The 57,161-nt window shown below is 46.7% G+C and overlaps 2 protein-coding genes across 2 annotated transcripts in view; both read left to right on the top strand.

Annotated features, from left to right (window-relative positions):
* Window positions 1-19,777, top strand: part of LOC135378341 (15-hydroxyprostaglandin dehydrogenase [NAD(+)]-like) — a 24,950-nt gene extending 5,173 nt beyond the window's left edge. The window contains exons 2-8 of the mRNA XM_064611356.1: window positions 3,473-3,583; window positions 4,306-4,429; window positions 5,823-5,929; window positions 7,552-7,648; window positions 8,054-8,130; window positions 11,964-12,121; window positions 19,525-19,777. Of these exons, the coding sequence (XP_064467426.1) occupies window positions 3,485-3,583; window positions 4,306-4,429; window positions 5,823-5,929; window positions 7,552-7,648; window positions 8,054-8,130; window positions 11,964-12,121; window positions 19,525-19,690 (828 nt within the window). The 5' untranslated portion in view covers window positions 3,473-3,484 and the 3' untranslated portion in view covers window positions 19,691-19,777. The remainder of the gene's footprint in view (window positions 1-3,472; window positions 3,584-4,305; window positions 4,430-5,822; window positions 5,930-7,551; window positions 7,649-8,053; window positions 8,131-11,963; window positions 12,122-19,524) is intronic.
* Window positions 19,778-23,360: 3,583 nt separating this feature from the next.
* Window positions 23,361-55,260, top strand: LOC135378340 (15-hydroxyprostaglandin dehydrogenase [NAD(+)]-like). The gene is made up of 8 exons (XM_064611355.1): window positions 23,361-23,470; window positions 27,383-27,497; window positions 31,172-31,295; window positions 39,686-39,792; window positions 46,355-46,451; window positions 47,093-47,169; window positions 52,534-52,691; window positions 54,974-55,260. The coding sequence occupies exons 2-8, from the start codon at window positions 27,399-27,401 to the stop codon at window positions 55,137-55,139; spliced, it is 828 nt and encodes a 275-aa protein (XP_064467425.1). The 5' UTR covers window positions 23,361-23,470; window positions 27,383-27,398; the 3' UTR covers window positions 55,140-55,260.
* The last annotated feature ends 1,901 nt before the right edge of the window (window positions 55,261-57,161 follow it).

The following is a 57,161-nucleotide window of genomic DNA, read 5'->3' on the forward strand; positions in this document are numbered from 1 at the left end:
AGTCACACAGGCTCCGCCTCATGGCGTGCGTCATATGTCACGTGAGGAGGGACAGAGAGAGCAAGGGAGAGGCGGGAAGAGCAAAGGCGGGGAGGTAAGATTGGTATGTGCACGGCGGCAGAACTGTTTGCAAATAGGGTAATTTATGCGATTTTTTGGGAGTTCTAACTTCAAAAAAGGTATTAAGAGCGGTTATATATGTACTGTATGCGACACGGTTGTCTGAAATCTGCGAGCGCGTGTCAGGCTGGTGTAGCGAACAGAGGTCGTCACTTCCGTGACTAGTAGGGCACCCTAGCGGTGACTACCTTGTGACAACGCCACCAGACGGGAGAGATGGTCTGATAATGTCGCGTCGTCTGCATCTATAAGCTTTTCCTCGTGCGCTCTGTTCACGAGGACGTTATCAGACCATCTCTCCCGTCTGGTGGCGTTGTCACAGCGTAGTCACCGCTAGGGTGCCCTACTAGTCACGGAAGTGAGGCGAAGGCGGTACTAACTGACGACCTCGGTTCGCTACACCAGCCTGACACGCGCTCGCAGATTTCAGACAACCGTGTCGCATACAGTACGTAGCCCGTCAGACTGAGAACACGATAAACATTCCGTTAAATGTTCCGTTGAAACAGTTAGCACTCTAGCAGGTCATGAAATATTATTTACGCTGTTGCCTGTGTACTGCTGTCCGAGGCGTGTTACCCCATTACGGCTTCTCGAATTCAGCATTATGTATTCGATGCACAGCGATTTTCACATTTATCTTACTTCACAAAATAGTATAGATTATCATGGCTATGTGTAACTTTTGTACGTGTAACGTGTTTACTCTCATATTAGCCTCTGTGAAGTAGGGTAGGATCCTGAGGCTACCAGGGGTAAACATCGCACATCATCATAACTTTTCTATAATTTATTATTGTTGTTGTACGTGCTTCCGAATTTAGAGATATAGATATTAACAAGAACAGATACAGAGCCACAGATACAATAATCACATGTATATTGCTCTCAGTCTATTCTTTTGCTCTTTTATTTTATTTTATGTTTCCAGCGACTTGAATCACACATCACAGAGACAACTGCTTGCTCACACTGTCGCACTTAGTCTAAATTGTGTTTTACTGCAGTTGTCCGGGTGTTAAGGTGACGTGACAGAAGACGAAAGTTCAGGGAGTTCAGAACAGTCCTCTTGCGATTTGTAGTTGTTGATTGCAAAATTTTCCGAAGTTCAGCAGCAAGCACTTGTGTTGCCGTTCGGCAAACACTGATCCCCATCTTGGGTTTCCTCCCCTTTTTTATTTTGTCTAATAAATATATCCCCCACCCATCTTGCCCGCGAAGACTAGTGAACGAGTTACTCTTCTTCTTGCAATCTGGAATGATATGCTTGGTTTAATAAACGAACAAAAGCTTTGCTTGCCGTATGAATTATTTTGAGTGACAAATACCCAGCGCTGTCACCGGTCGGCTTTCCTATTTTGCCCGGGGAAGCGGTGAAACTTCAGACACTTCCCTGTTTCGCTCGAGAGGAAGGACCACCTCAATGCACTCAGTGTAGCGAACCTCTGTCGGTTTTTCACAAACTCATCTCATGTCCATCCAGCAAGGCTATGCAGCTAGTAGTGCGCGTAAAACACATTTACCTTATAAAACTACGAGCACATGTCCACATTCCCACACATCTCTCCGCAGTTAGAAGAATCCCCAGCGCGCGGGCAGAAGCGACCTTCTCACGTGACATATGACGTTCGCCGAGAGGCGGAGCCCGTGTGGCTCGAACTACAGCCGAAAAAAGTCTCCCCCCGGACGCCGGCGTCGTAGCGAGGAACGAATGCCCTTTCCAGAACATGACATCATTGCAATTTGTGGGCTTATGATACGTCACCCACTCCTCGCGTCATCGAAACTTGTGGAGGTTCAGCAGATCTTCAAATATTGACAGAAATGCACAGCGTTCGTTACCAGGATTGAAATTTCGCGTATAGAATCATTCGGGCACCCACTTTTCATGGACTAAATAAAATAAAAGCTGTTTTCCGAGTCCGGAGTGGCACTTTAAACTATTGGTAGTCCCAGCGTGTCGTTTGTTCCTCTCCTTTCTCTTGTCCGCGTTTTATCGCTGGCTTTAACCTTTTGACATGTACCAACAGCCCCAGCATCAGACACTTCTAATTATTGAACTTTAGGTAATTAATCATCTTGTAGTCACTCTTCGAGATGATGTCCGCCTGGCCGTATAACTCAACTGCAAAAACGACATCTATTCTGCTCTCATAGATTTTTGTAAAAAGTATCTTTCTTGTATATATATATCTTGCTGTTGTTTCAAATCTATTACCCTAGTCAGACGGCAAACTTAAAGGCGTAAACGGAACGGCTTTCGCGTGGTGGACCACGCTTCATCTTGTACCTGACGAAGCGTGGTCAAGGTCATATTAAATATATAGAAATATTCAGCGTCACTTTTTCAGTGTTTTACAGTCATCTTGCTCTTGACACGCCATTGTACCCACGTCTGTCAATGAAACAACAAAGAAGAAGAATCCGGGAAAATACAGAAGGAACCATTAGCAAGCAGTGAGATCCCCTAAAACAGTCACAGCATATGATGGTGCCAAGGAAAGGAAATTGACAGCATAACCTGCACAGAAATACAGTGGTATCAAATTCAATGAATTGGGTTATTGTCCATCTCGAATCGTATAACGGTGTGAAAAAAACAAAAACAAAAAAAAAACATCCACACACAAACACGCACACAGAAAACCGAGGTAATCGACATAGCGGGTCATTTGTTCCTGCAATTAATTGGTTTCGGTTTGTATATTTTGTCCCGGCTGGTCACGGTGAAGCGCAAAAAGACGCAATTCATTGGTGTAATTCATTGATGGCAGACATAATTCATTGGTGGATAAGGGAGTGGAGCGTCCTTTTGCGCTTCACTGCGACCAGCCGCGACAAAAATATGTAAACCAAAACCAATTAATTGCTGCAACAAATGACCCGCTTCGGAGGCAGATTTTTCTCTAAAAGGTGTCCACTGAAGGTCCCAAAACGGGTAGTTCCCACCCTGCTTTAGAAGTTATGTTTTTTACGAAACTCATTTGAATTTCTATATGAATAATGAGCGCCTCCCACTCATTCACACGGTGCGTAGCTTGTAGGTGGTATCGGACAGATACTTGTAAAAAAGAAAGTTCGTCGATTGGTGGAACCGTTCGCGAATTATTTAGCCCGGGGATTTAACTGAAACACCCGGTATAATTGCCCTGTGCGGGAAAACCTGTAGTGCCTGTTGATTACGAGCACTCTAAGGATCTGAAAAAGACTGCATGGATCAAGACGAAGTGATGGATAAAATATCCGCCGAAAGGTCGACGCAACGTACATGATGCAACTCTGTGATAAACTGCAGCTGTTTTGCTACCGAACCAGATGCGTATAGACGTACGAACTTTATTTGTTTCAGCAGTTGCCAACGAAGATGTCGGCCAACCTAAAAGGAAGAGTGGCTATTGTTACTGGCGCTGCACGAGGCATTGGAGCTGCTATTGCCGAGGCTTTGCTGCAAAACGGGTGCAAGGTGAGAAATTTACGCGCATACGCTTTAAAAGTTCAAAACCACACGCTACGCGCGCATTGTGATGCAAGTCGCATGCAAGGGCTTCTTTACGCACGGTGAGTGTCAGGCAGCCATATTGCCTGCGTTTTAGGATAGGAAATGTGCCAGTTCGAACACCAGCAGCCTTGCAGGGGGAACTTTTGCGGGGAGTTTTTTTTTCAGACTGACGAAATAACGTAGTTGTCGAAAAAGCCAGTGGATCAACGCTGCCGCTGTCTGTATCTTTACCTCAGGGGTGCGCTAAGGGACAACTGAAAAGGGGGAAGGACGTAAGGGAATACAGGAGAAACAAGAGTCCTCGCCGTAAGTCGATCGAGTGATGTGACACGTATATTAATTAAGGAAGCACGCTCGGCAATCCAGCGCATAGCGCCAAGTGTGTGAAATCCATCATTTGCGGACTACGTTTACCGTAAGGCCGTTAAGTTGGAAATACCAAAGCATAATTTATGTCTCCTCATAACTGTCTTGCACCGAGGTTTAGTACAAGGATTAGCATCAGATTAGGATCCGCCTCTTTTGGAATAGAAGATGTAGGCTATTTGGAAGAGAAGATCGTTTCTCTACTCGGCCTAGTGCAAAAACAGTCTTCTCTTCGATGTATTGGCAGCGCGCTTCAAATCGGAATGCTTATCCCTCTGCTTACCCTCACAGAACCGCTGAATTCACTTTCCAATTCCCAGGTTTGCATCGCTGATATCCTTGAAGATGAAGGAAACAAGGCATGTGAAACGCTGAAAGATCGATATGGAGATGAATCTGTCTGCTTTCGAGCCACTGATGTCACTAAGCGGGACTCTTTTGAAGGTAAAGCTGTAACAATTTCTCTTATAGGTAAAAAAAAGAAAAAGGAGAAAAGAAGAATCTGGGAGGGAGTCAAGTAGAACCACAGAACTGATGAAATTATTTTATGCGTCATGCAGTAAAGTGAATAGTCCACTCAAAGTAAACTAGTGAGGACGCGGACAACAGGTCAAATCTGACCAGTGTGCTTTCTCGTAACGGGGTATTTCGTTATTTCCAGTGACTCGCCCTTTTCTCAGTCGGCCTTGTCTAGAACTAAGCAAAGAGATACTTCACAAATTCTCAATACTCAATCTCAATAGAGTAATCGATTTATTTTGCGTGCCGACCCCAAAACAGCCCCGTTAAGCTGCGGGTTAGGAAGTCCTCCGGTTCTGGCGCAGAGACACTGTACCGCGTACTTTTGCGATGCGATACTGCACGTCAGGCAGGGTTCGTATCTCTTATTTCGGCTAGCAAGGTCCGGCTGATCAGTGGGAAAAACGGGCTGCGTATCGTTTGCTGACCCTAATTTTCCGGAAAGCAAAAATTTGCATAGGAATAGTACCTTCAGGTCCGGCATGTCACAGCAATATACGTAGGGGGTATGACGAATACATCTGTGTACCACACGTAAAAAAAAAGAAAGAAAAAAAATAAACAAAAAATAGTGAATTGTGTAGCAACCATAAGTTCTATACCCGTAAATTGCTACTCTAAAGTGCTAAAAGTTACTCCCCTAGCACTACTAGAGTCACAAGAGTCCCTAGAGTTCGCATGAAGTTCCCCGCATTTTGTCACGAGAGGAACTAATTGTTGTGGCAGTACATGTACTGTATTGTCTCAGTTTGTTTACTTTTAGAGTATCCCACACTCTTAGAAATGAACTTTACCGCATAGCACGCTCCTAGCCAACCATCATCTCGAATGATAACATTATCTTCCCTGGGGCTTAATCACTTGCATGCGTTAGGAGCTAACGAGAGGAGGGCACTCGTCGAGAAGGGCACGTGGTAAAACACGTGCACGGCGCTCTTCGCGTGATACGTGAAGGGCGTGGGATACGTCACGCGCAATGTGTCACGTGCCCATGTTCTTGAATTTCCCGCCCGCCTTTTTGAATTTCCCGCCACTCGTTAGCTCATAACGACCGTAACGACGATGAAGCGATTAAGCCCCCTGATTTGTTGAAAACGGTAGGCGTACGTCTTTTTTGTGACAATTATGAACAGCATAAGTGTCACAAAAAAGACGTACGCCTCCCGTTTTCAACAAATCAGGGAAGATAACGATATCATTCGAGATCAAGGTTGGCTAGGAGCGGGCTATGCGGTGAAGCTCATTTCTAAGAGTGCACTGCCAGTTATGGGCGCTACATACAAGTCACACGGCATTTCTTTCCACGCAACCTGTTTAGGCGTCTTCAAAGACATCATTAAGCACTGGGGCGGGGTGACCATCTTGGCCCATAACGCGGGTATAGCTCGCGAGGATGAATATGAACGTATGATCAGCATCAACTTGGTAAGTGCAACCACACTATTTGTCCAACCGTTTGTTTTGGACTTGGTGGTAATGTTCGTCTGGTTTTTGTTTTCGCTATCTTGTGCGGACTTTCGTTTAATAAAGCACTTCAATGCGAATGGTAAAGGGAATGGTAAAGTAAATGGTAAACTGTGTGCTTTTAGCTTGTAACTTGGATGCTTCAGATACATAATAGCTCTGCTGTACATTGAACGCTTTTAGCAACCTAATTTCAAAGATATGCTGCGCTTCCACGCGGACTCCACCGCGCGGCAACCCTGAGCCGACTCGCGCGCCATCTATTGAGGAGGAAAGCAAGCAGGTTAGCCGTCTTGCAGGTCGTTGTGAGCTGCAATGTGCGCTTCGTCGTTGATGGTGCACGAATGGTGCATCTCGGAACATTAGAACGTAAGCCGTAGAAATGGCCTGACGCGAGGTTTTGTTACACAGCAGCGGGACCAAGCGACTTTCACAGCTTTCATCTTGTGGCCATTCTGGTCTCGCCGGGACCGGGGGTATAATGGCAGAGCAGCAGACGACACGGAGACGCGTTGAAAGAGAAAGGCGATGGCGCACATCGCGCAGATATTCTTGGTGGTGGTGGTGGTGGTATGATGTTCTAAGGAAGAGAAGTGAGGTCTGGCTGCTCAGACAAGGCGGCAAGTTTCACTCCTTTGTGAAAGGGTAGGGAGAAGGGGGAGTAAAAGAGAAAGGATAGAGGGTCAGAAATTAAAAGAAACAAGAAATTAGAAAGATAGAGATAAAGAAATTAGTAAGAAGGGAGGGAGGGAGAACGAAAGCGTTCACGACAGAGGAAACGAAAGCTAGGAGCGCGTCTCGCGCTTTTCTACGGATGTGGGTGGGACCCTGCGGGTCAAATTCTTACAGGTCACGACATTGTAAACCGAACTTTGTGATTATATGGCGGGAATCTTCACGACCTTTCATCGTAACCTGTGCTTTGCGCGTGTGGTCTTGCGCGCGAAGTTTGCATGTTTGTAAGAGCGGTTAAATTTTGTTTGCGTCTTTCCTCTTGTTAATCCGTCGATGAAGAAAATTTCCAGACAAATGTAGCTGTAAAGGGCTAAATGCGCCGGGATGAAGTGGGAAGGAGATGCCATGCGCGGATATGCCGTTAGGAGATGGACTCACACGCACACACACGTCCGCACAGGGTATAATGTAACACCCAGGGGTGGAAGTTTTACCACCTGCCCGCAGGGTATAATGTAGCACCCGGAGTGGCAATTTTACCACCTATTCACGGGGTACGATGTACTTCCGTAAGGTGGTAATGTTGCACCCTGCCAACAGGGTTTAATATTGCCACCCATTCAAGGGTTTAACTTTAACATATTTTTGGACTAACGTACGTGACAGCCCGTTACCACATCGAGAGTATCAGTACTAAATGTTTTTTTTTTTTTCTAAGAGTGTATAAGTGCTTTTGCATGGCAAGTGGCTGATTTTTCTGTGATGGACGTGCATGACGCTTGCTTACGCTAACCCTGCCAAAGACAGAAGAGGCGCAGCGATTAACAGAATATACAGCATGTCATATAGTAGATCTCCTTCCGTAACACCACCGTGCCCAGGTAACAAGTTGTCGAGCATGTTAACAGGTATCCTACGTTACGGCTGGACATCTGGCTCTGCAGTACATGGGGAAGGATAAAGGAGGACAGGGAGGAAATGTCGTTTTCACCGCTTCTATTCTGGGTAAGTGCGTGTTCCGATGTCGACTTGATTATCTCCTACGTAGTTTATCATATGTTACCAGTAATCTTCAAAACCTAAGAGTCAATCACAGGCACTGAGGAAACCCATAATAAACGAACAAGTGAATACAATGACGTCGGTATTATTATAATAAAGAGATAATGTACAGTAAACGGGCTACTATATGCACACATTAGCCGAGAAAATAAGTATAGCAGAATAATATGGGCAATCTCCAAGTGGCAGTGGCGTTCCAGATTTCGAAGTTAGACGACCCCTTCTTGCAGGCTCGGTGCGAAGTTACGACACAACATCAATGAAGCGTGACTGTAATTGCGGCGATTGGCTGTAAATAACAAATCCGTTTAACGTTTTTGATGTCACGTTTATACTTCCTTCTTGCAGGTCTTATTCCTTGTGAGAGGATACCAGCTTACACAGCAAGCAAGTTTGGCGCTGTAGGGCTTGTCCAATGTTTCTCGGTGTGTGGCTCTCCTTTATTCATTCGAGCTTTGGCTGATTTAGGTGGGAATCGCATGCAACGTGTTTCACAACCGAACTGTACAAATGTTGCCTCAACCGAACGGCGCGCTACGCGAGCACAGAGCGAAACCGAAGCTACAGCACGAGACGGATTCTTGGCGCTGCGGTTGGCGAGGAGGGGACGCGGTTGCTGATGACATCTGTTGAGGGCGATACATTGATGTTCTATAACGCACCCGCCACACATAGTTTTGTATAGAATATCTCGTGGCATCTTGTTCATGTCATACCGTAGTCCAACCATCATAGCATACATGGGTGTTTCAGTTAAATCCCCGGGCTAAATAATTCGCGAACGGGTGCACCAATCGAATACCTTTCTTTTTTTCAAGTATCTGTCCGATGCCGCCTACAAGCTGCACACCGTGTGAATGAGTTGGAGGCGCTCATTATGTAAATCAAAATTCAAATGAGTTTCATGAAAAACGTATCTTCTAAAGCAGGGCGCCGTCGGCATTCAAATGGTACTATATACGTCTTTTGGGACCTTCAGTGGAAACCTTTTAGAGATAAATCTGCCACCGAAACGGGTAATTTGTTGCAGTAATCGATTGATTTCGGTTTAGATATTTTTGTCGCAGCTGGTCGCGACGAAGCACAAAGGGACGTAATTCATTGGTGTAAGGACGTAATTAATTGGTGGATAAGGGTGTGGAAGAGTGCCACAATGCATCAAGTCATCTGGCAACTGCGCCACAATGCCAACGCCGAGAACCGTGACTGTTGGCAGTGCTTCTAGAGAGGATTAGTGTAGCTTATTACACATTTCGATCGCATTATAAAAGTAGAAGACGGGGTTTATCCCAGCCCAAATTTCGGAGACTCATAGCTATTTGAAGCAAGAAATCAAGCAAAATCTCACGCTATGCATTTTCAATGGCCTATCTCACTCGAAAGCCGACATTTTATCCTGTCTTTGCTTCACGTTCACATCTCCACACACAAGTGGCGCAGCATAAAAAAAATATCGCTTTTTCTGCCAAATGGACGCCACATAGCGGTGAAACACTGAACCAGCCGAGGCAGGTTCACACGGCCGACCCCGCGTTCACTTGCGGAGAAGTTGCTGCTTTTCGCATGGGTCGCTAAGCTGCACCTGTATTTTGCTGTTCAAATCATGGATAAAGGAAGCAGTGCAGACAACAAGCAGCAAACTAAACGAAACGACTTTTGTTCTATGCCACAATGCGACTCTGCGCGCCGAAGGGACAGCATACAGTTTGTCTTTGCGCGTTTTCTTCTTTCCACACATGGAATGCCGCCTACTTTCACGGTGTCGTCGGAAGAGATGGATTGAGAGACTCCAAATCGGCAAACCTGTTACATGAGCAATGCTTGTGTGTGTGTGGCAGAACTCGTGGAGTGGTATCGCCTACATATCTGATGAACATTTTCTTTTTCTCAAGCACACTCAAGATCTGTGCAGCTCAAGTAAGGAAGTGAAGCAAAACCTTGACTAGGCAAAAGAGAACAACTTTGTTTCAAGCTTGAGTAGCCATTATGTGTAAGAAAGCGCAAGGGATAGCGCGAAAACCTATACCAAGTCAGTTTTGTAACTGTGCATTTGAATCATCATCATCAACAACAGATATATTCTGATGATGAAGTGGGAGGTTTTCCACCCTAGGATTGGATTTCTACCCCATAGCTGAATCAGCGCGTCAAATCACTTGGGAATGAATAGACAAACAACGCGACGTCTCGTTAAGGTTTCCCAAAAACATGCGCACCAGTGATACACGGTTGTCGCAACATTACTTTGTAAATTCTAAACTACATTTGTACACGCGCTACACACTTAGAAGATCTTACCTGAGGGAGCTGGAGCACAGCTGTCGTGTGCTCGCGTGTCTCTGACATTCCTGCAGCGCAGGACACTCGCTCCTTGGTGTTTCGGCCTCACAACCGGTGAACGTGAAATTGACCTTCACGAGTGTGGTTGATAAAACACGCCAGAACTTCGCAAATAACACACGATAAAATAAAACGATAGCCTTCTCTTTGGACAACTCGGTTAGGCCTGCTAGAAGTACATGAGCAGCGTTTAATACTCGTGCGCCTTCAACGCATCGATAATCAACGTTGCATTTCAGAAATCTCAAAATGGAAACCAAGCGACAACCTGGATACGTCCGCCATGTTTGAGTTTAGATGCGCCACTTACAGGTCATGCAAAACGAGAATAGCATCTCCGATAAAACTGCACCGGATTTGCCCAGGAACCAGCAGCGTGCGCAATGCACCACACCGATGGCGCCCAGAGCAAGTGTAATATCGTGTTTCGTGGGGAATTTGAAAAGTTATGACGTTTCGATTAGCGTGTAGCGCGTCCCAGTTCTGTGTAGCAACACCTGGTGACAACACAAATATGGACGCGGCAGACGTTATTGTAAACGGAATAAAAGATCCATTAACGATGACACAGGCGCAGCAAAGCGAGCTAATGCATGGCGAGTGTCCTTTTTGCAATAATGATCACTACAAAGTTGATCCTTCCCACTTATTCTCATGAATTATCGCCAAGGGTTCGTCGTCATCGCTGTCCGATGAGCTGGGAAGAAATTCCTCAAGAGCCACTCCAAGGAGCGCATAATTACGTACGGATGAACGTACGCACGTATACGTTATGACATCCTAACCACCCTGTCTTAACTACCCTGTTTCGTCGTCTGTTCTTCAGCAAAATATTACCAAGTACGCACGCACGTGTGCTATGGGGTCAGTTGCGGTCGCATGTCGCAAAGCTCCTTGGGATTACAATCCGTCGCCCGGCCGATTTTCTCGGTGCGCGTCGGAGTAACCTCAGGGGGCACCGAGCGCGTGACCCCGTTAACCGAAGACGGCTGATGAGCACCAGTGCGGTTTATCGAAGATGGGGGGTGCACCAGGGTGCACCAGCGCGCAATGGTGCAGTATATCGAAGATCCTCGACAATGCTATAAGGCATGTCGCATCGTTGTAGGCAGCGCCACCTGTGCGTGGTCATGTGAACGTGAAGCAGACACAACCAAAGATGGCGGTGTTTCAGTGAGACAGGCCATCGAAAATGCATGCGGTGGGATTTTGCTAGATTTCTACTTATTTTTCTACAGAATCACGACGCCCGTAAAAAAATCCTATACATATATAGATCCTATCCATATATATATATGTAGATCCTATCCTATATATAGACAAATCCTATATATAGACAAATGGCTCCCAGCCTGCCGGGTTTGGAACAGGATAACCCCGTCCTCTATTTTATAATGCGATCGAAATGTGTAATGACTGCTAGACTAACTATGTAGATATATTGTAAGAGTTGGGGACTAGATACATTGCCACAACCATTGCACTGAAGTTTATGCGGGGTATAATGGTGAGTCAAGCCCGGGATGGCTGTAGAACACTCAACACTGAAGCTTTCTAAAAACGTGATATGTACAAGCTTTCGTATGCTGGACCACGCTTCATCATGTACCCAAGTAGCCAGGCTCCATCAGGTTTTAGGAAGCTGCAGCGTCAGTTTTGAGTGTTATACTTGTAAACAAAGTACTGTATACGACTATACTTTATCCATTAAACTTCTGCTAGGTGCAAGTCTGCAGGTCTATCTGTTGTTTACTGTCTTAACCCGCTTGTCCGCGTCCTTAATTTGCTGCAGTGTTTACTTTAGTATGTACTTCATCCAACTACCCCGCTTCAACCCACTTGTTATTTGTAAACAACTTTGCTTGGAAACAAATACAGATGTCCTTCTCGCCTTATCGGATGTTTCTCACCTATCCAGGGCAAAGTGTACGAGTCAAGCGGAGTGAGGTTTGCTGCCTTATGTCCTGGTGTGACTGATACACCCCTAGTAAAGCCACTCCTTTCCAAACACGAATCTGGTGAACCGCACCTGTTGAGCTCGCTCATGGACGTGAAGGGAATGGAAGGTGTGAGCACGTGAGTGTCCTTTGTCATGCCCGACTCTCTCATATGTGATAATATGATGTGCAATGAAGAGGCAGATATCTTCAGTCAATAGGGCGAGACATCTCTAGAGGCAGTTTTAAAGTGCCACTCCGGCACAACAAAACAGCGTTTATCTTATTTAGTCCATGAAAAGAAGGTGCCTCAGGGATTCTATACGCGAAATTTCAATCCTGTTTACGAACGCTGTGCATTTCTGTGAATTTTTGAAGATCTGCTGAACCTCCACAAGTTTCGATGACGCGAGGAGCGGGTGACGTAATCATAAGCCCACAAATTACAACGATGTCATGAGAGGGCACTCGTCTCCTAGCAACGACGCCGGCGTTTGGGGAGGGTCACGTGGTGGAGAAGTCACGTGACACTGATCGAAAGAGAAGAAAATGGGAGAGATGGCTTCTCCCTCCTTTGTGTTTTCTCAAAGATCGGAGCGGTCGGATGATATGTCACGTGGGGCTCCGCTAACGCAGTGCAAAAAGTGAGCCCCCCGGAAGACACGAAGGGCAATAACGTTGCCAGATGAGAGCGGGGCGCTCCGCCGGAACCTAACATGACATCACAGTTCTCAAAAGTAAAAATTAATTTTCTCTAGCTTTCGCGTCACGTAGAGCCGAAATATTTAGCAGGAATGTGAAGTGAGACAAGAATATTTCAGTAACATAGCTTTGGTAGGATTCTGAGGACACGAGAGTTAGTCCGTAGTGGCACTTTAAGGAACTTCACGCGCAGCTGGTTTCTTCTGCCAACGTCCAGAGACAACGCATGCCGAACTCTGCCAGGAAAATACCAATGCAGGAAACTTGATGGCTTTAGGCTAGTTCCCACATACAGCGCTTTGCTCTATAGCGCTGGAAGACAGCACTGTTTTCCCCCTCTCTCTGCTATACACCGCTAGAACAAAGCGCTGAACAGAGTTGAGCTCCGGTCAACTTTCTAGTGTCAATTTCTAGCGCTATTTCCTCTTGGCCAATCACGATCCTCCACCTGGCTGCCGCCATGGTGACGCCGCGGAAGCCGTGGGTTGAGTTGCTTCCGCCATCCAAGCGGTACGGCGAAAGCGCGAAGATGGCTGCCGCTTTCAGTGCTTGTTCGTCCTAGCTGATTTCTCTACGACAAGTAATTACTCAAGGAACTGTAAAGTGACATATAACCACAATGTATCAAGGTACCATACTGGAAAACTTGACTGTGTGATCACAAACATAATTCATCACCCCTCAGTTCATCATACTTACCGCACTCAGTTATTTTGAACATTTTTAGAAAGTCAAACGCGGCGACCCTCAACGTTCGCAAAGAAGAAAGTTGCAGTCGGCCCCGGATTGGCGGACAGACATCACGTAATATAGAGGTACTACGTAACACCGCACAACGGAAATGTGTGATCGCAAAAGTCATTGGGGAGCTGCGCAGAATGGCTTGGCTCTATCAGGTTCGAATCCTGGCACCGGCTGTGATGTCTTTGAAGGACCTAGCAACAAGCCGGCAGACAAACTGCTCAGAAATAGCACACCACCACGTGTTCGTCGGTGTCAAATACGCCGGTGACTGCGCGAGATCTATTTGCTTCCAGTGAAAGCAGCAAGAATAACAAAAAAATCAAGCATCATCATCAGACAAATCAATACATACACGATCTACCCTTGATGATTAGAATCTACATCCTGTGATTAAGTATCAACAGCTTACCAAACAACAGATACCAAATATCGAAGATTATACTGACAGTCAGTTAACACGCTCACCATGAAGCGAACGTGAAATTAAAAATTGTGTTGTTTCTTCACCCGAGAGTGGCGCATCGTGAAGCGGGCCTGTTGTCACAACTTTTTTAACGATTGTCCAAAAATCTGACAGCGTAGCGTAAACGCAAACTAGCTGGTGCATGAACAGGGGCGGATCCAGACCCTCGGTGTGTGTGTGTGGGGGGGGGGGGGGAGGCGGTTCCTTTGTCAGAGCGCGTAATGGGGGACGGGAGGGAGGGAAATCCAATGTATAAACCGAGGGGAGCGGGGCGATCCCCCTGGGTCCGCCACTGTGCATGAAATCCATGATGAAACAAGCCTGGAGCATGGACTACACAAAATATACGATGTTATTTGTTCCGTATGTTCCCATGCTCAGCCCTGTTTCATCATGGAGTGAAAAATCTGTAGATTTCAGAAATAATCTGTAGATGTTGCCGAAAATCTGTAGATCTTCATACAAATCTGTGGCAACACTGTGTAGACCTTTCTCTCTCTCCGCGCCTCTGTGTCGTCTGCTCACGTCAAGGTGATTTAAACGAATGTGTGGTTTGGTTTCGTGTGTTCCGGAATACATAAACCATGCACCTTCGCGATGAAATGCTTACTCCACTCGCGAGAAACGCATTATCTTGTCTGATGTATGATCTAGTTGCTTACGTTCTCGATATATGGCGTGCGAGTCGCCTTAGGGTTGGGGAGCTTCTGGAGTCCGCCAGGCTGCGTTTGCGTAGCGATCTTTGAAATTCAATTGCTAAAGATGCTCAATATACAGCGGAACTATTATGCATCTGAAGCGTCCAAGTTAGACGCTTTCAGAAAACGATACCGTTTCTACAGGTTTGCCATTCACTTTACAGTTCCTTTAACGATACTCTAGTGAAGCACAACCAGCGGGAAATCGGCGTGGTTGAACGAGTCGTTGCCACAGCAACAGAGTAACAGCAGGTTAATCTGCCAATGCATGTCATTGATAGCATCGGCACGATCGCGGACCATAATTGCTACGTATGCACACCCTGCGCGGGCCCGAGCAGGATAGCGCTATGCGCTGTAGGCTGTATGTGACAATGGCAAGCGGAAAAACAGCGCTACGTTTCAAGCGCTATTTTCCAGCGCTATAGAGCAAAACGCTGTATGTGGGAACTAGGCTGGAACATGGAGTTAGGGTCTTGATGCCGGGTACTTGGAATTCATAGATGATAACTCTGAAAGCAGCACAGATGACTAGTTCCATGTAAGCTAACAGGAGAACTGCTAGATGCCTGCATTTGACTTGCAGAAAAGAGTCCGGTATAATTCTCATTGTAGCTTCGTAACGGAATGAATATTTTGAATTATCACAACAAGTGTGAAATTAACATAGCGTGTAAAGTACTCTGAAGTGAACTTGTTTTTGAATTTTAGTGCTCCTTTAAAGGCAACACAACAACAACAAACATTCATGATCATGGTGACGACATGAGGTGTTTAATTGCTGAAGTTCCTTACCTTATATATCGATATTAGCGCGAGTGAGACGGGAATGAAGTGGATAGAGCAGCACACACGCGTACATGACCGATGACGGCGGGTGAGATTCATTCTTTTCGCCTGAACTTCTTAGAGCCGGTGTAAGAGGGCAGCACCTTTGCATTCTTTCTGGAGAGTGCAACGCAAAACGAGCAACCCAGGTGCAAACGAAAGCAGCGGCAACAGGGGTTGCCGTTACATCTGGAATGGGGGCTTCCACTGGGTAAAACGGTCGATGACTGTGAGAAGGTATCGGTGGCCTTGTGATCGCGGTAGGTTGGCAAGTATATCAAGGTGGACCCTGTCAAATCGTATACCCGGAAGCAGGAGACTGCAGATTAGTTCGCATGTATGCCGCTGGATTTTCGCCTGCATGCACTGCTGACAGCAACGAATGACTTCGGCCTGCATTCGGGGCCAGACGTAGCGAGCGCGGGACAGTTTCTGCGTTGCACGAACCCCCGGGTGCGACAAGATATACAGAGTGTCGAAGATTTGTCGACGCGGTGCCAGAGTGTGGTCAGGGCTAACCGAAGGGCACATCGCAAACGGAGGAGATAGCATCCCGGGAAGAAGAACGCCTTCGAAACGCAGGCTTGTTCAGGTGTCCGAGCGAAGCCTGCTTAAACGTTGAAGTACGACTAAAGCTTCCAAAGAGAAGCATATGTCCGCTAGCACGCGATTCTTTCGGGGACGCACTGATGAGGGAAGTTGCCGGATCTCACGTACCTGGCTATGTGGTCTGCAGTAGCCAGTCTGACGTCGTCGTGATTTACGTCCCCATTCTTTTCTTCCTCTATCACATCACATCACATCACGAGGTACGTAATTGAAACCGGAGGAAACGAAGGAGTACAGTAACGGCTCTTGGTCAGCGTAGATGGTGAAGTTGCGGCTTTCCATGAGGAAGTACCTGAAACGCTTCACCGCGAGGAACACTGCCAGCCACAGCGGTATAATACCCTTGTCACACGGACAGTCTTCAATTTTCGTTGAATTCAATGGCCATCGAGCATGGCCGTAGCGTCACCAAACGAGTAATGTGTCAACTTCTCAAAGAGCATTGGATCAAGTGCTCTCTTACGTGAAGGAACAGACGAGGAGGAACAGACGAAGACAGATGCGCAACATATGAACAGATGAAGGAACAGATGAGGACAGTTGAGACGGGTATATACGGGACGGGTATATATATACGGGTATAGAGTATGACGGTATAGACGGGGACGGGACACATATTACATGCATTAATATTTCAGTGCCAGTGTTAGTTCAATGGCCATTGGTTCTAATGATCATTGAAGGCAGCTGTGTGACAAGGGCATAACACTCAGGAATGTTTGGCTCCTGAGAGAATGGTCTCCAAGATCTTACTGCCGCTACGTGAGAGCCGCGATAGAAGAAAACCGATGCGGGTGACGCGCCTTTTCCCAAACTGGAAGAACGGGGGGGGGGGGGGGTGACGTAGGGAATAGAGCGTTCTGCCTGCCTAGATTAGAGGCACGTTGGTCAGGGAAGGGATAAAAGGAGGTAGAGGAAGGCTCACACGTCTGCCTCTACAGTTTCCTGCACTACACCCTACCGTCTGGGTCTACTGCTTTCAGAAAGCTCAGCAGGGCTTTCTGCACAGATTTGCGGCACTGGATGTTGCCGCGCGGATGGATGATCTCCTCAACCTGGAGCTCTGATGTTCCAGAGCGTTGCACTGCTTTCTAGAGTTCCCGTATGGCGTCAGCTGTAGCCGGGCAAACCATTATAATGTGTTCATCGTTTCTGGTTCACCGCATTGGCGACAATTTGGACTAGAAGTAGGGCCGAGTTTGAAAGTGTGTGCGCACGTGTAGGCACTACGGGATCGGATGCGAAGCAGGAGGGAACGTCAACATGAAGTTATCGCGTCTATACCAAACACAGACGAATCTCTGTTTACAAACATGTGACGTAACGAGAAGACCGGTCCGGGGTTATATTTTGCAGTGGTGGGCAGTGGCGTATCTAGGGTGTGGCAGGTGTGGACAGGTGCCATGGGCGCCAGGTGAACTGGGGCGCCATTATGTGGTCGTGAGTGAATGTGCCAGGTCGGGCACTCAACCTGGCACATTCATAAATGATCTAAAGCAACCGCCATTAGAGAGGTTGTAGTGTGAAACCTAGTGCGGACCACACGAAAACGCATCCCCAATGACATCATGTTAGCCATGTTGCCATGGGCGCAGGTAGCTCTAGATACGCCACTGGTGGTGGGCAAGAAGCGGTATAAACGCGTCGGCTAATAGGCCCAAATGGCTGATAAGGTTGATGGGTGCCCACCAGCATGCTTTGTGCGGCGGTGAAACGTAATCGATGACGTAGAGCCTTCCACCTACCCGTCCACCCCTATTGCACTCGACTTTCAGTACATTGTGCTGCTTGGGATGGACCACATGTGGCTCCAAACCTTGATAAACAGATTGTGAACACAAGAATTCTTGTGTGTTGCTTTATTTCGGAAAGCCATGTTGCCAATTGTAGCTGTCCTAATATGCAAGTGTGAAAGCGATAAGGAAACTAAAATGTCGTGCATAATGCAATACTCGCTAGTGTGTACTAGAAAGGAGGAGGAAAGAAGTGTTGAACAGTTTGAAATCTCCTTGCATATATGTTAGGTCAGTAAGTAAATGGTTTCTGGTTTTTGGTATTTAGCGAAAAGGATTTGTGCTCTATGGCTTAAGATCTGTCCAGGTTATCGTCAAGAGGCTGCCTAGCTAGAGCCTGGAGCAGTGCGTTCACTGTGTACAGTGCTCGCAACTTCCAACTACGGTAGTCTCCCGTTACCGTGACCTCGCTCCCATAAGCGCCCGAATGGCGGCGAACATCGCAGTCAGTACCGTGCAGACCCATGTTCTTTCGAAGGGTGACAGGATGTTAACGTGCTGTCGCTCGTTGTCAACACGTGTGGAAATAGACTCGTCAAATAACAAACTCTGGGGCAATCTTCGGGACGACCTTGCCGAGTCTGTTTCCACACGTGTTAACAACAAGCGACAGCATGTCAACGTCCTTTCACCCCTCGAAAGAACATGGTTCAGGCCCGGTACTGACTGCGATGTTCGCCGCCAGTCGAGCGCTTGTCTGAGCGAGGTCGCGGTAACGGGAGATTGGTTGGAAGTTGGGAGCACTGTACATCGGACAGTCCTGCTTCGCTTTCCACCAGCTGTCTTCCAATTTAAATAGTGACCATCAAAAGCCAGCAAAAGACGGTGATGGCCTGGCGCAATAATCACGGATCAGATCGGATTTTGCACGTCGAACGTGTGAAAAGCTAAACATCAAAACCAAGAAATAACTGATCGAAATAAATAACAATGATGAGTTATTTTGCCGAGCTTTGCCCATCATTCCGAACGCCGCGTCACACATGAAAGTGTACGTGGGTGCGTACACTCTTAAAAATGAACTTCACCACATAGCACGCTCCTAGCCAACCATCACCCCGAATGACAACGTTCTCGCCCTAGATTTGTTGAAAACGGGAGAAGGAGCCTATTTTGTGACCATTATGCACGGCACAAAATAGGCTCCTCCTCCCGTTTTCAACAAATCAGGGGCGAGAACGTTGTCATTCGGGATGGTGGTTGGCTAGGAGCGTGCTATGTGGTGAAGTTCATTTTTAAGAGTGTACGTTTTATTCATGGGCGTTCCCAGGACTTTTTCCAGGGGGGGAGGGGCAAGAGTGCAAACCCCCATCCCTACCACATCTTTTTCTGGAGGCGGACGGTGCGCACTGTGTGGGTGTTCAGAGGTTCCTATTATGACATCGGAGAATAATCACGACCTATGACTAAAGAGCGCACTATTTTCACAAGCGAACTTGGAGTTCCAGGGGGGGAAGCCGCCCCTTGCCCCCCTCTCAGTACGCCCATGGTTTTTTGGTTGTAATAAAACGTTAATCAGTGTACAAGCTAGATTTACAATATCTGGTCAGCATCTCTCCTCGAACCCTACCAACGTCAGAATTCAGTGTATCTCAGAAAGAGAGATAGAGATCACACACATACCCACACTCACTCACGCACGCACGAAAAGCATGATTCATATAGGGAAGCAGTACTAATAAGCATGTATCGGTTCATCCAACAGAACGGAGCTGATAGCCGGTGGAGCCATTCAACTCCTGAAGGATAACCGCAATGGAGCAGCCCTGATTGCGCACTGCAACCTGGATGGACACTACCGCTACCTGAGCGATTCGCACTTCGATGCTGATGCCATCTTAGCAGCCACTACACCAGCAAACTCGTCTTAGATGAACCGCTGAAGACGGCAGCGTGATGCCCTTTCTTCTTCTTCTTTCTTTTCCTAGAATAAATATATGCGTCGTGAATTTACGTTATGCATGTGTTATGTTTCGAAGAACACGATATGCACGGGCCAGGCAGCTGCGCTACTTTGACGATGGTGGTTCTCGCCATGGCCGTTGAGTTGCCGATAGCCTCACTTTTGTGCAATAACTTTTAGGAAACATTTCCAAAGAGAGAGGTGCTTAAAGAGTACATGATCAAAAAACCCCGATACAAGGGAGACGACGAGAAACGGACACACATAATGTATTTTAGTCACCAGCTTAACGAGTTCAGAAATGGAGTCTCACTGCGGCAGTTCTGACTCGACATCAATCTGTACCGTATGATGCTTCAGTGGACACAATTTCTCATCCCTAGATGGCACAGGTAGTTAGAAAATGAATATTTTCCTTTGAGTGATTCGGCACTCCTCCACGGAAGAGCGGTCTAGCAACATTGGGCTTCACCTCACCGGCACGTATTTTTGCATGTGCCTTTCTACTGGTTCTCTTCTACCAGTCGTAAAGCCACGAATTATTATTATTATTTTGCTTATTATACAATGCTTTGGCTGTTCTTGGGCACGTAATAAAGATTATAATTATTTATTATTATTACCTTCTACCGGTGGCGAGTACTTCACAACAAAATGGAGGAAGCACGTAACTTGTCATCCATGTCGCACGAAGAGGTTACCAAGCGCATGCCCGAAAAACAACCGACGACCTTCGCGAGACTACCTGTGACGTCACTCAGGGTACGGGCAACACCACCTAGATAGAGAAAGCCTGCTTACTTGTCGACGTGACGTCACAACTAAGAGTCAGCCAATCAGGATCCTGTTTTCAACTGCGGTAGCCAATCACGAACGTGCTTCCAGCGGTCGTGGCCATGGAGAAAAACCATAGTCGTCTGCGACTAGTGATTGAACTTGAACGTTCCCGCGTACTAAATGGGAAATTTTTAAAATAAAGCTCAAAACGGTCCCATATCTTTCTCATGACTGATTTTCTGGAAAGTGTGTTGCACATTTTGTCTACAAATTCGTGTCTAGAGGTTCTAAGTTAGCGGCAATCATTTCTGAGTACTTGAATTCGAATCGCAATAGCAGACGAATTCTGACTATATATGTCCACGTAGCGAAGGAGCGAGAGGATGTAATAAGCAGGCCTTCTGTAACTAGGTGGCGTTGGTACGGGAGGCTGTATGGGCTAGGGGGAGCCTTCAGGAGTTTCGGTTTCGATATAAGCTTCCCCAGCGCTTTCTGCAACTAACAAGACCCTGACCACCACTCAAACTTTGTTTCTCATTTCTAAAGAGTGTGCAGACCTATACAGGGTGTTTCACTTAAGAGTGACCCCTAATTATTAAAAAAAAAGTACTTGAGATAAAATTAGAAACCTTCTGCGTCATACTTGTGAAGGTTTTTGCCACCCAAAAAGGTGGTTTCCATCAGTGTACCTCATTAATTTGTCTAATTAGCTTAATTGAACTCAAAAAATTCCAAAGGAAAGGTAACGTTTTTTTGCGCTAATTAGAAAGCCAATGGCCACAACACCCCATTTCAGTCACAATTACAGGATCTTTCACGATCTTTTCACAAACATTTGACACCCGAAAACATGTCAAAACTGCCCGAAAATCATCAAGGCGCGCTCGTTCAAGTTGCCCCGCCTAAAGTATGGGGAGGAGGAAAGGACAATACAGGAAACAGCACAGAACATCCGATGTCGCTGATTATCGGTAACTGATGGCTGCGAACAGATACGGTTGCGAAGACAAAATGCGTGATTGGGCCGGTCTCTGCCCACCCTTTTTTTTCTGTTTTTCTCATGCTGTTTCCACGCGCAGTGGGAGTGTCTTCGGGCCTTGCCGATAGCGCCGCCACTGATGAAATCCGAAACCGGATTGCAGAGATGGCAAGTTTTCGGGTGTCAAATTTTTGTGGAATTAGCGCAAAAAAACGTTGCCTTTCATTGGAAATTTTTGAGCTCAATTAAGCTAATTAGACAAATTAATCAGGTACACTGATGGAAACCACCTGTTTGGGTGGCAAAAACGTTCACAAGTATGACGCAGAAGGTTTCTAATTTTTATCGCAAGTACATTTTTTTTAATAATTAGGGGTCACTCTTAAGAGAAACACCCTGTATACAGATCCATAACTTAAAAACCCGATACTGGGGGACAAAAAACGATAGTCCCCCAGCTTTTTTATCCCAGTCTCGAATTTTTTAGGCTATACGTAGATCTATATCACCAGCTCGCTTTCTACCTCTCTATCTTCTCGTTATTTATACAGTCACTATAAGAATTTCGATTTGTTCCGGAGTCTCCCTTTTTAAGGGACCAATAATGTGACATTCAACCATGGCTGGAAATCCTGTTTCATTCGTCAACTTGTCCATCAGGAATCATCAAAACATTTTTGCTCCCCTACAGTGCATCTAGTGCAGTGATGCTACAGTGCATCGTAAATGCGTGATTAAACTTACAAGAACAGTCGGGGAAAGGTGCCTCGGACGGCCGAGACGGTCGCGCGGTGAAGTACTACACGGTAAATACGCGGTACTACACTCTAATACCATTGTCACACGGGCAGCGCTAACCGCGGTTAAGGCGACCGCCGCAGTCACACGGCAGATTGAACGGAAGTTACGCCACTAATCTGGGTTATGGGAAACCGAGCTTGGCAACTTCGGTTTCGCGATTCTGATTTCCCGACGTCAATACGCGTGTAACGACATTTCCCGCAAATAATGATGTGCGTACCGTGTATTTAATGATTGTTAAGCTTTTTACTTGCCATTATGCCCTTTTCTTGTCATGATATACAGCGTATTAAGGCGTCTCGCTCGTTGGTGTCGTGCTGACTGGGAGATGGTGGGTTCGAATCCCACCACCGCCTGTGCTGTCTGAGGTTTTCCCTGGGTTTTCCGAAGACTTTCCAGACGAATGTCAGCACAGTTCCCCCTGAAGTCGGCCCAGGACGCATACTAACCCCCCTGTCCCCCACTCCTTCCTGCTGTCCTCCCTCCATCTGTCCTTGTCTGTACGCCGCTCATAGCCACAGTTGCTTCGCGGCGCGAACACGAAAGTAAAAAAAAAATACAGCGTAATCAAAATACTATAAAAACCTTTATTTTCGCGAGCCCACAATTTTCGCGAATTTCGCGAATCGAAACTGGGTCACAGTTTTGAAGGCAGTTCCTTCTGACTGCAGTGTCAGCTTCAACAATGGGGACCTTTGGGAATCCGATTTTTGTCTTCCGGTCACAACTCCCGAAATTTAGGGACCGCGAACAAATCCCGAGTGCCCAGTTCACGAAATTTCCGGGCCGCGAAAATAAAGGGTTTTACAGTATACCTGGTGCTTGTGTCACAATCACGTCGTCACTGCTCACATGTTACAAACTGCCATGTGACAACAACAAACCGTGGTTGGTCGGCGTTACCACGGTTAAGACTGCCGGTGTGAAAAGGGTATAAGTCTGCATGAAGAATCTTCATGCTAGCCTTGTGCGTCAATCGCACCCCATCCTCCTCACATTGTCCACGTCTGTCTACTACCGTCTCGACCTGTTATCATACCCGAGTACCTTTATCAGAAGATTAGGTCAGCTGTTTGGGATGGGCGTTTCTACAGCTCATACGAGCGCAGATTGCTGAGGCTGAGCGCCGCCGTAAGTTGCTTGGTGGTCTCTGGAATCTGTCGGCAGCACAACTCGACCTGAAGTCCTGCGGTATGTGTAACGAAAATGTATCGGTTTTGAGCATTGATTCTGTATGCAAGCTTAGTTGGATTTCAGAGAAGCGGCCTTGTACTCGGTTGCGATTTACCAAATCTCGTAAGATAGTCTATAGGACCAACAGGTCTCGGTGACACCCATGTCTCCTGCTTTTTTCGGCTTTTCTATGAGCCATTTTTTGGTGAAGTGTTGTAAAATGCTTTGGGGACGTTGGAGGAGTGTGTGAAGGTGCTGAGAAAATGCCTGATTTATAGGGCACTGATGCCAGTATCGCAGCGTCGACGCTAAAAACGCAGAAACGTATAAACTTTCGCATTTCACAGGAAAATAGTGTCATCTTTAATTATCCCGCCTTCGTTGAAGCTCAGAAAATTGTCATGGAGTGCATTGTGTCCTTCCCTGCTGGTAATTTCTGCCGCGGTAGAACTTTTATTGACATTTTAACCACATTATTTACAACAATACCAAAAAACTTTCATGTGAGGGGGGAGGAACGGTCAGCCACATGGTATGTCGGCTTGCTATTCAGCAATAAAATAAAAATAAAATAAACAAAAAGAAAAGAACTAGGAAATAAAGGATAAACTAACAAATGGTGAAAGAAGGATGACACAGATTAACAACAAAGATTATTTAGAAAAAAGATTAGGGTAATGTATATGAGGGCGGGGCACTGAGGAAAAAGATGGCACGACTTGAGTTCGCAGGCTGTTCATGAGACCTGTGTCGCACAGGAACGTCAAAACTGCTTTGGTGACAGTGCGCTGTGTGGGATGCCGTACTGGGCCGAGCAGAGTGGTCAGAGCAAATGTCTGTGTACCGCAGCTCGAGTAGGCGTCGTTTCAGCGTGCCCCGAAGGGTGTGGAATCTGCGGCAGTCGAGGAGAAGACGCGGAATATCAGCTTCAACAGTGCAGGTGCGGCATTTGGGCGAGTGAAGAGACTCATTTTATAGAGAAGCAGAGGTGTCCTGGCAACATTAAGTCGTAGTCGGTGTAGAATGAACGCTTCTCGACGCGAGCAGTGGTGTGTGGCAACGAAATTCATCGACGGGTCGATGAACGGAAGATGATCGTTTAATCGGACAGCGGCCTGTTGAAACTGCCGAGTGGCGCTGTGGCGAATTCGGCGTTTCTGTAGTCGACATGCTGAGGCTGAAAGTGGTAGGGAATAGTTATGGAAGGGGACGTCCACATGTGCCCGACGTGCTAAGGCGTCTGCGAGGGTGTTTTCGTGCAGGCCGGTGTGACTGGGTACCCATTGGAAAGACAGGCTATGACCCGAGGATAAAAGTCTGTTGTGTGTTGCGACCATCATGGTGTCTAGGCCGCCGATTGTTCTTGCTAGAACTTGCCAGAACCTCTAGCGCCGCCGTACTGCCCGTGAACACAGTCCACGCGCTGATCCCGCAATGCGGTCAGTATAGCGAAAAGCTCTGACTCGGTAGATGAGGTTTCGTATGGGGTTTCTGCGCCACTTCAAGGTTTTCATGTGGGATGTAAAAGGCTGCTGTTGGCCCGCCTTGAGATACTGACTCATCGGTGTACACAGGGAGTCGTTGAAGGTAGTTGAAGTGCTCGTGCGCAAGTTGATGAGCAACAACGGAAGCTACAGAGTTTTGCTTCAGAAGACCAGGAATGTGGTCACATACAGGAGGCCTGCGAAGAGTCCACATTGGCGGCGCATAGGAACGCACAGATGGTGGGGAAGCACACTTTCAGGCGGTCAACAGCGCTGCCATAGCTAGGGTCCGGACAGTCAATAACAATGAGCCGAAGATAATGGTAGGGGTGCGGTGTAAGGTAGGTACCGCGCATAAATCCGGAGTGTTTCCACGTCCCGTAGGATGCTTGGTGGCGTTTCGCATGCCTCTGCCGGAACAGAGTAGGTCTGTCGTTCTGGGAACTCCCAAACAGACGCGGATGCTTCGGGCCTCAATATTGAGAAGCTCACGCTCTCCAGATACGCTGAGGCCGTGCATAATAGGGAGGCTGTACTGCAGTGTGTCCAGAATCAACGCTGTGTGCACGTGACGGAGGTCAGCGCATGAAGGGCTCCACGACGATCCAGCAATGCAACGTAGTTGTTTGTCTCGTTGTTGCAACGTAGGGCATTCACAAAACCGTGTTTCTTGTTGGCTACTGTTTTCACGTGCCGAGACCATGTCATGCCTCTGTCTAATATCACACCAAGGTACTTGCAATGAGGCAAAAATTTCAGCGGTGCCCCACTAACGAACAATGGATACTTTTGGAATGAAGGTCGGGTGAATGCCATGGCAACGGTCTTAACAAGGGAGACCGATAAGCCTCAGTCGGCAAGGTATTCTACAATAGAATCCAAGTCGCATTGTAACCGGCGTTGGGCAGTGTCTCGACGGGTTGTAGAGGTCCGTATGCAGATGTCGTCTGCGTACAGAGGGTATGATCACGAAGCTCGGCGGGAAGTGAAGCCATTATAACATTAAAGAGGAGAGTGCTCAATACACTTCCCCATGGAACACCACGACGGACGGGATGGAAAGCGGTGTCACCTTCTGTGGTGCGCAGGAAGATGCGCCTGCCAGAGAGAAAGTCTTGAATCCATAAGACTGCACAACCTCCTACTTCTACTTCGTGTAGCGTCGCGACCATGGCACCGTGCAACACGTTGTCATACGCTTTCTCTACGTCGAGAAAAACCGCACCGGTGGGTTTGCCTTCAGCCTTCACTTGTTGCACTTCAGAAACGAGATCGAGTGCGTTGTCAAATGCTGAACGTCCCTGACGAAAGCCTGCCATGACACCAAGAAAAAAGCGCGCGCTTTCCAGGTACCAGTTCTAGCGGCAGAAAATGATGCGGCGAAAACCAAACCAAAACCAAAGGAAACCAAAAGGCGGGAAAACTCAGTCGGCTGGCGCGTTGGCTCGCTGAGCTCGAGGTCACGTGTTCGATCTAGGCCGAACACGGCAGCAGTGTGGGGGAGGTAAACACCGCATCCAGCACCGTGTCTGCGTCCTACTCGGCGTCACGTGCAGCATGTCGCCACACAATATTGGCCGACTCACCTTACGTGTCAATCTACTCCCAAATATTTACTTATAGATTTAGAAGGAAACAGAATGACTTTTTATTGAAGTGTGGCAGGATTGTTAGAGTTATGGGCACACCCTATATGTTGCTAAAGGATTTTATCTCAGTCAGTGTTATTAACTTTCATTATATCAGGTAATTCATTGAGGTTAATTCACTGCACCCTTACTCTTGGTGCATAGAACTATGTGGTACATTGAATAATTGCAGTTTAAAGGGAGACTACGGAAGGATTAAAAAAAAAATTGAGTGAGCATCATACCAAACCGGAACCACCCCCTCGATACCGAATACAACATTCGCACGCATTTTGCGCGAGTAATTAATTGGTAAATTAAGACGAGAGCAAACCGAAACCGTACTCCATACTACGGCAGTTCGTTCAGGGGAGTATACCGTGACGTCACCCAGCACTGTCGTCTGCTTCGACCTGCATTCTCCCTTGCCGACTGCCAGATGATGTCAGCAGTGTGTTGCTTTCAGTGCCCTCTCCCTTCACAGAGGCAAAACGCTCGCATCGTAATAAACTCGTTTGAATAAAATCTGCGCAGTTTTGGAACGAGATATTTCGTACACATTTTCTTGACATCGTAAAGGTTATGGGTATACGACAACCTCTGTGGTGATTTTGTTGTGGAGTCCCACCTTAATATATCGCTTCTCTAACTCCTTTCAACCGACCAGTTCGTTTTCCCCTCCAATTTTTTCTTCTCCTCATAATGTGACAGAAGTGCGAAGAAGGGAACTCAAGCTTTGTTGGTTCAATCTACCGATAAACATTTATTAATCATGAATGTAAGAAATTGGAGTTGATCCCTGTCTCTGACACACACAGAACTGGAAGAAACAATATGGCAGACACTTTGAAAGGAAGAGTTGCGCTGGTTACTGGAGCTGCGAGAGGCATTGGAGCTGCTATTGCCGAAGCTTTGCTCCAGAAGGGATGCAAGGTGAGTCATCTTCGGCGACGAAGTTACTCTACGTAGCAGTCATAACGAAGTTACGGTTAGCCTGTATAAGGAACAACTACTATCTTTGAAATGTAACTAGCTATACAGCTACACTCACCACACTGAAGTAACTTCATTACTTTAAAGGTGATTCCACGTGAGATCAGGCAGGTTGGTCCCGACGACCTCCCGGATTTTTTATACGCAATATATGTTGAAGCCTCGCTTATGGAAAGCATTCCAGGACAAAAATGAATTAAATTATTTGGGGAGTTTGCGTAAAAAATAATTACGTGAAACGGCAATTTTGCGCAGTGGTATTTTCATCAACTTTTCGACGTTGTATCTATGGGGCCATGAGGCGCAGGGGGAAAATATTTTTGTCACAGAATATATAGGTCGTCGTTAGTTGGCCGCGTACTTTCTACGGTCGCAGCTGTGACAGATAATTTCCTAAAAATTATCAAAGTCACTCAATCTGCAGATTTTCCTGCTTTTTAGACGCCTCAGTGCTCGTCTCTGTTACCGATACATAGTGAATGTGGTATCATAATGTTCGTCATTACAACCTCTTTCTACTCGCATCAAGAATGTAACAGGTCGTCCGACGACAAAGCTCTCAGGGGCGAATTGCTTAACCGAAACTTGAGCGAAACTGTCAACTTTGGACGTCCGTTTCAGGTATCCGTCCACTCAGTACGTTGTTCATACTGCTTACAGACATGTGTTCCACGTGTCCCAAAAAAAAACATCAAATTTTTTTGTGGATCAGAGAAGGGCAAAGCACAGCCAGCAACCTTAGAATCACCCCTACCTCACCAGTTGTATGCCCATAGGGACAGCGCATGCAGATGCGGCTTATCACTTTGTAGCATGGGGCAATCTTTCGAATTCACTGCAGGGTCTCTTTATGTGGCCGAGTATAATATGATGTGGCTTGCACATGCTTATATAGTTGTTGCACAGGGGAAGTTAAACAGTTTCCAGAACAATTTATTGAGCTTGAAACACACTGGTAGGTAGAGACCTGGTAGGTAGAGACGAGCACTGAGGCGTCTAAAAAGCAGGAAAATCTGCAGAATGAGTGATTTTGATAATTTTTAGGAAATTATCTGTCACAGCTGCGACCGTAGAAAGTACGCGGCCAACTAACGACGACCTATATATTCTGTGACAATAATATTTTCCCCCTGCGCCTCATGGCCCCATAGATACAACGTCCAAAGGTTGATGAAAATACCACTGCGCAAAATTGCCGTTCCGTTTCACGTAATTATTTTTTACGCGAATTCCCCAAATAATTTTCAATTCATTGTTGTCCTGGAATGATTTCCATAAGCTGGGCTTCAACATATATTGCTTATAAAAAAATCCGGGAGGTCGCCGGGAACAACCTGCCTGATCTTACGCGGAATCACCCTATAGTAAGGTTAAAAAAAAAGGCTAAAAAATGGAAATCGGAAAATTTGTATTGCAACTGTACGGTCCAAGCATAGCTGTATCGTGTTATAAACATATAATTTCCTATGGGCCAATCTAAGGCCAGGTCTTGTAGTGTGAGGCCCCTACAGGGGACTACGTACGAGGCACTATACATTTCGCGCTGAGTTTGTGCCGAGACCCACACCGGGGTGAAATCGGATCGAGGTCGGAGATGCTCTCTGCTTCGTGTTTTGTTTAGTATAGCGTCCGATTCCCCCTCTCCTTGTGGGAGTTTCTCCTTTTGTCGAGAATAAAGTCAGAGTGTGATTCTCACCTTTATATCGAACAGACGTAGGTGTGTTTCCTTATCTGGGCTATACAAACGCAACGAATGGAACCAGCATTCCGCAATAGTCTAAGGCCATGCTGGCTGTGTGTGAGATGACAATATTTGTGGTATTCCTGCTTGGGAAAAACTGCGGGGCATTTGAAACCTCAACAAAGTGATGCTAGAAAACTGATTACTGCTTATTAAATTTATGAGCACGCACATTTTACGTGGCTTTCGTCAGTGCGTGCATTAAGACAATAACGGAACAGGTACAGCTTGCGACACACTTGTCTAGAGTTCCAGGAATCAGCCGTTTCTACTTTTTTTATTTATTTCCACTATGTGCCAGTTGCAAACTGTTGAGCGAAACGAAGCAGAATGATAAACAACGATTTCAGGGCGTAATGGTGAATGTTGCCTATTTGAGAAACCCAATAATAATTTAGCGACAATATACAAGGTGTCCCAGCTAAATTCGAACAGATTTTTTAAAAATATATATATCACTTTTTTCGAGATGAAGTCAGTTGCAATATAGCATATACTGAAGGGCACTTCTTAAGAGCTACGAAGTTACGAAGCTACGAAGTTGACCCAATGAGAACATCTGGTCCCTTTGGTCACCTGATACCATAACAGTTTTCAGAACAAAATCCGTTCGATAGACTATTCGCAAAAAATTCGTGAAGGAACACAATTTTTTTCTTTATTTTGTTCATTGCGCGTCTTCGGAGTCGCGTCCTTCCTTCTGGTTCTGCTTCTTTCAATCAATAGGAAATAAGACTGTGAGGGCATGCCCTGGTAATACAGTCTTTGCACACTGAACAAAAAACTAGCTACTTTGTGGGGAGAATTGTGTTCAACGGAGCGTGTACGCTATCAATTCAAAAGAGGCTATAACATGTCAGCACAGAAAGAATAGGGAAATACAGAACTATGAAAGACTATAACACAGCAATTAGACATATAACAAAGCAGCTTCAAAATGACAGCAAAGTTTATAGAGCAAATTTAAAGGAAAAAGACATGAGTTTGGGAACATGTACACTAACAAATTCAAAAGGGGCTAGCACATGTCAGTACAGAACTATGTCGATCCTTATACACAACAATTAGACATAACAAAGCAACTTCAAAATGGCAGCAGAGTTTATATAGAAAATTTACTACATAAAGATATTACGTGTATTCAAGATCCTTCAAGAAGCCTTCACCCCCAATGTGAGAGAGTGAAAGAACATACTATCGTCTCTTGTGTCCTGGAAAAAGATTAAAAGAAAACAGAAAATGCAACCGAAAATAAGGGCAGTTTCGATAGCGTCACCCGATACGTTTGTTTTGTTTCCATAAGTTAAACCTCATCTTGACGCATGAGGCGGCACTGTGCTCCTTCACCCTCTCACATTGGGAGTGAAGGGAAGACGCGCCTCTAGAGATGCACCATGAACATGCGCATGACCGGATTTTTGTTCTGAAAACGGCTACGGTATCAGGTGATCGAAGGGACCAGATGTTCTCATTGGGACAACTTCGTAGCTTTTATAATTAAAAAGTTAATTATTGAAAGTAAATTAGGACATTACCTTAGGAGTTTGCTGATGCCCTCTTAAGGACGGCCTTTCAGCATATGCTATATTGCAACTGACTTCATCTCGAAAAAAGTGATATATATATTTAAAAAAAATCTGTTCGCATTTAGCTGGGACACCCTGTATGCTCTCACCATAAATGTCTCTTTCTTATAGGCTTAGTTGATCAACTGGTCTCAGGGCTGGAGCCGTCGACATTTCGAATGAATGGGTGTTCTACAGTGTCCAGTGGGAGGACAGTGTCCTGTTTGAAATATTGGCGGCTCCTAAGCAGAATGCTTATCCTTCAACTTACCCTTAGTAAATCGCTGAACTTTATTTCTGGATCTCAGGTTTGCATTGCTGATATCCTTGAAGACGAAGGAAACAGCGCATGCAAAGCGCTAAAAGCTCAGTATGGAGATGAATCTGTCTGCTTTCAAGCCATTGATGTCACTAAGAAGGACTGTTTTGAAGGTAAAGTTATAGCAGTTTTTCTCATATGTGACCTAAAAGCTGGAAGGCAAGTAGTACCACATAACTAATGAACTTATTTTATGCTTCACGCAGTAAAGTGAATAGCCTACTTCAAGTAACCATCACACAAAGGTCACAGCATCATTTTGTGGAATACAGTAACAGCGAGGTTGATTATACATGTAGTTTATTGCCCGAGAGCCGAATCAAAGTGAATATTGCGAGGGCCGTGTGAGGGGTGGCCTTGAATGTCGTCATGTATATATATATATATATAATATATATTCAACTGCTTACCGCCCGCGAGGATACACCTGCTGCTGATGCATCGTGGTGGGTCGATGCAAGCGTGGTCGGATGGCTGTCGTGTCTCCGCAGACTTCATCTTGTAGAGATGTTGAACAGGCCTTCCAAGCAGTGTCCCTGATCTTGAACTCTCACATAGCAAGCGTTATCCTTATTTTTAAACTTGGCGCGCTTCAAACGTCGTGCGGCGGCGGTTTAGTAGGCCGCGATTTCAAGAACCGTTACAATTGGCCTTCGCGCGGGAGCTCGTGGCGAATCGCGGGAGTAGTGGTGCATTTAAAGGGAGACCTCGCAAGGATTCGAAAAAAAAATTGGGAAGAGCATCATACGGAACATGAACCACCCCCTCAATACCCGAAAACAACATTCGCATTCATTTTGCGCGAGTAATTAATCCGTGAATGATGACAATAGCAAACCGAAATGCGAAGAGCAGAAAACAGAGCTCCATCAACACCACCTAGACAACCAATGAGGATCATGTTTTCAACGGCCGTAGCCTATAGCGAACGTGCATTCAGTGGTCGTAGCCATGGAGACGAGCCACCGTCTGCCGCATCGGCATCCACTGTCATGTGCGAGTAAATGGATGTCCTCGCATACCAAATGGGAAAAGGAAATAAAGCGCAAAACGGTCCCATATTACTCTCAAGAATGATTTTCTGGAAAGCGTGTTTCACACTTAGCCTATAGGTACAAATTTGCGAAGTTAGCTGCAATCATTTGAGAGTGCCTGAACTGGCAGAATGGCGAATCGCTGTAGCAGACGAATTCTGACTATATGTGTCTACGTAGCGAAGGAGGGAGAGGAGGCATTAAGAAGGCCTTCTGTATCTAAGTGGCGTTGGCTCCATACTACGGAGGTTCGTCCGGAGGAGGATTCCGCGACGTCAACCAACGAAGCCTTCTTCGAAGCCGGCATTTTTTTCTCCCTTGCCGTATGCCGGATCATGTCAACAGTGTGTTGCTTTCAGCGCGCTCGCGCTTCACAGAGGCGAAGCACTCGCTTCGTCATAATTCGTTTGGGTAAAATCTGCGCAGTTTTAGAGAAAGATATTGTTCAAGACATTGCACATACCGATCGTTGTAGACCTTGTCGCATTACCCTCAAACCACTAGTCTCTGTGCGCTCCTTTGTCTCGTTCCCAGCAGCGACACAACAGGGGTGGACTGCCAGAATCGCTCTTCCCATTGGGATGAATACTGGTGGCTGCCGTCTTTATGAGTATGACTGATGATAATGTAACATTGCATATAACTAGTCATCCGGTAAACAGCGTATCAAGATCAAGGAAAAAGAAGATTGCTTACTTCCGCGTGCGATATGCACAGTTCACGTGAGGAGTGCTGGCCGATGCGATATCTGTTCTACACCCCCAAGCAGCACAATGTACTGAAAGTCGAGTGCAATAGGGGTGGACGGTATGTGCCTTATCAATGTTCTTTAGTTTCACGAGTCTGCTCAAGGCCTTCCACCTACCCGTCCACCCCTATCGCACTCGACTTTCAGTACATTGTGCTGCTTGGGCCGCTTTCCGAGCGGGGGAAAATGAACATGAACAGACAGGAAAATGAACGAACACACACGAGAAAAGGAACGAACTCTGCAAAAGGCAGTCCACATGTGCACAGTTCTTGTGACTACCACGGGCGGCAGCACTAATGGCGGCGCCCATTTCCTGAATCGCGTTTTGGTATATTCACCCTTTCACTGTTTACAAACAGAAGGCCCAACCGGAAGTTGTCTTGGGTTTCCAGCGTCAGCGGCTACATGTGGCACCACACCGTCCCTAGTAGCACAAAACGTCGCAAAAACGTCTTTATTTGGTCAAATTAGAATAGAAGACGATCAAGACGTCAACGCGACGTCTAGAAGCCGTAATTTATAGTGCGTATATAAGACGTACCGATTTTCCGTTTATAGTAAGTCTTCGTCATCTCTATTGAAAACGTATCCTAAAGGAAGACCTCCTGTAAACGTCTTCAGTTCAAGTTTGCAAGGCTTACCGACTTTCCGTTTATAACACGTCTTCACCATCTCTGTTCACGAGGTATCTTAAAGGAGGACGTGGGGAGGAGGGGACGATTTGTGTGCATTGAGTAAGTTTACTTTCGGTGGACCTACTGACTCTCTCAAACCAAAATCAGTAGGAAACACAGACGAATTGTGTTGATGGTGAGATAATACTCTCAGCAATTCCCCACGTCAGTGTTATTTGTGTGCATATAACTGAATTAAAATTAGACACCTCACCCTCCATTTTGACTCAGAGACGAGCCGGACTATAGCTTAGCTCAATTGGTAGAGCCCTGGACCGGCATTCCAGAAGATGTGGGTTCGAGTCCTACAGCTGGCTAACCTTTTCAGTGACTTCCATCTTTCATCGGACTATCGAGTTTGCGGGAGTTCCTAAGACAAGCAATGTATAGTATCTGTTTTCCTTTTCCAAGGGAATAGGTACGAGTAGCTCTCCTGCTTGATGACAATACATAGGCCACCTCCATGCTCATGACAATACACACATGCTCTGGTCTCCTTACGCGAACGCGATAGAGGGGGGGGGGGGGGTAAAAAGAGAGCTTGCTCTTTTTAGGGTGAGAACACGGTCTGCCTTGGAGTTGTGTAGGCTTCAAACGAGTTGGATTTATTTGTCTTACATTACACACACATATATGAGTAGATTAACCTAGAGTATGCGTAGAGCGTTGCTGCGCGTGATCATGTTCTGTCCGTTGCTCCTGAGGAAGTGTATGCTCTCTCTCCCTGTAACATGGTTGCCAACCTATAAGCGTGAAAACGAAACTAAGTCTTGTATTTTGCCTATATTCGGCCATCCTTTTCTTTCGATCGACCTGATCGAACAAATAAAGCTTAAGTTTTCATCTTCTGGGCCAGTCTCGCAGAGCGTCTTGGTTCCTGCTCGTCATCATCGGATGACTCTGACGAACTTGCGAAGTCGTCTTGTGAAATGTCGAACCTTTTCATTTTGTCTACCGGGACAGTGCCCTTGTAGCTTCGACCTTTGTGGCCAGTCTCGGGCAAGGATTGAATTCGGTACCGATCATGCGGCAGTTTCTCAATGACCTCATACGGTCCTCTATATTTGTCGCAGAGTTTCCTGGATTCTCCAGTAGCGGGAGGTTCTCTTTCAATCAGTACCAGGTCTCCCACTTTGTACTCGGGCGCTGTGCTGCGCTTCTTGTCGTAGAGGCCTTGCTGATACTTTTGGCCGTTCTCGATGTTTTCGGCCGCTTGTGCTCGTCTTTCTAACATCTCCTTATCTAGCTCTTCCTTGAGCGTCTCTCGTACAGGGTCGCGTGTCAGGTTTCGCGGCACATAGTTGAACAGTAAGCTGAACGGGGACGTCCGAGTTGACCTGTTGTATGTAGCGTTTATTCCCCATTGCACTTGAGGTAGGGTCTCATCCCAGTCCTTGCCGTCGGGATCCTTGGTAAGGCTAGAAATGGACGGAGTGATCAAGCGATTGTATCTCTCCACTTGGCCGTTTGCCGTGGGAGTCGCCATGGCATTTCTGATGTGAATGCTCTTGATGTCATGGTAGTACTTCTCAAAAAGTGCACTCGCGTATGATGTTCCGCGGTCCGTTATGATCCTAGCCGGAGCACCAAACATGCCCACAATGTCTTGGAGGAATCTCGTAGCGAGGACGGCACTTGTATTACGCACGGCACGAATGATCACAAATTTAGTGAAAGCGTCCACCAGGACGATCACGTAGGCATTTCCACGCTTGCTTCGCACGAAGGGGCCCAGGTGATCGATATGTATCGTATGAAAGGGTTCTGCCACCTTCTCGATGCTGTGTAGCTCTCCTGGCCGTTTCCCCGATGGTTTCTTGTTGTACAAGCATTCTAAGCATGAGATGTAGCTCTTCACGTAACGTCTCATGCGAGGAAACCAGCAGCTACGCTGTAGGAGTTCCACTGTTTTATCAAGGGTGAAGTGTCATGCTTCGTCATGGCATTTGCGTACTATTTGCCAGCGTGCTCGTGCTGGAACCACCCATAGCAGCGTGTCTTTTGTTCCGTCTTGTAGCCTTCGGAACACTCTTCCGTTTTTGAGTACAAAGTCCTGCTTTACTCCCTTCGCTTCCTTTGTTCGGTCTGCACTAGCCAAGCTGTCCTTTATCTTCTGGATGTACGGATCTGAACGTTGCGCCACTGCCAACCAGTCCTCAGTTGTGACAGCTGTCTCTAGCATTTGTACAGTTTCCACTACCATCTATTTCTTCGGGTTCTCCCACGGGAGCCCTGCTTAGCGCGTCTACGTAGCCCATCCTTTCGCCTGGTCTGTGCTCGGTCTCGAAGTGGTACTCCTGAAGCCGAAGGTACCATCTACCAATCCGGGGAACGATGTGTTTCTTCGAGAAAGCCGTTCGAAGAGAATTACAGTCAGTGACCCCCGTGAAGTTCAACCCAAGCATGTAAGGGCGTAGCTTTTCCACAGTCCATACGACAGCCAATGACTCCAGTTCGAACGAGTGATACTTTTCCTCGTCACGTGTCGTTCGGCGGCTGACATACATAACCGGGTGGAGGAGATAGTCTGATTGTTCCTGCAGAAGCACACCTGCAAAGCCGTGGCTTGAAGCATCCGTGTTGAGCTCGGTCCTGGCCATAGGTGAATATAAGGCCAGTGTTGGCTTCTCCATCAGCCTTCGTTTAAGTTCAAGGAACGCGGTTTCTTGGTCGGACGACCAACACCACGTCTGATCTTTGCAAAGCAGTTGGCTGAGTGGCTTTGCAATGAGTGCGAATCGTGCTATGAATATGTGGAAGTAGCTGCACAGTCCGAGGAATCGTCTTAGCTCAAACTGATTACGTGGGACTGGAAATTCCGCAATGCTACGAAGCTTGTTCGGGTCTGGGTTGATTCCTGATTCAGAGATTTCATAGCCCAGGTATAACGTCTGCTCTTTGAAGAACGAACACTTTTTCAGTCGTAGTGTCAAATTTGCGCCCTAAGGACGCTCGACACCTGACGGAGACAAGTCAGTCCTTCCTCTGTAGTCCGTGTAGGGATCAGTAGGTCGTCCATGTAAGCCATAACTATCGTGTGTCTCAGTGGACCAAGTACGGCATTGATAATCCTTTGAAAGACAGCTGGTGCGTTGACGAGACCGAAGGGCATTCTGGTAAATTCGTAATGCCCGTCTGGAGTTACAAATGCTGTCTTCGACCGACTCGACTCCGTTATCGGCACTTGATAATAGCCCGATGCCAGGTCTAACGTGGTGAAATACCTTTTGTCGTGCAATCTGTCCAGCTGGTCGTCAATCAGTGGAAGAGGGTAGCTTTTTGTTGTGATACGGTTAAGCGCACGAAAATCTACACACAATCGTTTTTCACCGGTTTTCTTCGTCACCAGCAGAATAGGGCTTGCGAATTGAGAGTTCGACTCTTTTACGGTGCCGGCTTCCTCCAGTTCTCGTACGATACCTCGAACCACTGCCCTTTCCGAGTGAGCGAGACGGTACGGACGGTACTTGACGACGCTGTCTTCGATGAGGTCGTCAGCATAGCACATAAACCCACTCGTAATGCAATGGCAGTTCCAGAAATAAATTCGCCGAAAATCCGTGGAAATGAGCCCTTGTAGGCTACATCTCTTTTTTGACGACTCGTAGTTTGAGCGCAAAGCTGCGAAGAAAGGAAGTTAGATTGACACTCCGCACGGAGGGGGGAAAGGGTTACAAATCTTACCCACGGAACAAACACGCGCGGTGAACGCTTATCAAAAATAAGGTCACCCGACGGCTTGTAACCCTTTCCCCCCTCATGTGGCGTGGCAGTGTAACCTCCTTTCTTCGCAGCTTTGTGCTCAAACTAAGAGGCGTTAAAAAAGAGGCGGAGGAAGGGCTCATTTCCACGGAATTTCGGCGAATTTATTTCTGCAATTGCCATTGCATTACGAGTGGGATTATCTGCTATACTGAGTAAAATGACCACGGGGAACCCATTTCCGCAAAGAAAACGTTAGGTTGCCTTGGGAAATTTCGGAGTTCAATTCAAGAAATTAACTTTCCGTCAACTGAAATGAAATAAAAATGTTACCAATATGTGGCAAAAGTTATTGGCAGAAAAAAAATCCCTTGACCGCATGTCTTTCCGGGACCTACGTTTTTTACTATGAATTTCTATCATGGTTGGTGGGCCACCCTGCATATACGTATATCACACTCTGAGGAAAAAAAAGGAGTGCGTTGGGGAGCAATGACAACTTCTAGGCCCCTAGATTGCAGGTACTCCCCATTTTAGTCCCATAGCCCTGAAATCTACTCCCTTATAGCACCGCAAACACTCCCTACACTTCGCATAAAGCTCCGTGCGATTTATCACGAGAGGAACTAATGGTTGTGGCAATGTACGAGGGTCGTTCAAGTCAAACCGGGACTTTCTGTCTCCTGAGTGTACAAATGGCTCGCGCTACTTCTTTTTCGTCATTTTCACACGCGACAGGCCTCCGCGTTCACCACGTGGTGGTCCAAAGTTTGTACAAAACAGAAGACATGTGCTGGACAAGATGGCCGACAACGAGGTGAGCGCGCACATCGAACAGCGAATTGTCATGTAGTTTCTCGTGAATGAAGGCGTCAAGTCATATGAAATTCACAGAAGACTTCAGGCTCAGTATGGCCACGATACACTTAGCCGCAGCAAAGCGTTTGAGTGGTTCAAATGGTTCCGAGACGGCCGTACATCAGTGCAGGACGATCCCGGCCGGGCCAGCTCAGAGGCCAGTGTCAGAGTTCCTGAGAACATCCAAACTTGTGGAGCGCCTGATCATCTGAGCGCCTGATTTCTGCGACAAGGCTGGCGTTGTTCATGTTGATTTTCCGCCCAGTGGTACCACCATCAATAGTGCATATTACTGCCAGGTTCTCAGGGATGTGCATAAGGCGCTGAAACAAAAGCGGCCGGGCCTCATCACCAAAGGAGTCCTCCTCCTACAGGACAATGCACGCCCTAATACGCGCATCTCACGACACGCACCTTACAGGAACTTGGCTGGGAGTTGCTGTCACATTCCCCTTACAGTCCAGACCTCTCCCCCAGCGATTTCCATCTCTTCGGGCCACTGAAGGCGTTCCTTGGGGGCCGCCACTTCAGCTGCGACTACGAGGTCAAGAATGCGGTCCGATCATGGCTGCTACGCGCCGATAAGGATTTCTACGCTGCTGGCATCCAAGGCCTCGCGAAACGCTGGGACAAGTGTATCAGTGCAGCTGGAGATTACGTTGAAAAATAAAACTAATTTCCCGACTGTAAGTTCATTTTACTTTTGCGAAAAATGAAAAGTCCCAGTTTGACTTGAACAACCCTCGTATCTACACTCTAAGAAAAAAGGGAGTACTTTTACTCCTTTTGGGGAGTAATTGCATTGCCACAAAAAATAGTCCCTTTCCGGAGTAAATGTACGGGAGTAAATGAATGTCACAGAGTGAAGACCGCATTTCACGCGCTGTTGTAAGAGTCCCAGGTACATAATTGGTGCGCATGCATGAAAATACTTTGAAGCAAACCGTCAACCATCATATATATGGTGATATAAAACCTTGCGCCATACTAGGGCACAATTTGCGAAGAAAGATGCGCTAACTGTTTCTTACTCTGTGTGGCTGGAAAATTGCTACGTTGTCTGAGTTATACAGCCTTATGTCGCTTATGTCGACTTATGTCGTTCAAATTGACCAAGGGCACATATTTACGTGGACTGTCGGATTCAGGAGACCATTCGCGAAGTTTAGTGACAATTTGCAGTCCTGGGGAGTAAATGTCGGGACTAAATGTTGGGTTAGGGGACTAAAATGGGGAGTAATTGGGGGGGCAGACTAGGGGAGTAGAAGCTGCAAGTGCTCCCCGTTTTACTCCTTTTTTTCTTAGAGTGTACTTGCCAAAAGGACTAAAATTATTCCTTTTTTTTTTCTCAGTCGGGTGCAACCGCAGACCACCCTTCAGAGTATCCTTGTTGTTCGAGAGTGTTTACTGTTACAATATCGCTCAGCGGTTATGGGTGGTACATACAAGTCACACTCCAATTTCTTTCGACGCAATCTGTTTAGGTGCCTTCAAAGACATCATTAAGCGATGGGGCGCGGTGACCATCTTGGCCCATAACGCGGGTATAGGTGGCGAGGATCAATATGAACGTGTGATCAACATCAACTTGGTAAGTTCAGACACACTACTTCGTATCTTAAAAGAATATTAAGGAAAAAAAGAAAAAGAAATCCCTGAGCGATTGCGATAGTCGGGAATGCGAAGTTTGAGCGCAGCTGGTTGAGTTCTACACCACTGTTTTTTTATTTTCTACACATAGTACAGCTTTGAACGAAAGTTTACGGAACACGGTATTGGCGTACTTCTTCATCGAAGTGGCCCTCTGCTAGCTAACAGGAGGAAATTGAATAAAAAAAAACGGGTGACCGGCTATTCTATCCGTCTCTCGGTAGATGTGTCCACTCCTGTTTGCTGCTAAGGTGTCGCTCCAATGAAGAAATGCGACACACCGGTGTTCCGTAAACTTTTGTCCCAAGCTGTACTTTCTACAGGTAGCTCCACTATCCCCGTTCTTGATGGTCATGAGCGTGACCGAGCGTGGCTCATTCGACTGCTCTCGTAGCACCCTCCTTCTTCACTTTCCTCCTCGTCCCCTCTTCGCTTTCGCCGTGCTTGCGAACCGTGCACCCTCCTCCTTCGCTTTCCTCCTCGTACGCTTCCCCGCTGTTTTCCTTCTCACGCGCTTCCATACATTCATCCTTCGCTCTGCTCCTCGTTCGCTCTGCCGGTTACAACGCCAACACCGCTCAACCCAGGAACGGCCCTCTATAGAGCTGCTCTCCAAAATTTCTCATCGCGGAGTGAAAAGTACCGTTACCTTGACAACATGTTGTTGTCAACAACTTGTTTGTTGCCACCCGACTTAAAATACGGCAAGCATTTTGTGCGCAGTTTACGTCGCTATGTGATGAACACCTCAACCGTTCTCTCATCTTTTTAATTATTTTGCTGTAATGCTGTGCTGTAAGAGTATGTGAGTAATACTTACACTTACAATAATTATACTTACAATATCACTTCACGCTCGCGATCAGGTTTTCATTTCGCGCCGGCTGGCGAGAGCTGGGCACAATACCCACTGAATCTTCACTTAAAAGAAAACTTTGGTTCAGGATGTCTGCTTGAATGAAATTCACATTAACGGGACTATCGCATCCGGAAGGGTGTGTACGAGACCGATACGGTAATGTTCCGCATGGTTCCATATTCTATACTTGGCCAAGTTTGTCTTCCGAAAACAGCTTACATATTAAATAAACGAGTTTTAAAGATTCGCACTCCCTCTGCAGCTAAGCCAGAACGACGTAAGCCGGGCACACGAATGGGAGCGCAGCGCAGGTGATTGTCTCAGAAGTCGTCTGCTTGGCGTTCGAACCGCAATGTACTAAGTGAAAAAAAAACTCGATAAAAGTACGCAGACTCTCACTTGTGAGTGCTGACATGACCATGTTCTGTGGAACAGTGTGTTACGCTCCTTGCTGTACAAACACGTAGGACGCCAACCAGAAACAGCATATTCCACGAACCGATCTCAGAATCCTCCGCGACCTGCAGGCGTCATCAGTCCCGCCCAGCGGTCGGACGCCAATGTCTCTCTGCCGCTCCCAGGTTGGCCTTGTCCGCGGCAAAGGGCGCTCACGCGTTATTGTCAGTGATGAACGAGGAGTAAAATGGCATTGTAGTTTCAGAATCGACCGCGACGGTTGCGATAGTCCGTTAAAACCAAATACTATTACAGCTGTTTCGGCGTTTGTCCATGTTGCTTTCTCCGTGCGGGCCGCCGCCATCGCTGCCATCTTGTCAGCACGTAACCGGCAGTGCGAGTAGTGAGTACGCCAGGGAGAAAGGGAGTCACTGCGCCTGCGCCAACCCTCATTGAAGTGCGTAACCACGTTCGCGAACGGGGGACAAGTGTTCCCGTTATTGATATCTGTCGCCGAGACTCTTTGTACGCAGCTGAGGACGATCACGATCGGCGTCTAAGGACGATTGCGCGCGATGTGGATCCTGCTTCAGTGCGTTTGGGGTTTAGAACCGTCGCCGGCCCACCCGGATAACCGCCCTTTCAGCACCGAAAAAGTTACTGGATACTGGCCTGTGGGTCACCAAGTACCGGCCATACACGCCGTTATGCAGTTTTTGAAATCATGTGACCTTCCGACACCCTCAATGTATCCGTGGCGGCTACTGGATGCATCGTGCTGTGTGACGAGGACCATTAGTGCATAGTCTACGTCCATCTGAACTCTTGTTTCATTTACTGGACTCATGCGTTAGGTGGACCCTGCTTCTTTTTTTTTTTTCTGTTTCTTTGATTTTTCTTTTGCTTCTTTTTTTTTATTGCCTCCTGGTAATCCTGATGTTGGTGTTTCTACTTTCTTTTCTATTCACGAGTCCTGCACTAGCATGACCGGACTTTGTCGGGTCTCACACCTCCATATTTTTTATATCTCAATCAATCAACATTCACTCCCAAAAGCGTATGGTGCCGCGTGGAAACCGTTTTGTGCAGTGCCGTGTATGCCAAAGGGAGTCTGGCCATTAGGAGGAGCCTAAAAAAGAGGCTCGACCTGTCAATCAAATTGAGCGTTTTTCATTGGCTGCTGTTCTTTATGCGGGCCGCCATGACACCAAAATTTTCCGAAAATGGCAGCGTAGCTTGGAACGGCGAAGCGAGGATTTCATGACAATTTTTTTTCACAAATTATGCCAATTTTATTCCATAAGTGTACATTCTGTTGCAATTATCCTGCAAATCACCTTTAAATTACGCTCCCGTGTCGATGTTTACCTGAAAATATGTTTCGTCGTCCTTGTTAGGCCTAGTAACGACAGCGATCACAGGCAAATAGCAAGAAAAACGCTACAGATGGCCAAAAATGTGCATTTTATGACATACTTTTATTCATATACACACACCTTTGTCCGTTCTTGATTCAATCTTGTTGTATTTCATAGTTAAAATCACGTTAAAATAGGTATAATACCGGCAGTCTCTTCCAAGTAGCGGTTCTGCCGGCCTAATCAGTTCTGCTGGCAAGCACATCTGCTTCTGCTACTTCTGCTTCTGCTATTCTGCGTCTTCCCGACATGCCCCTCTCCATCCAGGTGGCGCCTTTAAAAGTGGACGCAAAATCCATTATGTTGCTAGGTCGTCAGGGAATATCCTATTCAATCTAATCCAATCCAGATTCCCGAAAATGTCGGCACCGAGTGAATACAGGTAATATATTTTATTTATTTATTTGAAAGATACTGCCGGCCATCTGCTGATGTCGATGGCAGATGAGGTGAGTACACTACATACAACACATACAACACACGGCTATACACAGTGCAATATGTCAAGTGTTAAACGTCTGAAGTCTAGAAAGAAAGTTAGCCTACAAGCAGTGGCGTATCTAGGGTGTGGCAGGTGTGGACAGGTGCCATGGGCGCCAGGTGAACAGGGGCGCCATTATGTGGTCGGGTGTGAATGTGCCAGGTTGGGCACTCAACCTGGCACATTCATAAATGATCTAAAGCAACCGCCATTAGAAAGGTTGTACTGTGAAACCTAGTGCGGACCACACGAAAACGCATCCCCAAGGACATCATGTTAACCATGTTGCCATGGGCGCAGGTAGCTCTAGATACGCCACTGCCTACAAGACCTTGTAAAAACCGGGTTGGTGATGGAATTTGTGTAAGACAAGAGGGCAATTTGTTCCATTCTCGTACAGTACGAAGAAAAAAAAGAAAATTTAAACACATCTTTATTGCAACGAAACTCACGGATTAATTTACGATGTTTCAGTCTTGTGGGTCGGCTCGAATTGTAAGTTAAGTAATCGCAGAACTTGAGCCCATTAGTACCGCTAACTATATCGTGCAAAAACTTGAGACGCCGAATTTTCCTTCGTTGAGCCAAGGTTGGCAAACCAGATTTAGCATAGAGTGAAGTCGAAGATGTGTGCTGACCATATGCATTATATATAAATCGAAGGGCATTTTTCTGCACAGATTCTAGCATGTTAGTATGCGTCTGTACGTAGGGATCCCAAAGAATATCCGCGTACTCTAAAATTGGCCGCACTAACGTAGTGTAAGCCGTCAGCTTCGTTGCAGACGTACAGTGGCGCATCGTCCTCCTCAGTGACCAAAGTTTACGGGATGCTTTGGTAGCAACTTGTTCAACATGCTCGGCCCAGCTTAGGTTTGATGCTATTGATACACCAAGGTATTTTTGGTTCTCCACTTTACTCAACACAGTAGTGTTAATGCTATACGGAAAGGACAACGAAGTTTTCTTCGCTGTGACACACATGAACACGCACTTTTTCACATTGAGCTCCATCTGCCACATTTCGCACCACCGAACAATAGATTGAAGACAGTTTAATTTGATTTGGTCGTTAGTAGTGTTTATACTAGAATACAAAATGCAGTCATCAGTAAAGAAACGACACTGGATTCCTGGAATGTCGATACAAAGGTCATTTATAAAAATTAGAAACAGCAACGGTCCAAGCACGGACCCCTGTGGTACTCCGGAGAGAACTGCCAAGGAATGCGAATGGGCTCCGCCAACACTCACGAACTGCTTACGATTAGTAAGATAGGAGTGAAACCATTGCAGTATACGATCATTACTTATTATGTTTTTCAATTTATACAACAGCTTAGTGTGCTAAACTCTATCGAATGCCTTTGATAGATCTAAAAACACAACGTCCGTTTGACCACCTTTGTCTACAACAGAGGCAAAGTCATGAACTATGTGTACAAGTTGCGTAACTGTCGAGTAACCTCGCCTAAAGTCGTGCTGCTCTTTCACCAAGAAATCACTTTCTTCCAAAACGCTAATTATGTGTTTGAAGATAATATGTTCCAGAACTTTGCTACTAGTACTTAGCAGTGATACCGGCCTGTAGTTAGTAATGTTTGATTTATCACCGCTTTTAAATATTGGTACCACTTTGGCTACCTTCCACTCAGACGGGATTTCACTCGATCTTAAACTGGATTGGTAAATGGCACAAAGAAACTTTGAACACCACTCTGCATACCGCTGTAAAAAAGCATTGGGTATCCCGTCTGGACCACACGCCTTCTTCGTGTCCAGCCGGAGGAGCCTATCTAAGACACCCTCTGTGAACCCTTCGACATCGCTCCGACCAAAGCAGGTAGAAGAGAAAGGTAATAGTAGTAGTAGTAATTAACTGAAAAAAAAAAAAAATCGGGGGAAAGACTTGGAGCAGGGTGGCTGCCCTAAGGGCGCCTGCAGCTCCATCTCATTTAGGTGGTTTTGAGGGTTATGATGTGTGTTCCTGTTAGTAGCGGCAGTGTATACCGCTTTCTTTTAGGTAGACACACAATGCCTTGAGTGCCTTCATGTCTTGTTCCCTTTAGGCCATCTTCCCATTACTTTGCAGTAAGAGAATGGTATTTTGTCCAGTGTTTGAAGTGCATGGGACAGTCTTTCCCTTGCGTCCGCTTGTTCTGGGCACTGTATAAGTACGTGTAACGTGTAAAAAAAAAAAAAAAAAAAAAGCTGTTTTGTATACAGGGTGTTTCAGTTAAATCCCCGGGCTAAATAATTCGCGAACCGGTGCATCAATCGAATAACTTTCTTTTTTACAAGTATCTGTCCAATACCGCCTACAAGATGCGCACCGCGTGAATGAGCGGGAGGCGCTCATTATTTAAATAAAAATGCAAATGAGTTTCGTAAAAAAGCGTAACTTCTAAAGCAGGGCGCTGTCGGTATTAAAATGGGTACTACCCCTTTTGGGACCTTCAGTGGACACCTTTCAGAGAAAAATCTGCCACCGAAGCGGGTCATTTGTTGCAGTAATTAATTGGTTTCGGTTTACGTATTTTTGTCGCGGCTGGTCGCGGCGAAGCGCAAAAAGACGCTCTTTCACTCCCTTATCCATCAATGAATTACGTCCTTACACCAATGAATTACACCAATGAATTACACCAATGAATTACACCAATGAATTACACCAATGAATTACACCAATGAATTACACCAATGAATTACACCAATGAATTACGTCCTTTTGCGCTTCGCCGCGACCAGCCGCGACAAAAATACGTAAACCGAAACCAATTAATTACTGCAACAAATGACCCGCTTCGGTGGCAGATTTTTCTCTGAAAGGTGTCAACTGAAGGTCCCAAAAGGGGTAGTACCCATTTTAATACCGACAGCGCCCTGCTTTAGAAGTTACGCTTTTTTACGAAACTCATTTGCATTTTTATTTAAATAATGAGCGCCTCCCGCTCATTCACGCGGTGCGCATCTTGTAGGCGGTATTGGACAGATACTTGTAAAAAAGAAAGTTATTCGATTGGTGCACCGGTTCGCGAATTATTTAGCCCGGGGATTTAACTGAAACACCCTGTATAGCTTGGATAGCCTGGGATTAATAGCGAACTGTATTTTGGCTCGTGATTGGCCAGAGAGCTCGAAAAGTGGGCGGAGCTCCAGGTATAGGCAGGCTCTATTAATGGCCAGACTCCCTTTGCTATACACGGCACTGGTTTTGTGAGGTGAATATTTCAAATCAGCGATAGGATTGGCCCTCGCCGGAAAGCTCGTGCCCGTCACGGGCGAAGTGATGGTTACGGGATAACGACAAGGTCATGTTGCTGAACACAGCGTACTATCGCTATGTTAACAGGTATCCTACGTTACGGCTGGACACCTGGCTCTGCAGTACATGGGAAAGGACAAAGGAGGAGAAGGAGGAAATGTCGTCTTTACGGCTTCTTTTCTGGGTAAGTGCGTGATCACATGTCGACTTGGTGATGGCGACGTGAAAATGAAACAATGGGGATGTGAGCCACGACAAAGTGAGACAAACTACTGACTACTCCAGTACGCCTACACACGGTGAATACGTTCTCGTCTATGATAAGTAATTAAAAAAAAGGGTCAATGAACACAAGCACTCAGGAAATGCAGGAAGAAGGAATAAGTGAACGCAACGACAGTTCTATGATTAAGTAATGAAGAGTTAATGTTCAGTAAACGGACTACAAACTTTAGCCGAGAAAATAAGCATTGCACAATTAATAATGCACGATCTCCAAGTGGCAGCGATGCTCCAGATCTCCAAGTTAGATCCCTTCTTGCAAACGAGCAAATCTTTGGGCTTGTTGAGATCGCATCGTGACACAGGACCGCTAAGGAGGGCCGGGAACACGGACCGACAGACGAGCGTACGTCTGTTGTGTTGTCTGTCTGTCCGTGTTCCATCCTCTGGCGATCTGTGTTACACCTTCCTATACAGGCTTGTTGCCAATTTACGAAGGATCGAAGCAACGGCACAGCACCAATGAGGTGTGACTGCAATTGCGACGATTAGCTGTAATAAGAAACCCGCGTAATGTTTTTGATGTGACGTTTATACTTCCAGGTCTTTTTGCTTTGGAGGGGGTGCCGGCTTACACAGCAAGCAAGTTTGGCGTTGTAGGGCTAGTTCAAAGTTTCTCGGTATGTGACTCTCTTTTATTCATTCGAATTTTGGCTGAGTTAGGTGGGAATCGCGTGCAGCGTTTTTCACAGCCGAAATGTACAGTGGTGGACAACAGTTTTCGGAACATGCTCCGGCGCATTCCTTCCTCGGAGTAACACGCTAGCAGCGAATGGTACCGTACGAACTACAAACAGGTGACTGGGTTACCTAGGCACGTGTCTGTAAGTCCGTACGGTCCCATTCGCTGCTAGCATGTCACTCCGAGGAAGGAATGTGCTGGAGAGTGTTCCGTAAACTTTTGTCCAGCACTGTACCAGCGTTGCCTCAACGGGAACCGCGCGCAACGCGAGCAGAGCTGAACCAAGGGCCCGAAACTCGCCAGTTCCTTTGCGGGATAAAGTGAGGCGCTTCATGCGTTTCACGTCATCGGACGTCAGAAAGCGTCATAAATTGAACGTCATGGAGACATCCGGTGGCTAGTGATTACTGGTTGGTTCCCATGAGGATGAATTCGTTTTCTGAGCGATGATTGGCCGTTTTCAAATTTGTTCGCGAGCGCTCAAACAGGCGACAGTGCGACGGCTGTGCCAGTTGGAACCGGCGTCCCCGGAGTCGCCGGCGTCCGTTTCGGATGGCTCGTGTTGTGTAGCGGTTGGGTTGGACTATGAGTTCTGATTTTTCCTGTTTAAAAACGCAAGCTGTATCATGTGAGTGTCCTCGAACAGTCACAGCTGCCAGGGAAGATGCCTGCGCAACATTTCTGCTCTGCTTCTTGGTGTAGAAACTATTCGAGCGTCCGAACGCCTCGTACCCGATACCCGGTCAACGACTGCCGACAGGTAAGTCATTTGTCATTACTTGTTGCCTTACAACATACGGCATTTTGTGTATTGTGAATAACAGTTACCGTAAATCGGGACCGGAATACGCTGTGACCGAGACAGACAGCGTAGCTTTGCAAATACGATGGTAGGCTATATTTCTTTTCGTGAAACTACATCAAACAATATCATCTAAATGTTATGATTAAATACCCGCTCACGTCGTACTGTATAAGGGTTATGGGTCTGTATAAGACTTTATTAGCTGTTCTGTACGTAGCGCCAAAGTCAAGTTTGTCGGGCTATTTGGCCTGAATATATCATTGTGAGCATTGTGAAGGTATTTTTTGTACTAAGGTCGCTCACACCCCATGGTTGCGAGCTTCTCACAACCCTACCACCGTTCTTATTTTTCGCGTTCAATAGCACCTTTATTCTTTCTATTTACATTGCAACTTTCACATGCATAGCTGTATATCTGATACCAATATTTTTCATCTTGCAGCCACTGAGCTCCAGTCCCCAGTAGCAGTCCTTCCCAGAGGCAGTCTGACATTATCAGGCTTCTTTAAGCAAATTCTGGAGCAATATTAATGTCATGTTTTCGTTACCGCAGTCATGCTGTGTACGTCTTGCTTGCATAACCGTATGTCGCACAATAAAATACTTCATGTGACAAATACAACCAAGGCTCCGTCGTATTCCTATAACTCCCAGTGCATTCCGACAAACGCGAACCAAAAAAAACAGTGAATGGAAGAAAAAAAGGAGCAAAAAGAAGACGGGAAGCAGAGCAGAGAGGAGGAAAGTAGTGAGAGAGAAATGGATGACACGTCATTTACGTCATTCACGGCATAATCAAAAAAGAAAAGAAATAGGGTGGATAGTCCTCAGTCATTGGTCCAGCTCCGGAGGTCACGTGAGTTTTCAGTTACAATAGATTTCTACTACAGCTTCGCGCCCCTGGCTGAACCGAAGCTCTTCTGTCCGCAAGCGACGGATTCTCGGCGCTGTTCCGACCATAATACTGTAGTCCAACTGAATCGGACCAGCCAGTCCGCACTGACAGGATACTGCAGGTGACTGCGTTCTTCCCGCGCTTCCACCAGCACGGCGCACAAGAAGCAGAAAACGTGGCTGCCCGGTGCGAGGTGGAACGGCTGAGGTTGAAAAGAGTGTAGAGGAAGTGATGTCCCTCTACATGAGTCCTGACCGGCGATGATGGAATGCCCCAGCTGCAGATAGACGTGGCCTCACACTAGGACAGTGCCCGTAGAACTGGCTGCCAGGCGCAGTACCGCGCGGCAGCAGAGGCGCGTCGTCGTCGTCGTCTTCCACGGGCCGCGGTATCACTCCCCCCCTCAGACGCGGAGCGGTGCATGCGGTTGAGGTCCGCGTAGATACCATGAAGAGAATGAGGACGATTCGTGGATGATGGACGACTGGACGCACGGCTTGTGATTGTGGCTGTTGATGCCGCAGCAGCGGGATGGCGAGAACAAGAGCGCTGCGATCCGGGCGGGTTCCAGTGATGAGATGTGAATGCTGAGTGCTTGACTGCTTGGATGCTTGAGTGGTTGCTGATTGTGTTGAGCGGCGCTGAGTGCGTTGAGTGATCGTTGCTGCGTTGCTTGTTGCTGGGTGAGTGCGTTGCTCAGTGGGCGACAGTACCGCGACCGGTACGAGAGCGTGAATGTTGGTTGTCGCCAGAGAAGTGCCGGGGAGGACCATCATGAAGCAGGTGGAGGCCGGAAACTGAACTTGCTGTGGTCTCCCTGCGGGTCCCCGATGGAGCTGGGGCCCCGGTGCGACTTGCCGGCCAGAAGGTGGTTCGCTGCTGGTTCGCCGCCGAAAAATTTAGGGTGATGAATGGCTGAATTACGCCGAACATGGTGTTCGTAGTTCTGGTCACCAAATGTAGAGGAGGTGGTATCCTTCTACATGAGAATTGATCGGCGATGATGGAATGTCCCAGCACTGCCCAGAATGTCCACACTAGGACGGTGCCCGTAGAACTGGCTGCCAGGCGCAGTAGCGTGCGGCAGCAGAGGCGCGTCGTCGTCGTCTTCCACGGGCCGGCACAAGAGTGTTATGGAAGCGCTTCCGGTCAAGAGATCCAACGAGTCAAGAGATCCAACGAGTCAAGAGATCCATCGAGTAAGGAGATCCAACTGATCACGTGACAGGCGAGTCAAAAGATCCAAAGCGTCAAGAGTTCCAGCCCGGTCAAGAAATCCATCGAGTCAGGAGATCCAATCGGTCACGTGACAGGCGATTCAAGAGATCCAACCAGTCAAAGCGTCATACTGGTCAGGATTCCCGACAAAAAAGAAAGTCTATCCCTTACCATGTTCATTGCCGAAGTAGTATTAGTAGTAGGAAGTAATATGCCCGGTAACAGTGAAGACTTTTCGGTGTTTTCTCTCTCCTTACCACACACGCACACGCACAAAAAGAAAAAGTACCCGAGAAAATCCTGAGGTTGTGCTGTAGGTTACGGCGGCGAGTCCCAGTTTTGCCTTTGCACTTTTATGTTCATTGCCCCTAGCGCCGTAACACGCTATGCCAGAACGGATGCTTGTTACCAAGAATATTGAGCTCAACTTACAAGGCATCGTAGGCCGCAGGGCTTAAAACATATCGTTGTCGCGTTCTTTTCATTGGCCCCCACTCTTATCACGTTATTCTATTCTTTTTCTGATCGTGCGAGAAAATACTGTCTGACTGTGCTTTCCAATCAACATTGACCTGTCACGTTCATTGACCTCAACACCAAAATGCAGGTTATACTGCTGGACTCAAGAGTTGGCTTCGTACTTTTGTGTCCATTGGCGCAGTCGTCCCCACGTTATGCCAGAACTGAAGTTTGTTACCGATAATAATGGACCCAGCCGCAAAGTGCTCTGTCTTTGTCCTTTTGTGGACGGCGGGGAAAACTTAACACAGAAAAACGCACACACACACACACAAAGAGAGAAACAGATGTTCGGGCAATAGAAGTTGCCTTTCTTTGAGTCCATGATCTGACGGATCAGGCGGTTCCGCCATGTAGAACGTCTGTCCAGAACAGCGACTTTGCTCTTCGACTACGAGCCTGCTGTGATACGAGAAGTGTTTGAGTAATGAACGGGTTTGAAACAGTGGCTGGCCCACGCTAACTCTAGAAATAATCTCTAACACGAAGCGCTGTCAAGAAAAATGACAACACTTCCATAAATCCTGTGTTACAAACATGTTGATCTTACAATGCAGACACCTGTTGTTAACAGAAATCACATAAGAGAACTGTCGGCTTTTCTAGGACTGCGCTATGTGTTACAAAGTAACTAAGTCAATAAAAATAACACGTTGATTTGCCACCTGCATTTGTATTATATTTATACCGCACGTAAAACGATTCCCTCGTATTCCGATACAAGTAATTTCTGCTTAGCGATGTTAGGGTTAACGACGTAACACAAAGGGGTCAAAAGATCCAAGCCCGGCGAACCTTCAGACGAGTCAAGAGATCCAACCGGGTCAAGAGATCCAACCGGGTCAAGAGATCCATCGGTGGATCTCTTGACTCGATGGATCTCTTGACCCGCTGGATCTCTTGACGTGGAATCTTATGGAAGGTGAGATAAGGGAGTACAAAGGAATGATTACGAAGCATTTTACTCTGGACTGCGGTCGTGAACGCTATAGGAATTAGTAAGCATAGAAAAAGAGCAAATGTTCTTAAATTGAGAGGGGGCGGGGAAGACTGTGCTAGCAATCTGTCGATTGGCCTTCTCGACAAAGAAAGGGAATTAGTACGAGCTCTTAAACAATCTATGTTTGAGTGTATGCATTTTTGTTGATAGTGCGCTTCACGTGTGTGTCATCTTTCTTCGGTTTATCTGGTTTTCTTTGCAGGCTTATATTCATTTGCTTTCGTAGATTTATTGGAATTTTTTGCGAGCACTAGAGTCCTGTACAAAAAATAAAACAATAAATAAAAAGCAAGGAAAATCTCACCCCACCCGATCTCATTCAAAAGTCGCCATTTCTTCCTCTGCGTGCTTCAGTTACATATCGCTACACCTAGGTGGCGCAACAGACAGAAGAATACGAACAGAATTAACGCCGTAAATGGCTCTGACGCCGTGTAGTAGGCAGCGCTACCTGTGTGTGGTCATGTGAACGTGAAGCAGTCACGCACACAGACACAAATGGCGGTGTTTGAGTGGACTAGGGTACCCCAACGTTCGCAAAAAAATCCGATAAAACTTCAGACGAATGGCTCCCAATCTGCAGAGTTTGGAGCAGGAGAGCCCCCGTCTTTCATTTTACAATGCGATTGAAATGCATAATGAATGAGTAACTCTGTAGATGTAGTGTAAGGGCCGGGGACTGTAGATATATTTGCCATAACTATTGCACTGTTTATGCGACGTTTAGTGGGTATTTGTAGTGCAAGGGAGTGAATGTCAGGCTCGAGGGACTAAATGGGGTGTAAATGTCATCTTGGGGACAATTTTACTTGCAAACAAATAGAGATGTCCTCCTCGCCTTATCGGATGTTTGTCGTCTATCCAGGGCAAAGTGTACGAGTCAAGCGGAGTGAGGTTTGCTGCGTTATGTCCAGGTGTGACTGATACACCCCTAGCAAGGCCATTCCTTTCCGTAGACAAATCCGGTGAATGGAGCCCTCTGAAGTCCCTCATGGCAGTGAAAGGAATGGAAGGCGTGAGCACGTGAGTGGTCCTTAGTCATGCCGGATTCTCTCATACTTGATGATTTGACGTGCAGTGAAGATGCAGGCATCTTCCGCCAATAGGGAGAGATACCTCTATAGACAGTTTTAAGGAAATCCACACTCAACTGGTTGTTTCTGCCAACGTCCCGAGACAACGTATATGCCGAACTCTGCAGGGAAATAAATACCAAGATGTCGGCTACTTAGAATTCATAGGTCGTAACTCTGAAAGCAGCAGAGAAGACTAAGGAAGCCGACAGGACAGCTGCTGGACGCCTGCAGTGGCATGGTAGTTTCGTGCGTCCTGGAGTACTGTGCTGTCTTGTTGTTCTCTTGTTTGAAGTCGATGCCTTTTCGTTTGAAGACATGACTCACGTAACGCTGCTCATTTGGCAACCTCGATAAAAAAAAAAAGAAAGAAAAAGAAAAGAAAGAAAGCAAATCCGTGTCAGGTGGTCCAGTGGCTGGCGGTGATGTATCTTGAAGTACCATTTCCCAGACGCTCGGATTCTTTATGGGCACCTAATCGAAAATAAATAATTATTATTACCTTCGCTTATTATTATAGGGCGCGCACTGTTCAGCTACAACTGGAAATGTAAAATTCAACGCGTTCTTCAGAAATCGTATTTGGGGGAAGCAGCAAATCCAAGTTGAGAGAACGCCACAGAAGGGCGTACGCTCCGTGCTTTCGACAACTGAGGAGTGATGACAGTATCATTCTGTGCGATGATCGGCGTTCTGCATCTGTGCCGCCGTCTCCTGAGCCCCACCTGAAGGGGGCGCCAAAAAGACACCATTCGGATGGAAGAAGCCGCTGTTGGACGACACACGAGAGAAATAAAATTAAGAATACAGCGGGGTGGGGGGTGGGGTGGACCACGACAAGATACCTCTACCCGAGAAACGTCACCATGACGTTGGCAGACAGACTGAAAAAAAAAAAGAAGAAGAATCTGAAACGGAGGGCTGGGTTCCACGAATGGGCACTTGTTCGCTGCCTCCTATTGAAAGAAAAGTAGGACCGAAGGACGCGTTCGTTTCAGCGACCATCGTAATCCCCTCAAGACCGTGGCTGTCGGGTGCGACCTTGTTCGCTCTTAGTTTCGAGCGTAGTTCAGCTCTACCAAATTGGCGGCGCTGTCGAACACTATGACGTACGTCATTTGTTTACAAACAGGGAGAGGTCTATTGCAATCACTATCGCTGCCAAATCACGACTGCGCGCGATGTGAATCCTGTGTCACTGTGTTTAGGGTATAACACTCAATGAATCTTTGCCGCTCCGAGAGAATGGTCTCAGATGACTAGCTGCCACTGAGCAAGAGCCGCGATAAAAGATAAAATCGACGCGGGTGACACGCGTTCTCCTGGATTAGGGCTCTTTCACATGTCCGTTTCTGTCGTCCGTTTTATTCAAAAATAGAAGCTCAGGGCAGTCGAGCCCCTTATAAGTTCCAATGGGTCCGTTTTGCCTCCGTCAAAAACACGGGCAGGAAAAACGTTCGGGTGAAACAGGCCTTAGAAGAAAAGTACAGAGTGTTGGTAGACTGTCGATAAAACGTCACCATGAAGTCATCGTACCTACGGGACGTAATGGCAGCGTGCGTGACTCTGAATCACGCACGGAGCGGTAGATACTGTACGTCGAAGGTCACGTTATCAATGATCCATTAGCACTCTTTAATCCCTATCAGTGTGTGTCATTAATAGTGAGTTTGAGTAGATCGAAAGGTGTTCACGATAACAGCTCCGGCAACTCGATATGCCAATCGCCTTATCCCTTTGAAGTAGATGACACCGCATTCCTGATCTTTGTTTCGACAGATTCCCTCGTGGTATCGTTTTCGTAGAGTGCATGCCTACGATCAACAAAGTTCAAAATTCCATGTGGAATACCGCGTTCGCTGCTAACTTTCAGCTAGCAGAATTTTATGCGCCGGTAGACAATGACGTCTCCTTTTACATATTTTATCGACATTTGTTTATTTATCATTTCCCGTTTTTTGCGAATGTCGCGTCAGACATGGCAGTGTACGTACACGTACGTATACGTGCTATATATGTTGGTAATAAAACGTTAATCAGTTTGCAGGCTAGATTTTCAGCAGCTTTCCTCGAAGATATCAACGTCATAATTTAATGTCTTCGCAGGGCTTTTCGTATTATCATCAAAAGAAGAAAAAAAAAAAAAATGAAGACAGAAACACTCACAACAAAAAGCATGATCATGAGGGTTTACAAGCAGCACTGATCAGAATGTATCGGTTCATTCAACAGAACGGAGCTGATCGCCGGTGGAGTCATTCAACTGCTGAAGGATAACCGCAATGGAGCAGCGCTGATTGCGCACTGTAACCTGGATGGACACTACCGCTACGTGAGCGACTCGCACTTCGATGCTAATGCAATCTTAGCAGCTACTACACCAGCGAAGACATCTTAGCTGACCTGCTGAAGACGCGATGTCCTTCCTTCTTGTTATTATTTGTTTTCGTAGAATAAAGATGTGCATCGTGAATTATTATGATTGATTGACTTAAAGAATAAATAAAATGGATAATTTATGTTGTGTCATGTGTTGGTAGGACCTACGTTTGCAGTACACAATTTTGCACGAACCAAGCAGCTCCGCGACTTGGAGGACGTTGCTTCCCGCCATGGGTGCTCAGTTGTCGACAACCTCAATTTTGACAACTTCGAGGAAACATGGCCAAAGAGAGAGTTGCTTAAAGAGCTCCTAAATGGAGTTTCATTGCGGCTCATTTCTTGCTGAAGTCTGTTGTTTTCATAAACAACAGGCAACAACTTTTTCATTTAAGCCCTGGTTGTTCCCTCGCTAAAGCCTGGGAAGCATCCCTCAGACCTTGCATCGTTTCGCCCTGTTAGCCTGACAAGTTGCCTCGGCAAAGTGCTGGAGCGCATGGTGCTTCATCGACTAGAATAGAATGGTGGCTGGAACGGCATCGTGTATTTCCGAACGAGATGCCTGGCTTTCGTCGGCACCGGAGCTCAATAGACGCCGTCCTTGACCTTGGCACCACTGTCGAAGTTCTATAAGAAAATCGTAATGACGGTTTTTTTGGACGTGAAGAGAGCGTACGACACCGTCGGTGACGCTGTGGTGTTGCATGAACTATTACAAGCTAGTGCTGCCACTAAACGTTTCCGGCGGCTTGCTGACTTTCCACAGCAGATATTTGTATCTGTACACACACGTGATGGAGCCCCATCGGAAGTCGTGGTAACGCACGGGGTACCACAAGGTAGTGTGTTAAGCCCTGTATTATTTAACCTCGTCATGGTGGGTCTGAAGTCCTGCATAACCTCCGAGGTCAAGATTTTGATGTATGCTGATTATGTTTGTATTTGGACAGTTGGAAAATCAAGACCTGCAATTCGGCATCGTCTGCAGAGTTCACGGGACAGAATTATGCAGTTCTTCACTGAAGTCGGTATGGATATATCGGTGGACAAATCTGCAGCTCTCACCTTCACAAGGAGGCATATGCACCGCTATCAGCTTTTTCTTGCTGGCTCGCCGATCAAGCCGGTGAAACATCACAGGTTTCTGGGTGTCGTCCTCGACTGCGACTTGTCCTGGAAAAAAATACATTGATCACCTTGAAAAAAGGTTCAGTGGTGGACCTCCGTCCTTCGTCATTTTGATGCCGCCAAATGGGGTACGGATGAGCAATCACTCCTGACTGTTCATAAGAATCTCAGTGTTCGTAGTACACTTGTGTATAGCCTTCCTGTTCTTCACGGCATTTCTGAGACACAAGTTGCTTCGGTGCTTCCTTGCACGCAGTCTGAGGATCTGTCTTGACGTCCCCAGAGCTGCAGAAACGCGGATGGTCATAACCGAAGCTCATGAAATACCAATTGAGGACTTCAGGACGAGCGAGACTGTACCTCACTTGTGTGTGTGTGTGGGTGGGTGGGGGCAGAACCCCTGCAGCAACGACTCAGTGGGGTGACTGTCCGCACTGCTCACCCCTTCCGATGCCCCTGATAGATACTATCGATAGTTTTTCGACTTTCAATAGTGACCATCGATAGTTTAAAAAAAAAACTGGTCACTATTGAAAGTCGAAAAACTATCGATAGCCAACTATCGATGGTGTAAAACCTATTGATTGTTGACTATCGATTGCGTTGAAACACTATCGATAATTTCACGATAATGAGGCTTGTGCAGCGACGTCACGTGACTCGGGAAAACATAGTCACAGGTCATAGTCATAACCATCATAGTCATAGGGATTTGGGAAAGTGGCCTGGTCACTCTCTTATTAAGTAGGTCGTGGTCGGCACAGTTCCTGCTGAAGTCTGCCCAGGCCGCATGCTAACCCCTCTATCCCGCACTCCTTCCTGCTGTTCTCTCTCCATCTGTCCACGTCTGTACGCCGCTCATAGCCACAGTTGCTTCGCGGCATTACACGGAATGAAAAAAAAATCAAGGTAA

This window comes from Ornithodoros turicata, chromosome 1 (genome assembly GCF_037126465.1).
Source record: "Ornithodoros turicata isolate Travis chromosome 1, ASM3712646v1, whole genome shotgun sequence".
Lineage (NCBI taxonomy): Eukaryota > Metazoa > Arthropoda > Arachnida > Ixodida > Argasidae > Ornithodoros > Ornithodoros turicata.

Excerpts from the sequence above, each read along its gene's own strand:
- LOC135378340 (XM_064611355.1), top strand. The coding sequence starts at position 27,399 with ATGGCAGACACTTTGAAAGGAAGAGTTGCGCTGGTTACTGGAGCTGCG. Across the intron at positions 27,498-31,171 it reads TGCTCCAGAAGGGATGCAAG|GTTTGCATTGCTGATATCCT; the intron begins GTGAGTCATCTT and ends TCTGGATCTCAG. Across the intron at positions 39,793-46,354 it reads GTGTGATCAACATCAACTTG|GTATCCTACGTTACGGCTGG; the intron begins GTAAGTTCAGAC and ends CTATGTTAACAG.